The sequence below is a fragment of the Armigeres subalbatus genome, chromosome 3 (genome assembly GCF_024139115.2).
Source record: "Armigeres subalbatus isolate Guangzhou_Male chromosome 3, GZ_Asu_2, whole genome shotgun sequence".
NCBI classification, from domain to species: domain Eukaryota; kingdom Metazoa; phylum Arthropoda; class Insecta; order Diptera; family Culicidae; genus Armigeres; species Armigeres subalbatus.
In genome coordinates, this window is record NC_085141.1 from 169,036,702 (window position 1) to 169,108,790 (window position 72,089).

The window sequence follows — 72,089 nt, forward strand, 5'->3', positions numbered from 1 at the left end:
TTTATAATATAATTATTTTTTTCATATGAATTATATTTTTTACTAGTTGACCCGGCAGACGTTGTCCTGCATAGAAGGCGAGAATGTGCATTCCGAACTGCCCATGCAAAATTCGCATAGGAATCACAATTTTAGTTTTTCCCGATTTGCTCAACTTTACTCGTAATTTTCGCATTAGGAAATGTCATATAAACCCGTCGGAAACTATAACGAATGTTTCTGCTGAAGATATGAAAAAAATCTAACCAGCCGTTTTCGAGTTATGCGGATACGAACACAGACCATTTCATTTTTATATATAAGATTTTCATATTTTCATTTTATCATATTTTTATATTTTCATATTCTCGTATTCCGATTGGCCCATACGGCCCCCTGTCCTATAATATTGACTGTCCTACTTTCAAAGCTATTTCTTCTTTTATCCTGTTCTTCTTTTCGTATTCATCCTTTTCTTTTTATTATTTCTTTCTGGCTTTATATATCTCACTAGAACTGGGTATTTGTATTTTGTACGCCAGTGAAGAACGAGCTGTGCTGTAGGGTAAAATGCCCAATAGTGGACCCCCTAGTAGCGGAATATTGCTCTTCCTGTCATAAGGCTTTGAAATGTTCAACATATTAACTCTGCTTGATATTTAACAACAAGCTCTGCATCCCCTCTTGACGATACATACATAAAACGCCCAAATACACGACGTTATTCGTTGAAATTAACATTTTAAAGTCTAACTGAATTCGCCCTATAGTAGACCCCTTGGGGCTCCATAATAGGAAATTGCTTCCCTATAGTCGACACTTTATTTGATTTCCATGTTGCGTTTCGGGACGTTCTTCTTCCCTATTATGGACCATCCAAAATATTCCTATAATTGATACTCTCGTGTTTATTTTTTATAGAATTGTAAAAATCAACTAATTTTACTTTCCGTACCATATCCAATGCATGTAATCAAATCATAGGACTGTAAGGTATGTTTTCCCGATAGAATTTCATAGCAAAATGATGACATTGTGCAGTAATAATGCAAAAATGGCTGGAGGGTCCACTATTGGTTGGGGGTCCACTATTGGTCACTTTACCCTAGTTAAAATTCTCTTCAGTGAAGAATTAAAAAGGACTACATACATTAATAAATCATGTTCATGGAATCGAAAATCCGATTTTAGAAAACAATGCTGGACCAAAAAAATGAATTGCCAAACCATTATTCAACAAATCCGATGAAAAGAGAATTGTACATAATTCGAATCCGTTACCTTCCAATCGATTGATAATCCTAAGCCTTCGCTCACTAGGCTAACTTAAGATCCCACATAGAACTTTAAACCTTCTTTTCGTCAACAAATTCTCCGTACATGACTTATATAGTTTGATCTGAAGTTAGTGCTCTCAACTGTGGTGTCGCATTCTATTAACTGCCATCGGGGATACATGCAAATGATAGGAAAACAACAAAATGCGAAATCTTGTCTACTGTAGCCGAGCATAACTTTTCGATGCCACATGTTTGCTCTAAGTTCGCCGATGAGCTGAGCACCAAAAACAAAACACTGAGGTTTTGGGCGGGCAGCAGCGCTTTTCCAGACGGTCGTGTTGCGCCAAACAAACGACGCTTGGGGTGTCACAACACAACTTGTTCTACTCATCTTTTCTGTCCCGATAGACAATCTCTCCGGTTGGCTGTTTGCTCGGCCAAATAAACTTCAAGTTTCCACGTAACACATGTTAAATATTAACTAATTTTCTACACTTCCAGTGCGCTTAACTTTGAAGTGAAGTTTACCAAGCTGTGATCTATCACTATCTTTTCCTACCAAACTAGAGCCTGCTTACATAAATTTAAGAAGGGAAGAGCAACAGTTTTGCATTAAAGAATGGAACCTATTACATGTGCTTAGACTGAGCCTGATACGTCTCCGGAATGTTTTCTAAAATGCATTTTACTAATAGTTACAAAACAAATGTGCATGTTAAAATATATTTAGTATTTGAGAATATATTGAAAAGAATTTCACAAAATTTAAAAACATTATTTAAACAATTTAAATATTGTTTGAATAAATATTTGAATTCAATAAAATTAGTGAGCCGATGCTTTCTGTTGGCCGCAAATATTTGTTACTACTCTGGGTATGGATTATAATATTACATGCCACATAATTTATGTATAAAATTAGCCTTGATGAATCACCATCTCAAACAGGCGGGAGGTAAATTTGATTTCTTCAAAATTGTTATGTTACAGAAGGCATAACTTATTATGCAAGGCTATTCACTGTAGCTCATCCAAATTTGGGCTTAAATTCAAAACAATAGTTGCTTCCTGAGAGTTGCTTCTATCAGTTTGATTTATTAAAAGCTTCAGACGCATACAAAAACAATATCGTGTCTTTTAATCGGAGAAAACGGGTTTTCAAGCATCAAATGTAGGAAGGTGTACATGAAATGAAGTTGAAAAGAGAGGAAATTATGAGACACACCGGAAAACGATACATTCTACGAGAATATATTTAGCAGCCAGTGCCTCCCGGCCAAACGAGAAAACGTAAACTGTTCAACGGTTTACACACGATCCGGAGACCCTTGTTTTATTTTTTTCCCTCCTGCTGTATTTTAGCATCCATGTTACAGGAACAGGAATGGCCCGAGGACGGAGTTGCATGTGAAGGATTGTCATCGGCATCAAGTTTACTGAACTGGCAAGAATGAAAACTGAGTATTGTCGTTACTTTTACCATCAGCTAGTGCGCTACGTAAAAGGAAGCACCATTTGCAAGAGTTAATTGCCTGCGGTTCTTGAATGAATGTTACTTACAATGTTTTTCCCGTGTTTCTTGATTCTATTTCATTTTCTCCAAGAAAAAAAGGAAAAGCTTGTAGCATTTATGCATCGTTTGCTGAATAGAAGTTAAATGTTATTGTCACTTGTTTGATCCATTTATTCAGTACCACCTTTTGCATCACTCTCATATTATTATGAATAGAAAGTTGTTTGAAGCTCGATAGCTTCAATGTTTTGATGGACATTTTAACATATATAGTCCTACATGTGGATCCGCGACGTTAGGCATAAGGACGTTAGTCATTAGTACGTTAGGCATAATGGACGTTAGGCATAAATCTGCCTTCTTTAAGTCATGGGCTGTTCTTTAGGTTATTTAATGCCTAACGTACTTATGTCTAACGGGGTATACCCCTACATGTGGTCAAGCAATATATAGCCAGAATTCGAAAACGCATTTAATTCAGAGCTTTCGTTGTATTTAAATCAGATATTACTACACTGCCTCCGAAACGAGACGCGATTCTATCGATTGGCGATTCTGAGTAATGTAAAATTTGAAGTTTGACAGCATACATCATCAGAGCCCAACTCAGAGTCGAATGCAAGTTAAAATAAAAAGAAGACAACCGACGGTGTTAACTTTGATAGATCCTACAGCGCAGCATAGGAAGATAATTTTAAAATTCTTATAGTAAATTTTGGACAAAATATAATTAAACTCTGATTGATGTACGATACGTACCGCTTCCCACTCAATGTCAGATTTTTATTCCATTTTGCCATTGAAAGACATATTTTGACGTAGGACTAGGTCTGTGTTTTCTATATTGGGGTACACTTTGTGATTGCGAAAATCGGAGACCGCTGCGAAAATATGATAGGCTTTGACCGTAAATAGCTCAGCCGGTTCTCAATGGATTTTCAAAATTTTTAGAACATTAGATCGAGGAGGAGTCATCGCTTGTTCTAAAAATACAGATTTTCATTGAATTATTATTCATTGATTTATTATTGAAAATTGACAAACAGTTTAATGAAATAGTGAAACAATCAATCCCGTATATGCTTCGCAAGCACAGATTTCAAAATCAAGCAACTAGTGGGTTTGGATCTAATCCACAGTTCGTACGAGATTTCACGCAGAGCGAAAGCAGCAGCTCGAAGGCACTGATAGCAGTCTTAACGTAAAACTATCGCATCGATGGTAGTCGCCGAAATGGTTGCTGTAGATCACCCAACCTCAACGATGGCAGCTATAGCGCTTTGGTCAGCAGTGGCGTGATCGACTAGCAGCAGTCCGTCGCCGAGCAGTACATATCTGTCGCAACGATGACGCTGTTATCGACGGTTCCAGCAGAAAGTTATTCATCGAGTGGCCGTTGCCTGCAGCAGTAACACTAAGTAAATCAAAAACCAGGTCTTCGCAGGTTAATTGTTTCATATGAAGAAAGTGTTCTTTACAAAAACGGCGTCTGTTGCGAATCCGCCCCACCAATGGCAATGCTGAAAATTCATTTTTTTAATAAATATCTTGGCAGTGCATATGCACAGCACATGTTTCGAAATGAAAAAATTGATATGAAATTTGCGAAAAAGAATCCACATGTCTTGAAGGGACTCGAACCCTCAACCTCCTACTCCCTAGAGAGGCGTGATAACCCGTACACAACAAGACCACTTAAAGGTCACGTTTGAGGAAAAGCCATCAGAATCCGAGTACCAAACTTCAACGCGGTGAGCTCTTTCTTGCTAATCGAATATCTTTCAGATGCTTGATTTGTCCAATCTTCATATGTGCTTTACTGTTGTATATCCACAGTCAAGCGAGCCCACCTTGTTTATTATTCGAGAAACAAGGTGGGCTCGCTTGACTGTGGATATTCAACAGTAAAGCACATGTGAAGATTTTTTTTTTCAAGTTCGTTTATTTGGTAGGCTCAGGCGTGTATAACACTTTACGGAGCCATGGTCCTTTGTGATATATACAAGCAATATCATTTTCTTGTACAGTTAGTAAGAGAGCAATAGAAGCGGAGGTGAACTAGCCTTGGGCTAAAAACCTCTTTAATAAAGATTATAATAATAATAAGCAATAGAAGCCAGCGTACTCGTGATGACTCGAGGTTAGTTAACAATGTTTAAGGATGGATGGGGCTTAGGATTTGGGATCGTCTATCGTGTTTCAGCGGTAAATCATCGAGTGGCTGACGTTTGCGTCAGTAGCAGTGAAGTAGAATTTTCTACCAAAATTCTGATTTTCTGCGTGCGCAGTTCAAAACCTCTTTCGGAGGTCTGAATCTTGCGGCTCATGATCGGGAGGCCTCAGCCGCGTTACGCTCGAAAATGTCGTATATGAAGATGTTCACGATGCCTTTCGCTCTCAACGAGACGCCAGCTTCCAGGTGGACCTGCTTCAACAACCATGTAAATGTAGATAGTATAGTTTTCTTTCCTCCGTAGCTTCCACTTCGGTTGTGTATTGTCCTTGACGATATTTTTTCTGAGTCTTGCTGTTGCTGCTTACAGCCGCCGTAGCAGCCATCGTCCTGAAAAGAACCTAATTTTATTTTCACAATACGCCTTCCTATTCACTAACAGCAACCGTTGCGTGGAAATATCTCTTGAGTGCTGTTACTGTCAGCAACGGCCTCTCGATGATCCGCTTTCTGTTGGGACTGCTGCTACTGGTGTCATCGTTGCGACAGTACTGTGCAGCCCTGTTGTCCGCAGCCCAGTCCGTAAATTGATTTTGATACCTGTGCTTACGATGCATTGGTTGGTGTATAACAGTTGTCTATTTTTCTGAAATTTCTCATACCGAGCCCACCTAGAAACAATCTCCGAGTCACAAATAAGATAAAAATACTCATTTCGATAGAAAACTTGCAGGTAATAGAGAACCCGCAACAAATTGTTATTTCAGTCAATAATAAACCGGTGCAATGAACAGTAGCGTTTTCCTGCGCTATTTATGTACGTGCCTTCCTTTGCTGAAAGAAAGTGATTATTAAACCGAATAAGCACCAGGGCCCTAGGGCCCTCCTTAGCCGTGTTGTAAGAGGGGGTAAGACGCGCGGCTACAAAGCAAGACCATGCTGAGGGTGGCTGGGTTCAATTTCCGGTGCCAGTCTAGGTAATTTTCGGATTGAAAATCGTCTCGACTTCCCTGGGCATACAAGTATCATCGTGATAGCTTCATGTTATACAAATGCAAAATGGGAAACGTGGCTTAGAAACCTCGGAGTTAATAACTGCGGAAGTGCTTAATGAACACTAAGCTGCGAGGCGGCTCTGTCCCAGTGTGGGGATGTAATGCCAATAAGAGAAGAAAGAAGAAAAAAGCACCACTGTGAATATATCATAAAGTGACCAGACGTCCCGGATTATGCGGGACAGTCCCGGATCCAGCCTACTTGTCCCGCATTGCTATGCGTCCCGGAAAATGTCCCGCATTCCATGATGAATCTACAGGGGATGTCCAAAATAACTGGGATAGGCAAATTTTGGGCATAATTAGATATGTTGTAACTATGTCAAATATTATCCGATTTGGACAATTCAGGGATGCCTAAACTAGAAATTTAATGTAGTTTCACCATATGTTCATGGAACCGACCATGGCCATCGGATACCGGAGATATTCCGGGTTTTTCGAAGGTAGGTTCAGAACCGTAAATTTGTGGTGGGTATTAGGATAGGTGGTGGTTAGAAACAGAATAATATTAGTAACCACAAATAAAGTAGGGCTCTTTCTGATTGAAACCATATGTTGAAATTCGAAATCGGACCAGAATCAAGTGAGATATGGCCATTTGTTTAGAATCGGTGCCGTTCGGGAGTTTAAAAGGGACCAGGTCACAAATTTATTTGTATCAAGTTCTTTGACCGATCTTCCATTATGAATACATTCCTGAAGTCTTCTATCACGTCTAAAATGGAAAACTAACCAAAAAGACGGATTCTGAGTTCGCTGGGGTGCCCCCGGGGAACCCGTAGAGGGGACATTTCAGTTTTGGCACCAAAGCTAGCCATTCGACGGTTCGTTTTTCATGGTTTTCTATCAGGAAGCGAGATATGAGTATAAAATGGACCATTGATGGCTATGACCGCTTCCGGGACCTACGGATTGTCCCCGGGGAACCCGTAGAAGGGGACATTTCTGTTTTAGCGCCAAAACTGGTCGTTCGACGGATCGTTTTTCATGGTTTTCTATCAGGAAGCGAGGTATGAGTATAAAATGGACCATTGACGGCTTTGACCACTTCCGGGACCTACGGATTGTCCCCGAGGAACCCGTAGAGGGGACATTTCTGTTTTAGCGCCAAAACTGGTCATTCGACGGTTCGTTTTTCATGGTTTTCTATCAGGAAGCGAGGTATGAGTGTAAAATGGACAATTGATAGCTTTGACCGCTTCCGGGACCTACGGATTGTCCCCGGGGAACCCGTAGAAGGGGACATTCCAGTTTTAGCGCCAAAACTGGTCGTTCGACGGATCGTTTTTCATGGTTTTCTATCAGGAAGCGAGGTATGAGTATAAAATGGACCATTGACGGCTTTGACCGCTTCCGGGACCTACGGATTGTCCCCGGGGAACCCGTAGAAGGGGACATTTCTGTTTTAGTGCCAAAACTGGTCATTCGACGGTTCGTTTTTCATGGTTTTCTATCAGGAAGCGAGGTATGAGTATTAAATGGACAATTGATAGCTTTGACCGCTTCCAGGATTTACGGATTGTCCACAGGGAACCCGTAGAAGGGGACATTCCAGTTTCATCGCCAAAACTGGTTGTTCGACGGATCGTTTTTCATGGTTTTCTATCAGGAAGCGAGGTATGAGTATAAAATGGACCATTGACGGCTTTGACCGCTTCCGAGACTTACGGATTGTCCCCGGGGAACCCGTAGATCGGGACATTTCTGTTTTAGCGCCAAAACGGGTTAATCGACGGTTCGTTTTTCATGGTTTTTTATCAGGAAGCGAGGTATGCGTATAAAATGGACAATTGACGGCTTTGACCGTTTCCGGAACCTACGGATTTGTCCCCGGGGAACCGTCGAATGACCAGTTTTGGCGCTAAAACTGGAATGTCCCCTTCTACAGGATCCCCCGGGTACAATCCGTAGGTCCCGGAAGCGGTCAAAGCCGTCAATGGTCCATTTTATACTCATACCTCGCTTCCTGATAGAAAACCATGAAAAACGAACCGTCGAACGACCAGTTTTGGCGCTAAAACAGAAGTGTCCTCTTCTACGGGTTCCCCGGGGACAATCCATAGGTCTCGGAAGCGGTCAAAGCCGTCAATTGTCCATTTTATACTCATACCTCGCTTCCTGATAAAAAAAAACATGAAAAACGATCCGTCGAACGACCAGTTTTGGTGCTAAAACTGGAATGTCCCCTTCTACGGGTTCCCCGGGGACAATCCGTAGGTCCTGGAAGCGGTCAAAGCTATCAATTGTCCATTTAATTTTCGAAAAACCCGGAATATCTCCGGTATCCGATGGCCATGGTCGGTTCCATGAACATATGGTGAAACTACATTAAATTTCTAGTTCAGGCATCCCTGAATTGTCCAAATCGGATAATATTTGACATAGTTACAACATATCTAATTATGCCCAAAATTTGCCTATCCCAGTTATTTTGGTTATTATCCCAGTTATTTTGGACATCCCCTGTATTAAGTTTGAAGAATTCATGGAATCCGTAAGAAATTGGATGTCCAGAAAATCTGTAACAGATTCGAAAATTATCGGAAGACAAAGATTTAACAAATTTTTCTCAGATAGCATATCAGGGCAGTCGGTATCTCCCTTTACAATTGATTGTCTCGCGTTAAATGGTTCTATTTTCAGAAAGGGGCAACGTTCCACGTACGGTGGCTTGTTCATCGGGTTACGCCATATGTGCACATTCTTCATATGGTTCCTATTCAGGCGATCCAACTGGCATAGAATGCGCTCAATGTGTAAGCATTTGACTCCAGAACTTTCCGAACAGTAGAGGGTTCTGAGACATGAATGATGTTGCACTTTTCGACACTAAGTAACAACAAATTAGGCGAACATCAATCCACGAAGGTACGCACCATATTTTGGAGCTCCAAGCAGTTCTGTCGTATTTTAATGTTTTTTAAATTTCTGTAATATCTGCACACAGCGCACTCTAGCTTTCACCTACTCAGTGACTGAGTAAAATTGTATTGCCATCTCTTTTCTTCGCACGGAATTTTAACTCAATTTCCGTCAAAAGCAGGATTACTCAAAGTTTTGAGTTGTCCTGCTTTTGACGGAAATTGAGTAAATTTTCCATGGGATAGAAAGAGAGAGCAATACAATTTTACTCAGTCACTGAGTAGGTGATAGTTAGCGTGCGAGACATCGTTTATAAATATCGAGAAAAGCAGTGGAGCATGGTTACTGCGCTGCGGAATTCCCGAACTGTTAAAGGTTTTGCAGGATATTTATCGATCCTATCGAAACTAACTTATGAAACGCCGAGTTTCTGCAGTTCAGCGAGGATAGCATGGTCCACTATATTGAATGTCGCCTTCAGATCCATATATTCAGCATCAATCTCGCTTTCAGATTCATATACACCCCGACTCCATATAAAAAGTAAAAAATGGGCAAAACCGGCATCGATGTAGTTTTAACAGCCTCAAGGAAACAGTGACTCCTGTAAAAAAAATCAAGCAGCATTGAACAGGCGCACAAAAATGACATTCCGCGATAATTTAGGATATCTTGTTTGTCTTCTTCCGTGTAGAAAGGATTTGTAAGATCTACGGATTCAAAAATATTTAAAGATATTCTGAAGAACTTAGTTTATGCTGGCCGAAAAGAGCTGAGGTCTAGATTGTGAAACATTTCATTTTTTTTAATTCAAAGACTTTAGTGTATGTAATTGTTTCTATAAAATCGAATAGTAAGCATCATACTGGGTGTAATATGTCAATAGGAGAGAAATCTCTTGTGAAACGATTTGATATGTTTTAATTTATATAATGCATAAGGTGTCACTTAAATATATCACGATATACGTCGATAGTTAGAGCTGTATCGAAAATTGAACAGTTGGTTTACCGATTTTTAACAGTGCCTGGCGAAATTCAATTTTTTAATAGATTGGCGCTCCATTGGTTGGACAAAATTTTAAAAAGTACGTCGATCGATTGATACCAAAATTCTCAACATCGGGTGGAATACGGCTAAGTTATTGGCTTATACTTCCTGACCACTTTTAGTGACGGTCTCAAATTTGAATCTGTAGAATGACCCCCTATCTTCCCGAAGGACGTAATCCTACGTCAAAAAAGGGTTAGGGACAAAAGGTCGAAAGGAAATAAGGTCGAAAGACAAAAGGTCGAAAGAGAGATGGTCGAAGGGACAAACGGTCGACCTTCTGTCCTTTTCGACGTTTTGTCTTTGCGACCTTTTGTCCTTTCCACCTTTTGTCATTTCGACCATTTGTCATTCGGCCTTTTTTCCTTTCGAAATTTTGTAGTAGATTCGTCAAAAAAATGACTATCCAGATTTTCGCACACGGTAATGGCGGCTTTGTAGCTCTCCTTGTACTTATTTGACATCTGGCTTGGGTTTGATATTCCGTTTTCCTCCTGTTCAAGGATGAGGGGAAAAGGTAATCGAAATGTCAAACCCAAGAAGTACGGGGACGGATACACTTTTAAATCAACAGAGCCGCCATTAACGTGCGCGAGAAGCTGGATAGCATTTTACATAGTTTTCGTCGAACGATCGTGTCTTGTACACAACCCCTGATTTTTTAGTACTTTTTGCACGACAAAGGCACCAACACCGCTAGGTGGGTTAATCAGGGTTTTTCCTTCAAGAACATTCATCCATAAGAATATCGCCCGAAACCAAACCGATTACATGCCAATGACTCAATTATGCAACTTTCAATGCTTCATATTCAACACCACTCCACTACCACTACCGAACCCGTGTATACTGACAGGAACCATTTGCTTCATCCTATAAATAGTTAGATCGTAAGTTAAGTTCTCGCTGACTCCCTTTTAAAAGGCATACACGCATCTTATACGATATGTCAGCCAACACTGTTAATATCGATGTCTTCCGTAAACCCGATCGTTGTACAATGGTCCCGCTCCTCTGCACCCTGTCTTTTTTTCAATCGCTCCCTCGTGTGCTGTGTTGAACAGTTAACTCAAGAGTGCAACCTTCACCTATGGTTTCGACCAGTTTAGCATGTCAAACATCAAGTCTTATTAATAAATTCGTCAGATACTGAAGAAATGAAACGAAAGCATAGATTGAAGTCTAGCTTTCACAATGTTCTTGATCAACGACATTGATATTGAGAAAAGCCAATACAACTCATGTTGTCATCTCATAATGAAGAATCCTAGAGGCAAAAGGACATAAAAAGTAAGAGGAAGGAACTCTAGACAAGAAAGTGAATATTAAACTTTCATAACTATATCATTTATTTACCGATACAAAAACTTTTAAATATTACATCTAGGATTTCCTCCGTTTCAATGGTTCCCGTTATTTTACCAATGCACCTCACTGCATTTCGAAGATGCTGGGTGGCAATGGCCAAATCTGGGCTCGACCCTTGATTTAAATACGTATCATACTTCTCCAAATAAACGATGCATGCTTTCAAGTGATGCCGATATCTCTGCTGACTAATGTTCGGGGCTTCTTTGCTTGGATTTCCACACAGTTGTTTGAGGTTTTCTGTTAATTGTGCCAGAACATCCTGTAGGCCTTCTCCCGTTTGGCATGACAGAAAGCTTAGACTTTCATCTTGTCTAAGGACTGCTTTTGTTTCATTGTTCAATAAATCCACTTTGTTCACTACCCTCAATAGACAGGAATCTCGAAGAATGCTTTTGTTGAAACCAAGCGAAGAAACATAGTGATCAATATAATTGTCAAATCGTCTATCAGCAACGTTGAGATAATTTTGCACATTTTCAGCATCGATAACCAAAATGATAAGATCGGCTTCTTTCAAATAGTCTTTGGCTCTCAATATACCCTCCTGCTCAATAATATCGCTCGTATTCAGCCTTAATCCTGCCGTATCAGCCAATATCACCGGGTATCCACCTATATCATGATGACTTTCTATTATGTCTCTTGTTGTTCCCGCGACATTCGTTACGATAGAAACCTTCCGATTACTGAGCGTATTGACGAAACTGCTTTTTCCGACGTTGGGAGCTCCGACGATAACTGTTCGAACTCCGGATCTAAGCCTTTCTCCGCGCCTGAAGTCGTTCAGATGAACTCTAATATCGGCGATTATTTTGATAACATCCGATCTCACCGAATCAAGTACTCCATCGTCTACATCCTGGTCTTCGGCGAAATCAATGTAAGCCTCCACGCCGGCGATACATTTCAGTAGTCGACTCCTGAACTGGTTGTAGATCTTAGATAACTCACCATTGGCCTGAAGCATCGCTTGTTTCCGTTGAGCTTCGGTTTCGGCATCGATCAGGTCTGCTATACCTTCCACCTCGGTTAGGTCCACTTTACCTGCATAGAACGCTCGCTTCGTGAATTCTCCCGGTTCAGCCAAACGTACACCCTCTATGGACTCCAAACTGTCGTACATGGCACTCACGACAGCTACCCCACCATGGACATGAAACTCCACCGAATCTTCTCCTGTGAAACTGTTGGGACCTGTGGAATAATAAAAGTTTACGATTATAATAAGTTTGATCTAATAGTGAGCTAACTTTGTCAGTAATCTTCTCTATAAATAAAAATGAAATGGTCTGTGTTCGTATCCGCATAACTCGAAAATGACTGGATGGATTATCTTCATTCCTTCAGAAAGTATGTTTGTTATTGTTTCCGACGGGTTTATATGATATTTCCACATGCAAAATTACGAGTTAGGTTGAGTAAATCATGAAAAACTAAAATTAGGATTCGTATGGAAATTTCACATGACCAGTGCACGCGCATTTTCGCCTACTATGCAGGACAACGTCTGCCGGGTCAACTAGTTAATAATTGTTTGGCTCCCACGATTTCGAAAGGCTGATCAATGAGCTCGCAAAAAATCATTTTTTTAAGTCGAAAACAATTTGAACCCAGGGAGAAATAAATCTTACCCTTTTAATTTTTGTATATTCTCAAAAAGTAGCGTATCGTGAGAGGCTTCAATCACAAGCTGATACAAGAACTGAACATTATTTGTCTCAAATGGCAAATAAATGGAAACGTGGCGTTTTATCGAAGCTTTTCCAATGGGAGACAGCGAGGAGCTTCTTGAAAATATCTTTTGTTAGTTAGAAAGATTAGGTCAATTAGGTCTTATATGTAATACGATAACTCTACGGTCAGGCTATTAGTATCCAAGTTTTTCCGACTCGCACCCATGCCCCCTGTGGGCAGCAGGGACTATGTCCAAGGGCTTGACGATCCCTCCCCAGGCCATCTGCGAGTTGCGGCGCCTGCCTAGGATGTGGTGGGGTTTGACAGTGGGCCCAGTTGAACCTCTATAAAAAGCTGCATGTATCCGCAAGTAGGTTCCGCCAAAGCGACCGTGTGCCGCTCAAAGCGCACAAGCCCAAGTCCTGGTGTTAGGTGGGACGCTAAGCAGCCCTGACACGACGGCCCTCCGACGAGACAGGAGGTTTGCGCAGGCCCAATAAGCCGCCTTTAAAAACAACTATTACAAACGACATAGAAGATAATGCGGCTCGATACAATCGGCAACGACCTAGGCGACGAATAAAGGATCACGATTGGAAGCTTGGAACATGGAACTGCAAGTTGCTAGGATAGGCGACAGGATAATCTACGATGAATTACATCCCCGCAACTTTGATGTCGTAGCGCTGCAGAAAATCTGCTGGACAGGACAGAAAGTGTGGAAAAGCGGGCATCGAGCGGCTACCTTCTACCAAAGCTGTGGCACCACCAACAAGCTGGGAACCGGCTTCATAGTGCTGGGAAAGATGCGCCAACGCGTGATTGGGTGGCAGCCAATCAACGCAAGGATGTGCAAGCAGAGGATAAAAGGCCGTTTCTTCAACTATAGCATCATCAACGTGCACTGCCCACACGAAGGGAGATCCGACGACGAAAAAGAAGCGTTCTATGCGCAGCTGGAGCAGACATATGATGGATGCCCACTGTGGGACGTCTAAATCGTCATCGGTGACATGAACGCTCAGGTAGGAAGGGAGGAAATGTATAGACCGGTCAGACCTGATAGTCTGCATACCGTATCGAACGCCAACGGCCAACGATGCATAAACTTTGCAGCCTCCCGCGGAATGGTAGTCCGAAGCACTTTCTTCCCCCGCAAGAATATCCACAAGGCCACATGGAAATCACCTAATCAAGTAACGGAAAACCAAATCGACCACGTTCTAATCGACGGTAAATTCTTCTCCGACATCACGAACGTACGCACTCACCGCAGTGCGAATATTGAATCCGACCAGTACCTCGTTGCAGTATGCCTGCGCTCAAAACTCTCGACGGTGATCAACACGCGTCGGAGTCGTCCGCCGCGGCTAAACATTGGGCGGCTGCAAGATGGTAGACTAACCCAAGACTACGCGCAGCAGCTGGAACTGGCACTCCCAACGGAAGAGCAGCTAGGCGCAGCATCTCTTGAAGATGGCTGGAGAGATATTCGATCCGCCATTGGAAGCACCGCAACCGCTGCACTAGGCACGGTGGCTCTGGATCAGAGAAACGACTGGTATGATGGCGAATGTGAGCAGTTAGTTGAGGAGAAGAATGCAGCATGGGCGATATTGCTGCAACACCGCACGAGGGCGAACGAGGCACGATACAAACAGGCGCGGAACAGACAAAACTCGATGTTCCGGAGGAAAAAGCGCCAGCAGAAAGATCGAGACCGTGAAGAGACGGAGGAACTGTACCGCGCTAATAACACACGAAAGTTCTATGAGAAGTTGAACCGTTCACGTAAGGGCCACGTGCCACAGCCCGATATGTGTAAGGACATAAACGGGAACCTTCTTACAAACGAGCATGAGGTGATCCAAAGATGGCGGCAGCACTACGAAGAGCACCTGAATGGCGATATGCCAGACAACGGTGGCGGTATGGTAATGCTCATTTATTACCGCCACCACCATCGGATCCCAGCTCGAAAACTGAAACAAATAATGAGGACTATCAATCAGGTTGCCGTATGTTAGGATCAATGAAAGTCTGGCGTGCTGATTGGACAGAGTATGATTTGCGTTAACATCGACGCACTCAGCAGATGAAAGCGAGGGACAAGGCTATCAAGCGAAAAAAGCAAATTAAATACCAACGCACCAAAAATATGAATTGCGGTTCTCAAGGCAAATCTAATCGACACATCGAAAAACACCATGATCGTAATTTTTATAATAACAGCAACACATACCCAAGAAATGCAACCCAGCGCAATGTGTTAAATAACTAGAGAACCATGTATGACAAGAAGAACCATACTTCGAATCTTCCTTTGGACAGAGAGTTACTAGCTGCAGCAAAGCTACAATTTTCGGGACCACCACAACCTCCCTTTGGACCAATAATTAACTTCCAGAGGGGTGAAGTAATGAACCCTTACCCTACTGAAGAACGGCCAACATTCTCAAATCGGACAAATGCATCTGCAAACCGCTGTTCATGTCAGTGTTTTTGCCGGAACTGACGCATTCCATAGAAGAAGAAAATAGGATTACTTTTACATGTAATTGTTCTACTAAGTATGACGATGGCGAAAATAACACTACTAATGAGATAATCAATAACAAAGTAATAAATAGCTGCAATAAGGAGATATCGGTATACTGTCAGAATTTTAACAGGATGAGAAGCGCTGTTAAAATAACCGAAATTCAGAATAAAGTTTTGAGTTCTTCTTACTCAGTGATTTTAGCGACTGAAACAAGTTGGGATGATAGTGTGAAAAACGAAGAAGTTTTTGGTAATAGTTATAACGTTTATAGAGATGACCAAGACTACCAACGGTCTGGAAAAAAAATCAGGAGGTGGTGTCTTAAACGCGGTATCTACAATATACAATTCAGAAATTATCAAGACAAGTAAATTCAAAGAATTTGAACAAGTGTGGGTGAAAGTGCAAATTTCAGACGAAACTCACGTTTTTGCTTCAGTTTACATTCCTCCAAATAATGCTCGCAGGGACGTATATGATAATTTTTTTGGTATTGTCGAGGATGTTTTATCTAACATACCTCCTGAAGTAAAGGTGCATATATATGGTGATTTTAACCAACGAAATATAGATTTCATACCGGACACTGATAATGAGAGCATTTTACTTCCAGTTATTGGGGAAAATGAGCTATTGCACTTCATATTCGATAAAATTGCTAACTTAGGACTTAATCAAATCAATCATGTGAAAAATCTCCAAAATTGTTATTTAGATCTATTGTTGACAAACTGTTACGAAGATTTTTGCGTTAGTGAATCATTAACTCCGCTGTGGAGAAATGAAGCATTTCACACAGCAATAGAATTTTCTTTGTTCGTATACGTTAATGATATACCCATCGAGTGTGAGTTTGAAGAAACACTCGACTATCAATCAGCCAACTATGAGAACATAAAACAAAAATTGAAGAATATCAACTGGCAAGCAGTTTTAAGGAATCGAATGTAGATAAAGCGACAGAAATATTTTATAGCACATTGTACAAAATAATAATGGAGGAAGTACCAGTTAAAAGACGAAGAAGTCATGCTGTATCGAAAAATCCAACTTGGTTTACAAGAGAAATAAAAATCTAAAAAATCGTAAGCAGAAAGCACATAAAAACTACAAGAAACACAATTATAACCAACATTTAGAGGAATATCTTGATATTTGTGATCAGTTGAACTCTGCTATAAACACTGCATACCATGATTATAAATTATAATGCTCGGATGCTGATGGGAATCTTTCTCTGAATAGCTAATTTTTCAGAAACAAGCTAATTTTTCTTCCACTCATTTCATTAAGTATGATAGAGTGAATATGAGAGATAACTCTTTAGTCTTCAAACTTTTTCGGTAATAAAAAATTATGCTATATGTTGAAAACTGATATCACTGCTAACTAACTTATCAAATCCTAGGGGGGCTAATTTGTTTCTAGGGAGGGCTAAGCCCCCCTAGTCCCCCCCTTATTTACGCCAATGATTATAATTCAAAAACAGAGCGCGAAATAAAAACCAGTCCAAAACATTTTTTTCAGCTATGTGAACACTAAATTAAAATCTGTTAATTTCTCATCAAAACTTTATTTAGATGGTAGAATAGGCAACAATTCTGAGGAAATATGTAATCTGTTTGCTGATTTTTTTCAAGAAGTGTACACCACACACTCAGAAACAGACAGAGACTTTTTTGATTTTTACCCAGAGTTCTTAAATGACGTTGGCGTCAATCACATAAACGTGCATGACATTAGTGATGCCTTGAAACATCTGGATGCATCTAAGGGCTCTGGGCCTGATGGGATACCTCCAGTGTTTATTGAAACTCTAGCAATTGAACTCACATCCCCATTGTTCTGGATTTTCAACAAGTCGCTGGAATCTGGATGTTTCCCTAAAACATGGAGAGATTCATTTCTAGTTCCAATATTTAAATCGGGTGCAAAATCAAACGTCCGTAACTACCGCGGTATTGCCCTTATATCGTGCATACCTAAATTGTTCGAAGCAATTGTTAATGAAAAAATGTTCGTCCAAATTAAAAATCGAATCACTTCTATGCAGCACGGCTTTTACAAAGGTTGTTCAACAGCCACAAATCTAACAGAATTTGTTAATTATTCTTTAGAAGCTATGGATGGGGGTCATTATGTAGAAGCTTTGTACACAGATTTCAGCAAAGCATTTGATCGCGTTGATACACCCATGCTTCTGTTCAAATTGCAGAAGATGGGAATTCAACCTAAACTTCTTTAATGGCTTGACTCGTATTCAACCGGTCGTGTTCAAATAGTAAGATTCAAAACAAAAACATCAGACTCTATAAAAGCTTCTTCTGGAGTTCCGCAAGGATCTCATTTAGGACCCTTACCTTTCATATTATTTGTGAATGATCTCCCCTTCGTTCTTAATAAATTGAAAGTCTCAATTTACGCAGATGACATGAAACTGTTTTTAAAAATTAAAACTGCCGAGGACATCGTAACATTCAAAGCCGAAATACTGATATTCCACACATGGTGTAACAAAAGCCTTCTACAATTAAATATCAAAAAGAGCAATTTAATAACCTTTAGTAGAAAACGAAATATCAACGAAGCGTAAATATCAGTTTTGACAATCAAAGTGTAGCAAGGTGTGATAGAGTAAGAGACCTGGGAGTAATATTGGATTCAAAACTCACATTCATTGATCATTATAACACAATTGTAAGCAAATCCAATAACATGTTAAGTTTCATAAAACGATTTTGTTACAATTTCCAGGACCAATACACCATAAAGACATTATATACTGCTTACGTAAGGCCAATTTTAGAATATTGTAGCATAGTTTGGTCCCCTTTCTCAACTACACATGCAGATAGATACACGGTGGTGATGGCGTACATTGTAGTTTGTTTTTGCCGTGCTGTGTTAATTAGTATTAATTTCGTGTGAAATTGGTGAAGTGCCGCGGGAAAAGTTGTTTTAACGTGTGCCCATAAGTGGATAATATCAGGATAAGTAGGAGATAAATCATCTCCATAGCTTGTTACTGTTTATTTTGTGTTTTATTTCTCGCCACAGCGGCAATTAACGAAAGCCGAACAGGCTAATTCGTGGGCCAGCTGTGGTTGATTTTTTTTATTGTTTTTCGATCGTCTCTCTGTGTGTATTTGCATGCAGCGCGTCCACTGCTGTGTAAAGGCATAAGCAATGGAGTGCTACAAATGCAAAGTGGGGATAGCGATCAACGCGTTTCCCTTGCTCTGCTTCCAATGCGAGCGATATTGCCATGCGCACTGTAGCTCGGTGGATAACAAAGCAGCAGCAAGATTGATCACGGAGAACGTTAATGTGTTTTTCAAGTGTGACGAATGCCTGTCCAGCCTGCATTGCGGCGAGCAGAGTAAGTTGCTTCTGGATGCCAAAATGATGGAAGAAGGTATGAAGAATATTTCTTCTCTATCTGAATCTATCATTGACATTCGAAATCAACTTACTGCTCAGATTGGCATCGCGTTAAAGAACGGGATGGATGAAATTGTCCAAAATGTAAATGCTTCAATAAAAGGACTTGAATTATTGGTTAATAGTAAAAATGGAATCTATGACTAGTTCATTTTTCAATTTAATGCGGATAAAGGTAAAATAGCTGCAATGAAAAAACGCAGGACTCGTCAAGATTGGTTCAATCGGAATCATCTTCTAGTGCGCGTAAAAACGGAAAATTAGTAATAAGGATGATATTGTAGTTAATTCGAATGACGATGTTTTTGATGACGATGCTCAATTCGTTACGGTTGTCGGGAAAACAAAAAAAAAGTGCTAGTAAAGTGCCTAAAATTGGGAAGCCAAAAGATCGTAAGACTCGTCCTGTCATTGTGGTTAAGCCGAAGCAGTCAGATCAGAGTAGTGATAGATCCAAAGGTACACAAAATTAGTAACTTTAGGAACGGGAAAGATGGCTCCATTATTGTTGAGTGTGCAACTGGTTATAATATAGATGAAGTGAAAAATGGCATGCAAAACGAATTGGGTGAAAACTATACTGCTGTTGTCCCAACATCGGTGCCAAGATTAAAAGTGTTGGGTATGAGCGATAAATATTCCTCCGATGACTTCATTGACTTTCTCAAAAGTCATAATGAAGACATCGCTATTAATGATGTGAGAGTAATTAATGTTTACGAAAATCCTCGCTTCAAATACAAGCAGTTCAATGCCGTGATTGAAGTAGATAAGGATACATATAGTTGTTTGTTGACCGCGAGAAAAGTAAATGTAAGGTTTGATCGGTGCCTTGTTAAACCCGCGATTAATGTTTTGAGATGCTTCCAATGTGGAGAATTCAGTCACATGAGTACAGAATGTAAAACCCACATTGCGTGCTCTAAGTGCAGCGATAGTCACAAAACTTCTGAGTGCACGTCAACTGTATTGAAATGCGTTAATTGTTTAACAATGAACCGGGAGCGTAATATGAAGTTGGACGTCAATCATCCAGCATTTAGTACTGAGTGTAAGATCTACAAGAAATTGTTTGATCAAAAGAAAAGCGGTTTGCGTTTCAATGAATAGCAACCAAGTTCCAGTAGTAATGTGAACCAATTAGATGTTTTGTATTTAAATATTGCTGGTTTGTCTACAAACTACGTAGCTCTACGTACGATTGTAGAAGAAAACGTCCATTTTTGGTATTATTAGCAGAAACACATATTGTAGACTATGAAGCATCTGATCAGTACAGCATTCCGGGATATAAAGTCGCTGCTTGTTTATCACATTCAAGACACACTGGCGGAGTTGCTATTTATGTCAAAGAATCGGTTCACTTCATGCTTCAATTGAACGAGGCTTGTGAAGGAAATTGGTTCTTGGGCATTACAGTTGTACGTGGCATGAAGAATGGTAATTATGGTGTTTTATATCATTCGCCAAGTTCAAGTGACCAGCGTTTTATTGAAATTTTAGAGAACTGGTTTGAAATGTTTGTCGATTTAAGTAAACTGAATGTAATAGCTGGTGATTTTAATATCAATTGGTGTGACGACAATTCGAATCATTTGAAGCGTCTGACTGAGTTTTATAATTTGAAACAAAAGGTTGTCGATTACACGCGAATTTCCCGACACAGTAGAACTATAATTGATCATGTTTATTCTAATGTTGACTCTGTAAACTCAGTTACAGATACTTGTTTGAAAGTAACCGATCATGAAACTTTAGTGATAAATGTAGAAACTTTTAATAGACTTGATGATTTTGTTAAATTAAAGTGTTGGAGGAAATATTCGAAACAAGCTGTTTCGAATCTTGTTGCGAGAAACGAGGATTTTCAAGTAATTTCCGGGAACTTAGATCAGAAAGCAGCTGTTCTAACGAACGTTCTGAAATCGAGTACCAATAAGTTAATTGAAGAAAAATTTGTATCTTTGAATAACTCGAACAGCTGGTACAATTTAGACCTGTTGCGTCTCAAACGCAAAAGAGATAAATTGTACAAGAGATTTGCGAAGACGTAGTCATAATAATTGGAATAGGTACAAGATCGCGCATGGAACACATATTCACAATCGTTGAAAACAACACGTTGTGAATATATTCAGAGGAAAATTGATCAGCATCAGAATAACAGCAGGGAGTTATGGAAAATTTTAAAATCTTTGTTAAAACCCAATTGTTCCAAGCCGCGGTCCATAACTTTCAATGGCACAATAGAACAGTCGGAACAAACAATTGCTTGTAATTTCAATAGATATTTCATCGATAGTGTTTTATCAATCAATCAATCTATTGATTTGGTTGATGAACCCGATGAAATTAAACAGCCGGTTAATAGTAGATGTAGGTTCGAGTGTTTTCGCCCAATTACAATTGATGAACTTAAAAACATATGCTTTTCATTAGGTAAAACGGCTGGAGTTGATAACGTTAACGCTAGAGTTCTACAAGATTGTTTTCATGTCATTGGACACAAACTGCTGGACCTCATAAATGAATCACTGAGAACCGGGCACGTGCCGCAGGTATGGAAGGAATCTCTTGTGATTCCTATTCAAAAGTTGCTGGAACGATTAAAGCCGAAGAGTTTCGTCCCATCAACATGTTGCACACATTAGAAAAAATATTAGAACTTGTTGTCAAAGGCCAGTTAGTTACATATTTGAATAGTAATAACTAATAGTAATAGCTTATACAAGAACAATCGGGATATCGAGAAGGACATTCTTGTGAAACCGCATTGAACTTGGTGTTAGCCAAATGGAAAGAGAACATGGAGCGTAAAGATACTATCATTGCTGTATTTTTGGATCTTAAACGTGCATTTGAGACAATTTCTAGGCCTTTATTTTTGAAAAAAAAGCGCTTTGGAATTTCGGGTTCTGCATATGAATGGTTTAGAAGCTATTTGTCTGACAGAACTCAAAAGACTGCTTTTAATGATTGTGTTTCAAATCCTATGGAAAATAATCTTGGTGTTCCACAAGGAAGTGTATTAGGGCCCGTTTTATTTATTATGTATATTAATGACATGGGACGGTTTTACGATTTTGTAATATAAATCTATTCGCGGATGACACCGTATTATTCATTGCAGCTAGAACTATCGAAGATGCAGTTTCACGCTTGAATACAGATTTGCGTTCTTTAAGTAGATGGTTGAAGTACAAACAGTTGAAATTGAATGTAAGCAAAACTAAATACATGGTAATTTCGCGAAATCGAGTCATTGGTAATGTTTCCGTTCAAATTGATGATGAAACACTTGATCGCGTTCGGGAAATTAAATATCTTGGCGTGATTATTGATGATAAATTGAAATTTGATTCTCATATCAACAATGTCATCAAGAAAATAGCCAAGAAGTATGGAATTTTATGTCGATTATAAACGAATTAACTGTTGCGAGTAAAATACAGTTGTACAAGTCAATCATCTCTCCTCACTTGGTCTTTTGTGCTTCCATTTTATTTCTAGCTAATGAAACACAAATATCGAGGCGTTTTGGAATAAAGTAATGCGTTTGATTTTGAGATGTAATAGATTCACTTCCTCCTCCTTTTTGTTGGACGCTTTACAATGGTTATCAGTGAAGCAGAGAATTGTTTATTTGACTATGGTGTTCAGTTTTGAAATAATAAATAGATTGCTGCCACGATATTTGTGTAATCGAATTGAAAGAGGAAGTGACATTCATGGATATAATACTAGAAACGCGGAAGAAATAAGAACACCTTATTTTTTGCATGGTGCTTCACAAAATTCATTGTTTTATAAAGGAATAAATGTTTTCAATTCGATGCCTGCACACATCAAGCGAGCAAGTACACTATCACAGTTCAAGAGACTTTGCATTTCACACGTGAAAACTGTTTTTAAACAGCTATTTATTTAAGTTTTTATTATTGACTAATTGTGTATCTTGACGAAGTTTGTGATAACGGATATTTTTGTTTGGACGAATGTAAATGATTTGTTATTTCATTAGGGCGCTTATAGACTATATTGTTCGCCTCGATGATGATGATGGTATTTTATTTGTTGATGTGTTTTAACTTTTATTCTTTATGTGTAGTCTACGAAAGTTTGAGAATCGCGCGCGTAATACAGGTATAAATGACTTTTTGTATTTATCACTACAATTTGAAATATTTAAAACTGTTTGAAAGATACTACAGAAAAGTAGGGAGCTCTCAGATAGAACGCGATTTTCTCGAAGCTTTTGGTATCTACGGAGAGGTAACACAAGTTTTGAATGTTGTCGAGCTTTGTACAGCAAATTGATTGGTACTAGCGAGAATGGTTTGAGTACGCGCTTCCTGACGAAACTTTTGGCATCATGCGAGAGGTATCACAAGTTTTGTATTTGTATCGGACTCGCTGTATCACTGATGATGCTTGCGAACATCTGCAGTAGAACTCAACGGTTCTTTTTACTTATTTATATTTTTTGCTGGAAAGCGATGATAATTTGTATTGTTGTTTATATCTGTGAAAATAATCGGATCGTTTATTGTTTTGCAAAATCTGATTAAATTGATCACAATTAAATATCTTATAGATAAATCGTCTAGCTCAAACCTTTGTGAGGGTATGTGGCGGGACCATCATCATCATCATAGAATAGAGTCAGTTCAAAAACAATTTTTATTATATGCACTTCGCAAGTAAGGGTGGGTCGTATTTCCATTGCCACCATATGTAGCTCGTTGCAAGCTTATTGATATTCAAACACTGAAAGTGCGTCGTGACTTTGCCATGGTATCTTTTATAAACAATATTGTCTCCCAAAGAATTGACTCCCCACAGCTATTATCAGAACTGAACTTTTATATACCGTCACGACAACTGCGATATCGACAAATATTCTCCGTAAACTATCATCGAATAAACTATGCCAAATATGGACCTTTGAATCAGATGATGCTCACTTTTATTAAATATTGTAATAATATTGATTTAACTATGTCAAAAATGCAACTAAAACACTTCTTTACACGTATCTTAAGTTAATGGCACTCTATTAGAACCTAAGAACATTATATAATATTTCAAAGAACTATTATTAGTTAAGGCTACCAATGTAACTAGGTCTACAAAATTGATTGACGACAATAAATACCTACATAAATAAATAAATAATGAACCTAGGAGCACGCGTGCAGGACATGCGACTTCCGGCTCCGAATCTCCAGGATATCCAGGTGGAGATCGGCCGGCTGAAAAACAACAAAGGTCAACAACAAGTTGACCAACCACCAGGAGAGCTGTTTAAACATGGTGGTGAGGCACTGGCTAGAGCGCTGCACTGGGTGATTACCAAGGTTTGGGAGGATGAGGTTCTTTGTTTATTCTTTCTTTGTTCATTTGTATACATTCATCTAACACTTTTTTTATCTTTTATTCTTTTATCTTTTATTGAAAGGGAAAAGCCAGCGGGAGTGGAGTTCAGAATGAATTTCAGTCCTTCTCCCGTAGGCATAAAACTTTGGTGGTCTTAATGAACAATTGGCTTAATATACTTCTGCCGCAGGAGTGGATGGAAGGTGTCGTGTGTCCCATCTACAAAAAGGGCGATAATTGCTGAACGCCGCCTACAAGGTACTCTCCCAAATTTTATGCCGCCGACTAACACGAATTGCAAGAGAGTTCGTGGGGCAGTACCAGGCGGGATTTATGGGTGAACGCTCTACCACAGACCAGGTGTTCGCCATACGTCAGGTATTGCAGAAATGCCGCGAGTACAGCGTGCCCACACATCATCTATTTATCGACTTCAAAGCCGCATATGATACAATCGATCGGGACCAGCTATGGCAGCTAATGCACGAAAACGGATTTCCGGATAAACTAATACAGTTGATCAAGGCGACGGTGTATCGGGTGATGTGCGTAGTTCGAGTTTCAGGGGCATTCTCGAGTCCCTTCGAAACGCGTAGAGGGTTACGGCAAGGTGATGGTCTTTCGTGTCTGCTATTCAACATCGCTTTGGAAGGAGTAATACGAAGGGCAGGGATTGTCACGAGTGGTACGATTTTCACGAAGTTCGTCCTGTTATTTGGTTTCGCCGACGACTTTGATATCATGGCACGTAACTTTGAGAGGATGGAGGAAGCCTACATCAGACTGAAAAGCGAAGCTAAACGGATTGGACTAGTCATCAACACGTCGAAGTACATGACAGGAAGAGGCTCAAGAGAGGTCAATGTAAGCCACCCACCACGAGTTTCTATCGGTGGTGACGAAATCGAGGTGGTTTAAGAATTCGTGTACTTGGGCTCACTGGTGACCTCCGATAACGATACCAGCAGAGAAATTCGGAGGCGCATAGTGGCTGGAAATCGTACGTACTTTGGACTCCGTAAGACGCTCCGATCGAATAGAGTTCGCCGCCGTACCAAACTGACAATCTACAAAACGCTTATAAGACCGGTAGTTCTCTACGGACACGAGACCTGGACGATGCTCGTGGAGGACCAACGCGCACTGGGAGTTTTTGAAAGGTGTGTTGCGTACCATCTATGGTGGGGTGCAGATGGCGGACGGTACGTGGAGGAGGCGAATGAACCACGAGTTGCATCAGCTGTTGGGAGAACCATCCATCGTTCACACCGCGAAAATCGGAAGACTGCGGTGGGCCGGGCACGTGGCCAGAATTTCGGACAGTAATCCGGTGAAAATGGTTCTCGACAACAATCCGACGGGAACAAGAAGGCGAGGTGCACAGCGGGCAAGGTGGATCGATCAGGTGGAGGACGATTTGCGGACCCTCCGCAGACTGCGTGGTTGGCGGAGTGCAGCCATGGACCGAGCTGAATGGAGAACACTTTTATGTGCATCACAGGCCACTCCGGCCTCAGTCAGACAAATTTGCGTCAATTTTAAACAATAAGACAATTTGAAGCAAAACGACTTGATGGCTATATGGCGCATTTAGAAAATCGAATGTGCTAATCACTAGCAATTAAACCTATTGGGCCTTGCTTGCTCCTGGATCACTCATGTAGTACCGTTTGCATTGGGATGTAAACAGTGGTCTTCGCTTAATAGGAGTTGTACTATGTACTACGGTGTGAGTCAGTTTGTCGACGACAAAATCATTGAGAATACAAAAAAATACGACATTCTACGGTGAACTGGTTAGAATAAGGTCTTCTTCTTATTGGCATTACATCCCCACACTGGACAGAGCCGCCTCGCAGCTTATTGTTCATTAAGCTCTTCCACAGTTATTAACTGCGAGGTTTCTAAGGCAAGTTACCATTTTTGCATTCGTATATCATGAGGCTAACACGATGATACTGTTATGCCCAGGGAAGTTGAGACAATTTCCAATCCGAAAATTGCCTAGACCGGCACCGGGAATCGAACCCAGCCACCCTCAGCGTGGTCTTGCTTTGTAGCCGCGCGTCTTACCGCACTTACCATAATACGCATGTAAACCTCAATGACATTCACTTTTGGTTTTGTTTATCCTATTACATATTCATAAAAAGGTTTTAGCTCTAAAAAGTAATAAAAAAAATATTTTCGAGGTTGTTGCCAAAATCGGGAAGAAAATGTTGCCAAAAACGGGTGTTGCCAAAATCGGGGGTAGACAAAAACGGGTGTTGCCAAAATCGGGATGGGACTGTAGTAATTAATAAAGAGCATATTTTGTATTATTTTGTTATTGTTTATTGCTATTACTGATTTCTTTATTGATTGAGTTCATTCAAAAGACACCACCGTTATCAATGTTATTTCAAAACGATTGTTTGTTCAAACGTCGTACGTCAATCTCACAAAGCCCTTAATCATCCGAAATATGAATTTGAACGGTTCTCTTTATCATCTCGCGAAACCCGTAATCTGAATAGTATATGTGGACAAATTTGAGATTAGTAAGCAAAAACTGATCTTTGTCATAATTTAATCGATTAAGCGATCATCGACAAAACCTTATACCTATGAATAGTCAAATCAAGGAATATGTAGCCGAAAGTGAATGAGTACAATTCAATGCTTGTTCAAAGGCTCTTCATTCTAAATGGAACGAGTAACCCTACAAGCAGGGTTATTTGATGATTTTCGAACTGTAACTTTCAAGCTCAATTTAAGTTCAAGTCGACCCTGAGAATCAGTAATATAACGAAATTCACTAAACTATACCAGCGGTGCCCGATTTTGCTGAATTCGATAAAAAATTATTCATATTCCCACGCTCGGTAATGGCGACTAATCGTTCACAGCAAATAATTTTGAAAATTCAACGACGTGTAAAATTGCAGCTGATCCAACAAACGAATGAACATTCGATATTCAATTGAATTTGATCGAATTTTACAATCAAGCACAGTTTGGAATCATTTTAATTTGGAGGAACACTAATATCGATTGAATTTCGCGTTTATTTGCATGCTCCAAATATGTGCATGAGGATACATTTAAAATCACAACATATTTAATATTTATATCTGTGTTCTTAAAATCAATCGGTTAGTATATTTTTTGAAACTAGCAGGAAAACTCAATGGCAAAAGGTCTTCTCCCTTTCCCTAATCCAGAAACGAAATTTGACGACCACCAGAATTACCTACAATGAATGATGGATTTTACCAAACATTTAAGCTGCCATTACTGAGGTTGAAAAGCTGGATACACTTGAAATAAATATCGTAGTTCTGTGGAGCATCATTGAAATCAGCAGGACTGTCCGGTGAATAACTTCACAAATTCTCAACGATTTTGGAAAAAAACAACAGAACTATTGGAAATAACACAGAAAATCTGTGAAATAGTTACCGAACAATTCTGCTGTTGAGATTGCGGTGAAATTCACCAAAATCTGTAGAATGAGTTAAATTAAATTAAATTCTCAGTGTCAGTGAGTGAGATTTGTAGGATATTGATACCATTGCCTGTTCACACTCACTTTTAGCAATGAAAACCGAAAATGGTTTTCAGCAAGCAAACAGGGATAAAGTAAACCTCTATTCTCACCGAAACGCTGCTCGTAGTGAGCTGGCTAACAATATTCTTGCTTTGTCTTTCTGACTGAAAGGCATCATCATAGGCAGGGCTTACAAGGCTAACTAGAGACCCACTGCTCGGTATCAGAGTGATCAATTTTCTCCCACCGATCTATTTGTTCCGAATTATGAATGAATAACTAAAGCTCACCTGGAAACCACAGGACCAAGCCTTTATCAATCATCTCCGCCGTCCTGGAGTGGTATATCTTACGAAGAACAGCCATCCGAGGCTCAAGAGCTTTGGCATGTTTGAGTTTACACCGCAGCACATCCCGGCAAGCATCACCTGACAACCGAAGAACTGCGACACCACATTTTCCGGTACCTTCAAAACGAATAAATTCCATTTAGTCCATTTACCTGACGCAACAAATTACACCATCGGAACCTGAAGATAATCCAAATATTGTGGCCCTGCTGGAGGAATACCATCGTTGTATACATCGGAACGTTTTCAACTTAGCTTGCAAAAGCATTTTACGCAGGGTACGGTGCGATGTTTTGGTTGTTTGATTTTGTTTATGTTTTGTTTGATTTTGTTTATTTTGTGTATGCATTCGGTTTGTTTATGTGGTCGGTCGACTATCCCCATGACAACGCTGACAAACTGCAAGATATACAATAATTATGTCAATGCTTTTCGTTACAATTGTGCTACAATTGTGTGCTACAATCCATGATTTATGATCTCATTTTGGATTATTTGAATTGTTTGTAATGTAATAAGGTTAAATCTTACAGACTGATAGATTCTTCTTACGATTCTGTAGCGACATTTTAGATTCAACAAATTGAACGCATGCGCTTAGCTTGTCATGTATTATAGTTTTGATTCCAATTAGATTTGGTTGGATGTACAATTAGAATTACTTTGTCAGAACCAAATGAACTTGAACGCCTTATCTATGAAATCATACATGCATTGTTAATATTCCTATTCAATTCCAACTAAATCAATGAATTTTGATTTTTTTGACGTAGGCTTACGATTCAAATTTGTGACCGTCACGAAAAGTGGTCAGGAAGTATGGGCTAATAACTTAGCCGTCTTCCAACCGATTTTGGAGATTTTGGTAGCAATAGAGCACCGAACTCTTTAAGATTTTGCCCAACTATTAAATTAATATGTCAGTACGATCTGTGACAAACGTCGCGAATAAATTCAAATGAAATCAATTTTTTCTGCCTAATTTGATTTGATCTTATAAGAATAGTCATTGAAGGTAATGAAGTTTTGGCTGAGATTGCTGTATGAAACATCATGTCACTCACTGCATTAATAAATACTATATAGCAAGGACTCGCTCCTCTTGCAGCTTGGACACAGTCATTATAACAGCACGCTAAACATTGTCAACACAAATATCTTGCAGATCGTTTTATTTATCCGCGTGTTTTATTGTGACTAACAAAATTCAATTTATATTTAGATTGTGCTTTTTACAACGGTGCGAGTTCCGGAAGGTTAAGAAGACTGGAAATATAACTGGAGCTGAAAAACGATTTTCTCAATAAATTTGAGAAGAACTCGGTCCCGTAACCAAGATTTTTGAAAATTGAATCAAAAACTTTAAGAAATCAGGGATTGCTTTTTATAATATTTCAACTGTTCTACAGAAGATTTAAATAATTTGATCAGAGGAATCTAAGATTTTTCCTCATGAACATCGGTAAAAAGTATCATATCATACAACTATAGAAATCAAGCGAGTAACAAACGTCCTTTTGGATTCGACGGATGATATTATAAATTCAGTAGAAAATCGAATTATATCCGCTAATGAAATTGGATTTTTCTCACAATCCATACGTTAGACCTAATTTCGGAAGTAGTGCGCTGTATAGCACATCACCAAATGAAAACAGCGCACCACTTCCGAAGTTAGGTTTAACGTACGAGTTCTGAGAAAAATCCAACTTTGTTAGCGGCCATAATTCGGATTTGCACTGAATTGATAATATAGCATTACCATCTTCATTTAGGGATTGAGCCTGTTACAAATTAACGTTCGTGGCTTAAATCGTTTGGAAAAGTTCGACGAACTTTGCGAATTCGTGCAAAATTTACCGGTGGTGGTCGACGTGTTGATTGTTGGAGAAACATGGATAAAGAAAGATCGGTCTACATTTTACAATATTAGAGGATATGATAGCATACATTCGTGCCGTACTTCGTCTGCTGGAGGACTTTTTGTTTTTGTTAAGAAAGAGTTGAACTATGAAGTGACAGCAAATTCAATTGACGAGGGATGCCATCACATAGGTCTAAAGCTGATTGTCGAAGCTTAACAATTCTTCATACATGGATTTTATAGACCGCCAGATTACTAATTTTGTCGTTTAGTCACATGGTTGGAAACCATTATTGCTTCTTCAGATCCATGGACACCACAATTCGTATTGGGGAACATGAATCTACCGATCAATAATACCGCATCAAGAGGTGTTCAAGCGTATCTGCAGCTCCTTGCATCATACAATATGGTTGTATGTAACACTGATGTGACTCGACCAATAAGTAACAACGTATTAGACCATGTAATCGTTAATTAGGAACACTGTAATCAAATTTACAACTATAACCTGGATTGCAACTTAAGTGATCTCGATATATTTCGACACAGTTCCAAGTTAAAGTAAGCAAAGAAACACGGGTATTCACCAAAGTGCTTACAGATTATCATCGTCTCTAAATGAACAGTTTGTATTGTTCCTAAATTCAACGGATTTTGATGTGATGTCCCCCAATGATCGCCTACTAACAATAACGGATCATTACGCTAACCTTCGTCTAATGAATTCAACAACTATATCTGTTGAAATCAAAGTTAAAAATAACTGCTGTCCGTGGTTCAATGTAGAAATAAAAGATCTGAGTAGTAGAAAGTCAAACAAGCGTTATAAGAAATGGAAGCGGAATCGTCATGACCAACATTTGAAACTGCTTCTGGACCATTCCATAATACCATAATAAGGAACTAGCTGATTGTAAAACGAAGGCCAAGTCAGCGTATTATTATTATCAACAAATAATCCAAAGGATCTCTGAAAAAATAATGAGCTGATCGGAAACAAAGTAAAGAAATGTAACAATATTCAACTGCGAATCAATGGAACAGAACATAAGGATCCTGCGAAGGTAGGCTATGCGTTTAACACATTATTCTCGACGGTCGTGGAGCATCTAGCACGCAGCTTGAAAACTGATGGCGATATACATAAATTCAACACAATAGTGAGCTGTAGCATTTCGATGTTTCTCAGACCAACATCTGCAGCGGAGATCGTTACTATAATAAGCAACCTGGATAAAACAAAAGCAACAGGAGTTGACGGATTTCCTGTTGCAGCTTTAAAGAAACATTCTCTAGTTCTTTCTGGTGTGTTAGCTCAATACATCAACGACAGCATCTGCGGAACGAACTATCCAGATTGACTGAAACGTTCGCTGGTTTATCCCATCTTTAAAGGAGGAAATCCCATGGATGCAACCAACTATAGACCCATCTCAGTATAACCTGCTATTAATAAGGTATTTGAAAAGGTATTATACATGCGACCCAACAACTTTCTTGATTCTACTGGTATGCTCTATCAACATCAGTTCGGAATCAGACGAAGAGCTTCAACTGAGGTTGCGGTACTAGAGCTAATTGACGAAATTTCGTGTACTATGGATCAAAAAAACTGTGCAGGATGACACCGCTATTTCCTTGAAAGGCCCTAACGCGGAAAAGGTGGTTCAAGATATGGTCCAAGACATGAAGCTTATCTCTGCTTATCTGGAAAACAACCTATTGGCCCTCAATCTGAAAAAATCTAAGATGATGATTTTCAGTTTGCTCAAACGCGATAAAGCTACATGTCCAAATTTAATAGTCATTGGTTTTTTTTTTCTTCCTAAGCAATGGAGGGGGAATCTGCTCAACAGACATCCTGGGTTGACCAGGAAGTGCGGGGTTAGGGATCACCGAGGGAGGCAGGACTACACCCCCGACCCGCTAAATCGTTTCTATTGCCGCCAAGCCCATGGTCCCTTCGGTACAACCAGAAAGTAATGCTTCAAAGGGGGGGCAGTGCACAACGCACCCTCGAGGTTAGCTGCGTGTCCTTGCAGCACCGAACATCGTAAATCGCTTTTTTAGAAGAACACCATGATATCGTGCCAGCGCGTTGCCGGCTTTCCAGGTGGCCTTACCACGCCCTATGTCCTCGGAAGGTGGGAAGGGTCGACTTCGCGCCTGCTTCCCTCTGCACGACTGGTATCAAGAATGATGATGCCGCGTGCACCCCAAATTGACCTTTCTGCGATAGGGCCTATTCGCCAGCACTCAGAGGGACTTGCAGGCGCGGTGCCTAGGCCTGCCCCAGCCTTGACGAGGACCCCTTTCCGTCCTCGGGCTCGGAACCCGCCCGGTTGACCGACGCCGCGAAAGCGACGATACCATGTTGTTCTTCGCGTGGCCACTTGTTCGATAAAAGGATCGAGTTCGACCACAGAGCATGACCACCGGTATGACCCATGAAGCCGACTCCGATCCCTTGGACCACCTCTTATTTGCGCCTGAACTAGCCACCCAACAAACATTCACTAGTTGAACTAACATCAGTGTGATGATTTAATTCAGCGCTGTGTTGAATAATGTCTGTACTATTTCTTATCACAACTTCTGTTCAAGCTTTGTTCACACAATTTTGGCGAAGTTATACAACTACAACATCTCATTTTGAAAAACTACTTTATTAACTGATTCGTTAACCCTTTAATAAGCATTTTACTAAGCCTCAATTCAGCTACATGTGAATTCTTCGAAAATAATAACGCATAGAAGGTAACATCAGTAAGATCTCCAATGAACGTATTTTGAAGCAATTGCTATTTTCATATATGTAATCATTTTAAAATTTTCCTAAATCGGCTCTCGAACTGCTGTCATTTGATCATCCGCCGGTAACGTTGTCATCCGCGCCATCCTTGATTTGTTAGATATGGCTCACTCAGTGCATAACATAAATAATCTTATTGCTGAATATGAATCATAATTGGACTCTTATTCAATAAGTCGATCTGTCAAACTACAGTTTGTTAATAACTGTACAAGATTTTTATTTCAACCATTGTTCAGCCAGTCACAACCATCGCACACTAGGAAAAATACGTAAAAATAATGTCGATAAACGATAAAATAAAATCCGTCCCTAATGCTATTTATGGATTTATGAAAATAAAATCAATGTATATTCGGCCTTCCCCAGAATCTCTTGATAATCGGTTGCGATATGATTGTCAAATGCTAAGATTATTCCAATTTCGTAGCAATAAAGATCAACATCCATGCGATAATATTGGGATTCCACACATCAAAGATTCAATAATTTTCCGATGTTATTCAACGGGTTATGTCCGGCTTTTAGTAAATTTAGTTTCGCATGAATGCATGATTTTTTTTATTGCTCCAGCAGTTTCGTTCGTTATAATCTCCGACAGTTTAATAAATCACGAAAATAAAAAGCATGTCTTGAAAATAAATCATTATTTTTCTATAAATTAAAGATCTAGAATCCAGATTTTCTCTCAAACTGAAAAAGCATGTTTTTTCCCACTGTGCGATAGATCAGATAAATGTGAAATCCAATGGTTAAGAAGGACAAAGGTAAAGAAGGATGTCTAATGCCTGCTTATTAACTTACTATTCAAACTCAATTCGACCACCCTTTCAGAGCATCACATCATAGTCGAACAGAGAACTTTAAAAATAATAAGTTCAGTACATTGTTAAACTTCCCCAATGTGCTGAAATGTGATTAAACGAAAACGTAAGTTCGACTTCAAATAAAGGTAGTAAACAAATAAATAGGCCATGTCGAATATTAGTTAGATTAAATACTGAAATGGAATCTGTCTAGCAAATTATTCAGCATCCATTTTATTCAGCTACAAAGATCACAAATAAACAATAATTCAACCTAGATGCTTGTTTGTAGCTTGTCGTTGTTTGTTGGGCATCCTTCAGTCCACGCGCCACCTTCTGTGTAGCTCCGAGACGATTTGGGCGATAGCCGATAAAACGGCGTTCCAGCCAACTTCATCTTTACACATCCTCCGAACTAGATTGTCCGGGGTAGTGTCCAGACCACATGTGGTCACGCATTGCACGAAAACGTGAGCACACGAACAACACGTGTTCCGCCGTTTCCTCTAAACCTGCGCACACCAAACACTCGGGCGAGGCCGAGCAAGCCAGCTGCGTTACCTGCACTGTGATTTTGCAGCACGCTTGAACGCCGGGCACATCGAACCCCCCATGGGGTGCTTGCTGTTCACAGCTTTGCTGGAACAAATCAAACAATTGGGAGGGTTCGTGCAGCATTGTGCCTTATGTTCCTCCAATTCGCAGCGTCGGCAGAGATTGCTTCTGTCAGGGCCTTTGCAGTCCCATTGCTTGTGCCCCGGTTCCAGGCACTTGAAGCAAACTTCGGGTTGCTCGTATATGCCCACAGGGCATACCGACCATCCCACCTTGACGCTCCCTTACTTGACTACCTTGGAGGCGTCCGCTGCAGATAGCCGAACCAATGCTACCAGCGTCCCTGCCGGACCTTTCCGTAGCCGAACGGCTGCGGTGGGCGTCTCCACTTCGCACTGTCGCCGCAGTGCCGTGACGAGCTCTTCGACTTCGGTGATCTCGTCCAGCCCGAGCAGCACAAGTCAGGCAAATCTGGTTGCAGCAACTTGATTGCGACTAAATCTGGTCACATATGAGTTGCTGTAACCTCTATGGAATATGTGTGCTGCTAGGGAGGTCTTTAACCCTTAGATTCACCTCCGTAGTGAGTGCCCTAGAACTTCCTCCGCCAACTTCTTGTAGGCGGCGCCCTTTTGCGAGACGCCCCGCTTCAGCTCGAGGATCATCTCGCCCATCCGGGTACGTCTTATTCGACGTACGTCGGCGCCGAGTTCACCGAGCTTGACGTCACTCCTCATCGCCTTCAAAATGTCCGAGTACTTAGCCTCGTCCGCCGTGATGACTAGGGCATCGCCCCTGGAGCGATTGGCGCCTACCCTAGACTTCTTGCTACCCTCATTCGCATGGGCCTTCTTTTCGGCCCTTGACGTCTTCGGTTTCCTCTTGTTCTTGACCAGGGTCCAGGAGGCGTCATCCCCCTCTATTTCCCTGGTCTGGTGCGGCTGAGAACTTTCAGCCTGCCGTAACCCCTTACCACCGTCTTTCCTGAGTGGACGGACCTTTCCAGGTCCTTCCTCCCCCGGTTTTGGAGGTACCTGGCCGGGGTTCAGCTTCCCAGCCCCACTATCCTTGTTCGGGGTAGTAACCCCCCGCGTTTTGAAGCGGCCCCCAGGGAGCTCATCCCCTGGAGACTGTCTCCCCTGTTTTTGTGTCTGCTCCGTTGGAGCAGTCACCCCCGACGTACCCGCAAATACTTGAGATTCAAGTGTCGATCTGACATAAGCGATATATAATGTTTTTATAGTGTATGGATCGTGAAAGTTGTAGCCAAACCTTTTTATGAATCCTAACATATTATTAGCTTTGTTTATAATATAGTATTATAATGGTCAATGAACGTACGCTTAGAGTCTATAAATATGCCAAGATCCCTAATAATCATCCATCCTGACGAATAATGAATGCGATCAGTAGTGAAAGTCTTCCGTGATCCCAAAAGGCTCCCGAAACAGTCATCTGAAAGATCCGGACCATACGTAAAAGTGGCCAATTTCAAAAATAAATCTCAGAGCTTCGCAATTTATTCATAACCGAATTGCCTGTGCGATCAATTGTGCAAGTCTTCTGCGACCCGCAAACGCTCCCAAAAGGGGCCGATACCACAAAATAATTCCAGAGCATTGCCATTTTATTCGTAACCATCCATATAGGCAAATTGTATACGCAATAAATTGTTTAAGTCTGCTGAGATGACCACAAACGGCCTCCGGGAAATCCGAAACATTCGTAAAAGTGGCCAATTCCAAATGTTCATCTCAAAGCAAATTTTCGAAACTGATCATATCAGCGAATTGATTATGCAATCAATTGCGAAAGTCTATTGTGACCCGAAATGACCACAATACGGTCCGAAACATCCGTAAAATAGGTTAATCCTAAAAGTTGATCCCAGAGCTGAACATGTTTGTTAGCATTCATGTAGTAACGGTATATTGTATGTGGAGTAAATAGTGAAAGTCCTCTGTAACCTACCAAAAGTTTATAATTAGTATTAGTAAGTATTATAATTTTTTTAGAAAACAGTGTCAACGGCTCCGGTTCACCGGGAAATTTGGGACATCCGCTAAAATTGCATAATTTTTTTTTTTGCCAAATATCTGGCTGCAGTATGCGGCAGTAGAGTTTTCAGAAACAAGATCGTTTGGCCTGAGGGGACTGAATTTTCTGATTGCCTTGCAAATTTTTCAGGCTCACGTGCATGGAAACCATTTTTGTTAAATATCTTGGCTGTGCATGTCTTGTTGTGTAGGAGTTATCACGCCTATCTAGAGAGTAGGAGGTTGAGGGTTCGAGTCCCTCCAAGACACGTGGATTCTTTTTCGCAAATTTCATATCAATTTGTCCATTTCGAAACATATGCTGTGCATATGCACAGCCAAGATATTTAACAAAAAAATGGTTTTCGTACGGCCGAGCTGCCGAATAATATGCAATTAATTGTAATCAAGTGTCGGTCTTTCACCGTCATTAGTCGTCTGAGTACACGCGACCGTTTACGTAAAGGCAATCAAACTCATCAAATGCTTTAGCCAAGCAAGCCTTTGGCACAGCAGAGTGCGATTGAATTCGCATTCTATACCGTCCCGCCCAGTCCGTTGCTGGGGGGCATGGAGTGCGATCCTCTAAACAATGTGCACTCGCTTGGCTGTGGATATACAACAGTAAAGCAAATGTGGAGATTGGGCAAATCAAGCATCCGAAAGATATTCAATTTGCAAAAAAGAGAGCTAACCGCGGTGGAGGTTGGTACTGATTCTGATGGCTTTTCCGCAAACGTGACCTTTAAGTGGTCTTGTTGTGTAGGGGTTATCACGCCTATCTAGAGAGTAGGAGGTTGAGGGTTCGAGTCCCTCCAAGACACGTGGATTCTTTTTCGCAAATTTCATATCAATTTGTCCATTTCGAAACATATGCTGTGCATATGCACAGCCAAGATATTTAACAAAAAAATGGTTTTCGTACGGCCGAGCTGCCGAATAATATGCAATTAATTATTAATTCCTGTTATGACAAGTAATTCCTGAAGTTTACACCAGAACTCCACATTTTATTTCGAAAACATCCATAGCGGGGAAGTGATTGTGCAATCAATAGTTGGAATTTTCTATGACGTCTGAATGTCCACAAAACCGTCCTCCGGGAGATCAGGAATATCAGTGAAAATGATCAATTCCAAAAGTTCATCCCACAGCTTTGCTAATTTTCGCTTTCATTCACATGGGTGAATTATGTATGCAATCAATATCGAAAATCCTCCGTGATATGCAATGACAATAATAAAAATCGAGTCAAGTACGAGACATTGAAGACGGCCTTACTGTTAAAATCGAAAACGTATCTGTGAAAGGTACAATCAAGTGTGCAACTGAATGGAATTGTACAAACTCGTCTGATGACAAGTAAAGACATTCCACTGATAGCTCAAAATAATTTTCTTATCAATAATAAAAATTCCTTCGTAAAATCCGGAACATCCGTAAAAGAGGCCAAATCCAACAGTTACCGTAACAGATCATCATTAGCCAGTGACGGCTGCGTGGCGGCGTTCCTCCTTGAATTCCTCCGAAGCTTCTCCAGAAGCTCATCTGGAAGTTCTTCAAGGACTTCATCCGGAAGTTCGTCCATAAGTTCCTCCGGTAATCCCTTAGGAAGTTCATCAAGTAATCCTTTGGAAAGTTCCTAAAGGCATTCATCTAGAAGTTCTTCTTAGAGTTAATATTCATCAAGTAATTCCTCGTGAGGTGCTCCGGGAACTCAACCGAACTTCTTCCGAAAGTTCCTCCGGGAATTCCTCCAGAAATTCTCAAGAAAGTATGAATCCGGAAGTTCCTCCGTGAATTCTTTTTAGAATTGTCCACTTTCACGGATGTTCCGGATCTTCCGGAGTACCATTACCGTACAGTACCGAAGACTTTTATTATTGATTGCAAACACAATTCGCCAGGATAGGTGGTTACGAAAAAATCGCGATGCTCTGAGATAAACTTTTGGAATTGACCACTTTCGCGAATGAACCAGATCTCCCAGAATGGTTATCAAAAATCGCGAAGTTCTGGGATGAACTTTTGGAATTGGCCACTTTTACGAATGTTCCGGATCTTCAGGAGCATTGTTTGTGGGACATTTGGGGGTCACAGAAGACTTTTACTATTGATTGCACCCACAATTTGCCAGAATGAATGGTTCCCAAAAAATCGCGGGGCTCTGGGATTAACTTTTGGAATTGGCCATTTTACGGATATTCCGGATCTTCCGGAGGACCGTTTCTGGGACATTTGGGGGTCACAGAAGACTTTTACTATTGATTGTACCCAAAATTTGCCAGAATGAATGGTTATCAAAAAATCGCGAAGCTCTGGGATGAACTTTTGGAATTGTCCATTTTACGGAAGTTCCGGATCTTCCAGAGGGCTTTCCGATGACCGCTAGAGGGATAAATTTCCCCAGAAATGGCATATACAATATGGCAAATACAGTTGGGATCATTAGAGCACATATTTGCAAGCAATTTTATGTTTCATAACACGAAACTCGAAAATTTGGTGCCAAATTGAGAAGCTCAAACAGTCCCTCTTTAGTACAGGTTCCCCGGGGACTAGAGTGGCCAATTTGGATGAATCACCCCATGAGCTTGTTCTAGGAACCTACAGTTTGGTGCCTAAAGATCGAAAATCGGCTGAAATTTGAGTTTTTGTGATCGTGATGAAATCTTGGGTCCAAATGGACCCCAATGCACAATGTGTCACTTTTTTTTTGTGGCGCCTCTCCTAGATGTCGCTGGAAGCTGATTTTCTCAGGGAATCTTAGTTTTCGAAAGTTAGGAAAAGTCAGAATTTTTCAGATTTTTATCTCGTTGCGTTACAAAGTTACAGCATTGTTTTGGGTGTGCTTGGGTCGAAATGGACCCCAATGCACTAGGAAGGTTAATTTAATTCCACCACGTTGTATTCTTTACCGATAGGTATTTCGACCTCAACTGTTAGGCTGTCTCAGTGTCACGTACTTGACTCGACTTCGAGTACGAGACAAAAAAGACGGCCTTACAGTTGATGTCGAATACGTACATATCTGCAAAAAATGCTGTTCCATGGTTTTTGGTGTTTCTTGATGCATACAAGAAGCCCAAAAACCATGAAACAGATATTTTTTGCAAAACGAAAACGGTTGACTGATAATTTTTCCTTGAAAAAGGCAGAATACATCCTGAGATTCCAGAGTCTGATAAAGGCATATCCTTGTTTGTTCATTATTTAACTTCCAATAAGATAATTTTCGATTTTTTGCGATCTGTATATCGATGCCATATACAGATGGAACTCACTTGCTATTCACGATAGTGAACTGCCTGGATCGCATATTTGTCCCATATTAATAGGAAACCCAGCAAAGATAGGACAGATATGCGATTCACGGCAGTATACGACAGTCAAACAGTCTAACAGGGTTACGTGAGTGATTAGCAACGTTAATTATATGTTAGACTGTTTCGCACATTTCAATGATCGAACTTATTGAAAAACATGTGATGAAAATGGTAGTACATCAATGCGATCGTTTTTCTGCAATATAACCAAAGAATCAGATTATAACCAGGGATGCATATTACTTTAGTTGTCATACAGTCAGCACTAAGCTACGGCGACGGCAACGGCGAGCATGAAGTCGGTCGTCGGTCATGAATCATTGACAAAAAAGTTTCTCATTTAACGGAGGCTTTCTGGTTATGGTCTATGTTCAAATGTTGACATTCAGCAGCACTGCTGTAGTACGGAGTAAGATTTTGGGATTCCATATCTTTCAGAGATCAATCTTCCGTACATAATACTGTGCTGCATCCATTTTATTATCATCTATGAAATCAGAAATGTCCATCAAAAAGCTTCTTCTGCATTCGGGATACATCATTGTGCAGTCTGCACCCATTTTCCCGAAACGTTCCGCCAATTCATATTTTCTTTTCATTTTACGCTCGGAAACATCAAAAGCTTGGTGTTCTGATGGTCTGAAAAAAAAAATATATATATAAATATTGAATGCTTCGCCTAGCCAATGAAATATGTCTTACGTTAAGAAAAAATGTACGATCTCAGCGTACAAATCCTCTTCTAAATCGTGAAATGGGCTGTGTGACAGCTCGCAAACGCTTTTAAGAAGACAGTCCTTATCATATCCTGAAAACTCCAAAATATCTTCTAATGCTGTGTAGATATCACCAGCGCTCAGCGGACGAACAGTGCTTCGCTTCCGAACAGCTCTTGCTGTGACTACTTGGGTCGGTAAGTATCTTCCCTTCACCACATCAACCATTGCTCGGGCCCATGTTGGAAATTTGTAGAAATCTTGTAATCGATACGGAAGGTTATAGTTAGCCTGGAACCCAAGATTGATACCCAAACGTCGTACCGCATACTTCTTTCTAGGGACGAAAAAGTCTCCTGATGTTGCGGTGGCCATAGAAAACTGGAATGAAAAGAGTAAAACTTATCTTGCGGCTCACAAGTACTGCACAATATTATGACAAAACCAACCAACCTGTAGGACGCTTAAACTAGGATATATCAAGAGTCGACCTTGATCAAGAACATGAGAATAATTACTTGGATTTTCAAAATCAGTGGCATTGCTTACGGCCACCAAAAAGTATAACAAGAACGTGATTAACAATAAGAAACAATGCATTTCTGAACGTGTACAACTACTAACTTCGCAATCCGATGACAAACTGTTGTTTCATTTAAAGATATGTAAGGTATTTTAGGGCAAATGTTCACCAAAAATGTGCTAACTCGACAAAAACACTTTCCTCCAACACGTGATAATGACCTAAAGGGAAATTAATAAGAGCAGCGGTGGAGTTTAACTGGGGAACGATGGTGCACGTGACCTACCAATTTGAATATTTCCCTAAAACTTGGACATATATAAGCCAAAGTGGTTCTGAAAAATAAATTAGTTCCCGACAATTTTGATAATCAATTGCGGAGTGAAACTAAGGTATAAGGGTATGCGATAAGACACTTTTTCCTAACGAAACGAAACGAAACGAAATTTAAAATGTATGTGTTGATTCGAAACAAAACGAAACAAAATATATATTTACTTTCGAAACTTCGAAACGATACGAAATCAACGTCCATTTAATTCGAAATTTTTCGAAACGAAACGAAATTTTATTTTTTTTCCGCGGAATTTGTATTGAATTGATTTTACATTGTACACAATTTTGATTTCATTTTCTCAAAATCAAATAACTGCTTTGCGACCAATAGAATTATAGAAGAAGCAGTCTGTGATAAATCGCCGTTTTCCCGTTTACCTTTGGCGATAAGGCGATACCCCAGCATTTGTGCCGCTTTCAAGGGAATTCATCCTGGAGTGAGTGCTCCCGAATCTGATCAGTTTTATATCAGTTCAGCTTTATATCAATATGTATGTAAACACTTTTGCTGAACACACTCCCACTTTATTAACGTCTTCGCACACAGATGCCAGTTTTCCCACTTTCTTACGCCCTAACTCCTACCTCAACTCTGTCCCACTTTGAAACGGTCACACGTCGGCGGGGCCCCGTTTTTCGATCCACCGTTCCACCTACTTCTCATTCTTCCTGCCGTTAGTCCAGACTGCTACAAAATGGCCGCTGAACACTGTCGGCTAGCTTGTATTTAGCACTGGGAGTAGCTACTTGGTTGACCAGACACAGGACGTCAACGGAGCGACACTTCGGATTTTCACGCGGTCTCCAGGTTGGTGGTTTCAGGAACGACCACGTCGTTAACGCCGACGCAAATTTCGACGGTAAAACACCGGGGTCCTGGATGATTCCCAATATTCTCTTCCGTTCTTCTCACTCCGTTTTTATATCGCTAATATTGCTTTAGAATAGCTTGTAATTTCCTTTATTGGAACTGGTAGTCGCATTCACGTCCTTCTTATACAAAAGTAGCGAACTAATGGTTCTTTCGATGGCGGTTAAGTCGCACAACTCGATAACCAGGAACTCATCCACCCATCCAACTAATGTCCCATGGTTGGACAGATCAACACACCACTGGTTACAAGTTTGTTTTTGAAGTGATCATATAGCCTTTACCGTATATTTAGCATACGAGAAAGGCAAAAACTTGCTGAGAGCTTTTTATCCGTTTTGGTAAATTTATTTAACAAATGTTTTCAATTGGCATTCTTCCCAGATAAATGGAAAAACGCCAAAGTTGTTCCAAGCCGGCCGAATGGGTTTCGGCCAAATGACCTTCCCCACCATTGGCGAGATCAGATTACCCATTGCTTGGATTCAACAGCGAGTGGAGACGAGGTTCGGACAGAGATTCTACACACGTCGACTAGAAGATCCAATTGTGAAGAGATCGTTCGTTGAAGAACTTGGAAATTGCTGGGTATGTTCCGGAAGATGACAGTGTAGGAGAACGGACGGCCATTAAGAATGCCATTATCGAAACCAGCAAGAAAAACCTGGGTGAGCTGCGCACTTGGGGAAAATAGTGCATTGCTGATGCAACCTGGTGGAAGATTGATGAGCGTAGAGAAGCAAAAGTCGCGATAGGGCATCCAGATCGAGTCCACTTAACGCTATTAAAAGGAAATCGAATGCTGCTGCAAACCAGTGAAGAAAGTGACCAGTTAGATACTCACCGACCCAATTGATCAGCTATAACGTTAATTTGAGCACTTCGAGTAACATCTTCCAGTTTTAACGCCCGAACAACCATCATCATCTCGGGTGAGACGCATTACCCGTTTCAACTCAGCGGCCCCTTCATCGCAGGAAATTGAAGCAGCCATCCAGCGCATGAAATTCAACAAAGCTCCCGCCCGGGTCGATCGCATAGCAGCATATACTGATCTGGCGGCATCACAACTGGATCTTGGAGGCTAAGCTCCATCAAAGATGCCATTATGGATTTATAAAAACAGAAATTCATGACCATGAATAAAGGTATGTCGGCTACAAACTACAAAAGAGCGGTAACGAAATCTGCATACAAGCACTCGTAAATGCTTTGTAAGCATTTTTTTCCGTAAAAGATTCCTTTCATACAAATATGTTTTATTTATAAGATGCGTGAAGAAAACGACAGATCCATAAGTGCTTACGTAATATAAATATGGCCCCTAATATGAATAGTCTATTACTGTATTTATCTATTAAAATCGAATCGACTGGCAGGAATTTAAAAATCTCAACGAATCCTGGCCCCGATGGAATTCCTTCAATCGTACTTCGCAACTGTATATCCTCCGTCTCATTACCACTTGTAACAATATTTAACCTATCACTTCGCAATGGTATTTTCCCTGACATCTGGAAGGAATCCTATGTTTTTCCAATCTTCAAGAAAGGGAACAGAAGAGTAGTTTCAAACTATCGTGGAATCGCATCTTTAAGCGCGGCATCGAAACTATTTGAGAAGTTAATTCTGGATTACATGACATTCAATTGCAGCAGCTACATTTCTGAGCATCAACATGGTTTTACTTCCAACAGATCAACGGTTACGAACCTGATATATTATACTTCCTCGATTGTTCGCGAGATGGAAAACGGTTATCAAACAGATGCCATCTATACTGATTTCTCTGCAGCTTTTGATAAAATCAATCACCAGATTGTAGTAGCAAAGCTGGCACGTCTTGGTTTTGAGGAGATTTTCTCAAGTGGATTGAATCATATTTGACCAAACGCTGTATGTCTGTAAAAATCGGTAATCACTGCTCGTCTACATTTGAAGTCACATCAGGGGTCCCACAAGGAAGTCATCTTGGGCCGTTTATATTCCTACTGTACCTCAACGACGTAAATTTTCTTCTAAGCTGTTGCAAGCTGTCATTCGCAGATGATTTTAAATTGTATTTTACCATAAAATGTGCTGCCGATGCAATGTACCTACAAGACCAACTAAACATTTTTCTAAGACGAATTAAGTACTGTCCATTTAATTCCACCAGTTAATTTTCGTTATCTTTGCAGATACGTATTTCGACCACAACTGTGTGGTCGTCTTCAGTGTCTTGTACTTGACTCGAAGTCGAGTCAAGTACAAGACACTGAAGGGTCGTCTGTGTGGTCGTACACAGTTGTGGTCGAAATACGTATCTGCAAAGATAACGAAAATTAACTGGTGGAATTAAATGGACAGTACTTAATTCGTCTTAGACGGTTTAATACATTCCACTAAACGAGCTTAATATATTTTTCTAAACATTTTTGTTGGCTGGTGCGAAACGAGCAGAATGGTGCTCAATCCTTCAAAATGTTCGGTAATAACTTTTACACGCAAGCATCAACCTGTTCTTTACGACTATCACCTGAAAGGTTCAATATTGAAGCGAGAGTCCGTTATTAAAGACTTGGGTATTCTATTGGATTCGAAATTAACGTTCAAAGACCACATTTCATACGTAACATCGAAAGCATCGGCTCAACTAGGCTTCATCTTCCGTGTGGCTAAAGGGTTTAGAGACGTATATTGCCTGAAAGCTCTGTACTGTTCCTTAGTCCGTTCTTTACTTGAATACGGCTCGATTGTGTGGTCTCCATTCCACCAGAATGCCATTCAAAGAGTTGAAACAGTGCAGAAAAAGTTTATTAGGTTTGCGCTTAGATTTTTGCCGTGGAGCGATCCAGGAAACCTATGATATGAAGATCGATGCAAATTAATAAATTTAGATGTTCTTCACGTTCGTCGAAACGCTTCGAAAGCAACTTTCATCGCTGATCTCCTGACGCATCGAATCGACTGTGCTGCTATACTAGGACAGCTTAGCATCAATATTAGAAGGCGAATTACGAGAAATGCTGAATTCCTTCGCTTACCTATCATGAGAACAAACTACGGATTTAACTCACCTATTAATAGTATGTGTCGCGTTTTTAATCGGTGTTACAGTGTTTTTGATTTTAATTTGACCAGAGTTAGTATTAAGACATATTTTTTACGTTTATTGTCGCGGAATTGTGATTAGTTAATTAGTGTAGGTTTGTTGCTTTCAAAAATGTCAATTGTATACATAGTTTTAAGAAAGTTCTGTCATTAGGAAACTGTATTCTGTTGATAGAAAAGATGAGAAGGTCTAAAAAAAAAAAAAAAAATGTCAGAAATAAAGGATATCTACCTTCAAATCGTTGAAGACGTCCCTGCTGAATAAATTTTCAACAACAACCCATCGCGCTTATGGTTTCGCTACCGAAGGCATCGGAACGATTAAACTGTGTGCCATCGTCAAGCTATTGTGTTTTGGGCAATTTTCTGTGAAATCGAAGGTTGATTTATTTTTGTATTTTTTTATTTCTCTGAAATTTTGCATATACATTCTTTGTGATCAAAAAACATAATTGGCCTCATTGGTTTGCCATTTTGACTGTAGCCTTACTTTTGACAAGGACCTAAACAAAAACACCTTGAACACTTTCAGAAAAAAATAAGTTGAAAACGGCTTATCCGATCGTTTTGGTGTCTTCGGCAATGTTTTAGGTAATCTTTGGAGCTATGTTAAAAAAATATATAGGGGAAATGACGGCTTTGGCAGGTTTTGTTCTATTATTGTCAGGGGGTTTTTGTTCAAATTTTATGAAATTCGGCCACAATATTATTTGATATACAAAGAATGTTTAGGCCAAATTTGAGCATAATTGGTTACAGGAAACCCCCCTGACGATAATAGAACAAAACCTGCCAAAGCCGTCATTTCCCCTATATTGTAAAAAAAAATTGTTCAATCATTGAAAATAAAACTTAAAAAACGATTTTTTTCAATATTTTTTATTTTTTGATATGCTGTAACAGATATGCACACATGCACTATGGGTTATAATAGAGATATCTAGACCAACATTTGAAAAGGGCGTAACAGCCAAAATATATTCCTTTTGATTCTTCGTCCACATATAGAGCTTTATATGTAGACGAAGAACCAGAAAGAATAAATTTTGGCTGTTACGCCCTTTACAAATGTTGGTCTAGATGATAGATAAAAAAGTCATTATTATTTTAAATAAGTTGGTTTTCCAGAAATGGTCGAATTATTTATTTTATGTTTTTATCGACTCGACTTTATGAAAGTACGTAAAATTTCCAATGGAAAAGGTGTAGGGGAAAGTGGTCGATTGTCGGCAACCTTTAGATTTAGGTCCATAACTTTCGTCCAATTGCACAATGTGGTGATATTTGCATACCAATGGAAGCCAATAGGCATAATCAAACAACTGGTGGAGAGATCTGTTTTATCTCATCTATTGTAAAAACAATTATTACCAATTTTGTTGAGCGTTGATTTTATGCCATTTCGAAAAAGGTGGTCGGGTGTCGGCACCCTAAGAAAACATTCAAAATTAAAAAAAACTCAAAGGTGCAGCCCATTCAGGTTGTACGCAAAGGTGACGTTGAACTACGTAGCTGTACACTGAAAAAAATTCCGTGGTAGAAACTACTATTTCGTAGACTACACTCTGTTTTCAAAACAACCATGGAATTTCAGTAAATTTTACCATGGTTTCAGACAAATTCACCACTGTTTCAGTTCAAGTGACAACATTGCACTGGGGCCACAGTTGATTTTTACTGCGCGCATGGTAAAATCAAACGGGTTTGTTTTCTGCAGAAACTCGTCGGTGCGTAGGGTAAATGATATATTTTGGACATGTACATATTTTGGACAAGCCTGAGCTTCTTCGATCAATTTTAGATAATGTGTAGGAAAATTTCTATCGAAAGTATGATCATTGCATACTTTTACCTCAACTCTAGCGGCTCCTGATGAGAATTCACAAATCAAATATTATTTATCTTTAAAATTATCTAAAATGTAAAGCTTTCTACCAAAGTGCCTGCTGGACGCCAGTATGCAGGAGAACATGCATTATAGGACTCTTCGTAACATGCACCTGAAACACGTTTAAATTGGTCCAAACGGCAATCTTGAGGTCCTGCGGCCAAAGTTTAATTGTAATTCAGATACTAACATATTCCAATCGCTTAACATGAACTTGAGACCAGGGGACTGAAGAGAAGGCTAATACGCCTACCCACCATTCGATCAATATGGCGTACAATGTTTTTGTTTTAATTTCGTTTAATTCATGATAACAAATCTTCGGAAGCATCGACGAACTATTTTCCGACGAAAAGAAGGCATACAAACACAAAAGGCTTAATGTACCTGAGCTGATTGCGTGTTTTCGCCAGGAGAAGTTAATTGCCGATAATTAGCACTAACTGCGTACGAACCAATCACCCAAAATGAGCGCTGAATTCGGGTATACTACCCAGAAACCGGGTACCAAAAACAGAAGTACCAAAAACGATGTTGGGTAGAGTGCCATTGTACCGCGGATGACAGGCGTTTCACCCTCCTGCTTGAGACGGATGAAAAAGGAGTGACCAAAATGAAGTTATGTTTTTATGCATCAGACATTTATTGGTCACCCCATGTACAGTACATGGATGAACCATTAATTGCCAACTTTCAGGCTGTTTTCAATGATATCGACAAGAGCGTAACAATGTTAATTTCTGGTTTAATCTATGTCAGTTAAGCAAACAAATGCATTTAAATGAATGTGGATACGTGTAGGTAAGTCATACCATTGAGATCTGTAGGTGGCCATTTTTAAATTACGAGAAAATGACTCTGTCCAAAATATATGCATTTTCCATGTCGAAAATATATATTTGATGTCCAAAAAGAAAATATTTCAGTTCGCAGTATATCACAGTTTACACCTAGTAAACGTAATTTACTAAAAAATTGGGCAATGGAGATACAAGACTAATCATAGGTTATGTATTTGGATGAACCTAGTGGTTTTCAATTGCTTTATACTACTCAATCTCGATATATTTTCTAATGAATGTCCTGTGCTTGTCCAAGATACATCATTTACCCTATTCTTAAATTAACCTTCGGAATGGTAGTTTCGACCGCAACATTTTTTTGCGTGTATGTAATGTACAGGTTTTCAACTTTTCTGTGCGATGAGACCAAAGCAAGCCTTTGTCAAGCCCAGGATGAATCGCTGCTTTCATTGTTTATCCTGTGCTCCTAAGGTTGAGTGAGCATTACGAACCCTGGTTATGTATATAATTTTTAGACCATCATTTGAAAAGGAAGACAGAAACAAACAAAAAATTGAATTTTCAAATAATCGAGGATGAATAACACTCCCAAGCGTTCACATATCAAAATTATCAATTGATAAAAACTCGCTAGAGAGTAAGAATTGATCGATAATTGTATCTTGATTAGAAATATTGGTAAATGCTACTTTTAAACCAATTTTCCTATAACACTTATAACACCTAAACACAATGCCAAACATCCGATTGAACTTCATTGTTGACATTAAATTGGTATTAGATAGGTTTAGGTTTACATTAAAATGATAATTTCGTGTTTATTACCAATCGATTCCAAAATTTGAAAAGTTATCAAATAATCACTTGTTGCATAAGCTGGCGCAATTGATTTGAAGTTTGTATGGGGATTTCAGTCAAAATGTATAAGAAAATACACCTCCGTCACCTATTCGATCTGGAAATTGGTTCTGATTGCTCGATTGAGCTCAGATTTGCAAAAAGGGCAGTTGGTATGCTACAGAACAATTTCACAGAACGTTGTACGATGACTAAATGAACTTTTACTTAGCTTTAGGCTAATTTATTAGGAGCTGAATTGTGTATTTTTGGATTTATTGATAGAATCGTATCAACCGAAAACTATGTAAAAGTTAATTTTATCATCATACATTGTTCTGTGAAATCGTTCTGTAGCATACCAACAACCGTTTTTACAATTATGAGCTCAATCAGAACCAATTTCCAGATCGAATGATTGACGGAGGTGTATTTTTCTATACATTTTGACTGAAATCCTCATACAAACTTCAAATCAATTGCGCCAGCTTATGCAACAAGCGATTGAGCTGAACTTTTAAGAGATTGATTTTCTCACCCAAAGACACAATCCTGGGGGCGCCCGTGGAATTCGACAACTTTTTGTTAATAAATTAACGTCCAAGTCGGGTGGTTTAATCCCCGGAAATAGGCAATTAACTTTGATTGAACTGAACTTTTTGTTTCCTGGTCCAGTCTACTCTCCACGTTAAATCTCGGAAATCCATGTTCCAGTACGAATTTTTCAAAATTTCAAAAACCACTGACACGATTCAATTTCATAACAGTTGAATCTCTACACTTCGTGGGATGCTTTGAGCATGTTTTAGCTCTCGTCCAAATTGATAAAATGGCGACAAATCACATGGACATTACAACGTTAACTAAAACAGAGACTAAGCGCCTGCCACTAAGTCAGTCTAAAGCCCCGGTGGCTCATTACAGAAAAGCCCATCGTGGAAGCTGGGTGTCAACGGCGTTTGGTGCTCATCCTATGGAGTAAGACAGAGCAGACGTAGTAAAGAAGTTATAATTGCTTCACGTGAGTTGCGTCGGACTATGCGTTTACTCCGGTAGACACCTAGGAATCAGCAAAAACGAGCCGAAGTTTCACAGAACGCATCCACTGCAGCAGCGAAGAAGATTCCGAGCCCCTCTACTGGCATCAATAGACGTAAGCGAGAAGTTGCCGTCAAACGCCCCCAAGCTTTCGAGAGAAAACACGCGTGTAAGTTAGCAGAAACGAACTGCACCAGCTAAAAGCCTTGGAAGTTGCATTAATTTGACGTCTATGCTGGATTGAAGTTTCCTGTTAGCCTTGCGAACAACGGCGCAGAATCCAGAGATTGCGAGAAAGATTCTTGATTTGATCTAGGATGTTTTCGAGTGGGAAACATTCTCTGGGCGTAGTGTTTCCATTGACTTTGTCACATACTCATGCAAAGCTTTCAATTTATAACTAAAGAAATGCTAATAGATAACTAAGTTGAAAAGCAGGCCAAGTTTCAGTTGGAATGTAGTGCTATGGGAGAAAAAGCCTGCGAATTGCGATGCACGAACGTGATTCACTGATTCAACGCAACCGAATGCTAAGCTGTTAGCAAGTTTTCAATAGTAAATATTATCATACATAAATATTGTAACACACTGAAGTCGGGTTTTACGCGGAGGATATGGACCGCGTAAATTAAAACAACGTGAAAAACCGCGAAAATCTCAAAATATGTCTGAATGAACCACGGAAATCCCAAGATTCGTGTGAAAAAAATCGTATAAAAGCGATTCCAGTAAAAATAACCGCGTAAAAGGCGACTTCAATGTACACTGGGTATGAAGCGTTGACTTTTCCTTAATCGAATGGTCCAAGAAAATTGAAAATCCACCGAGAAACGGCTGAGATATTAACAGTCAAAGTCTATCATATTTTCGTGACGTTTTTCGATCTTTTACAATCGTAAAGTGTACCCCAATATAGAAAAGACAGACGTAGTTCTACGTCAAAAAACTCAAAGGTGCGGGTTGTACGCAAAGGTGACGTAGGACTACGTAGGTATTTGCCATAATAATGTGTGTCGTTTTATTTACATTGAGCAAACTACTTAAAAATTGTTAGTTTCACTAACAACTTGGCTTATAGTCTGAAATTAGGCAATAAACTGATGATTTCCCTTGAAAATCACCAGGGTGCCGACAACCGAAATCAGTAACCCTTTTGAAAAGTGAAAATAATATTTAAATTGCGACCGCATTCAATTATGAATCACAAAATAGAGAACCGCCATCGGGGGTGACATTGGGTCTAGGGAGTGAGAATCGGTCAGCGACCTCACCGACAGTATGTAGGTCGGATAACAAAATCATTCAAAAAGGTATGGCAAATGCCAGAATGACCATAAATATTTTCTGTCAAAAGTTACGACGGGGTGTCGACAACCGACCAGTGCCGGCAGCTGACCACCTTACCCTACAGTATTTTTTTTCCATGTGCTACCGTTTCTGAGATACAGAATATACCGATTTTTTTAATTTTCTGTCATTTTCGATTGTTTTTTGATTCTATTCAACCTGTAATCAAATTTTACTGAGCCGTTGATATTTATTGACAAATGCTAGTAATGGAGTAGTGACTAACCATTTCCATTTCCACCATTTCCAATTTTTGGTATATCATTTGGCGGAAGACTTATATTCAATATTGAAGGTGGATTAGGATGGACAAGTAATAAACAAATACAGGAAATGAATTTGAAAATTACAAAATAAAAATAAAAAGTAAGCCTAGACTATCCTTGCGTAAAAGTAGAGGAAACTCCGTGTGCATTTTTAATCCTTCGGCATTCGTTGCAGTATATGAATTTGTTTTCAATTTGTTTTGGCCCTGCATGAATTGAGAAATATAGGCAAAAGATGAAATTGTAGGGTCCTTACAGTAGAGACGTTCCGATACTTCCGATTTATCGGAATATCGATATTTTTGTTTCGATATCCGATATTTTTGTATCGATATTTTGCTTGCAATATATCGGTCATATCGATATTTTTGCTTTCGATATCGATATATTGTATCAGAACAAAGTAACACAAACATAACAATTGCATTTTATTTTTTGGATAGAAATACTTCAAAATGAATCTAAAATGCCGTGTTTTTAATAGTAAGGATGATTTTTTTTTGTAACGCGGATGGTGTGAGGTGTGCGCTGCCATCACAAATAATTTTGGCAACTCGGACACTGTGCATTGACGTGCCGTTGTGCAACATCTGTCATGCCACTGGTTCTTGAATCCTTACACGAATTCAATTATATATTTGACGTGTTCCTATGAGGTAAATTAACTTCAGATATTAGGAAGAGATTTTTTGGAAATGGGAATTTAGAAGAATTGGAAACCATATGAAAATTCCCTTCCAATATTGAAAAGAAGGCCCCGTTGGAATTAAGAGAATTTCTAAAAAATATTTTTACGGGTTCTCTGATGAAAATAAAAAAAAAAACTGGTTGATATTTTTGCGTAAATTTTGAAGCACGCCTCTTTATAATCGAAGAAAATTTCCTGCCGAAATTCAAGGAGAACAAATAGATAATTTTTCGTGAAAATTTAAGAGAATTTCTATTTTTAGTTAAGAATATTTCAATGGGTTTCCCCGTAAAAATTCTGAATTTACTTCGAAAATAAGTTAAAAAAAACTTCCTTGGAAATTCTGAAGAGAGATTTTTCTGTTATAAAGAATCAGAATACCTCGAGGAGAAATACAGAAAAATTGTCAATGAAATTTTACTTCAGAGCGAACGGAAAACAGTGAAGTCAGTAGTGTGTGTGTATGTGTGTGTACAAACAGTGCTGGCAGTGATGTTATGGAAGAAAGCTGTCTGTTAAAACAGTCAGATTTAATCCGGGAGTTAGAAAGTGCTAGCTCTACTGCAGCTCCAGTGACCCATTTCAGAGTGCCTGGTATTTCATGTCCACTCCGAGGTCATTATCACTAACAGTAAGCCCCGCCTGGTTATGCTACCGTTTATCAAATGGATAAAGGTATCATAATCAAACTTCCGGATTCAGAACACCTATCGAAATACGATAATCCTTCTACTGAGTTACTACGGAGTAGGCTGTGCATCATAGAACAACAACAACAACAACTAGCCCATGCACTGGGTACCGCCAATGCATTGTCATCAGACGCCAATACCAACAGCAACACCAACAACAACACATGTGCACCTTAACCGACAATAACCCGACACCATTGTTTCCCAACTCAGCAGTCCAGAAGTAGGATGCCCAATCAGCAGGAATCACGACGTTGACGACAGCTAGGGCAATAAATCATTAATCAGCAGAAATAGGGTACTCGTAGATTCCAATGTGCAATAAATTCATTCCGTTCCGATCGTTCGAGGTAGTTAGTTCTTTAGTTGAAATTCCCTTGTCTTTTTTAAAAACCCTTTTTGAAAGTTAAAAGTAATAATATATTTTATTAATATATTTCAAATCCAGCGCGCATTTAATTTAATTCATTATACTTATTATATACATAATCATATAGATTTAATATGAATCATTAGGATAAATAATGGAATTCTCTCACCAAATTTCCGTTTGTGAAAAAAAAACAATGAAGTCAGTAGTATGCCGAAAACGCCGCCGCTACCTGTTAGAACTACGACGCCGCCGCCGATGATTGTTGGACTGGCACACTCTAGAAGCAGATTGGTTAAAGTAATAAAAAAAGTCATTTCTAATAATTATTGTACAGTATAACAACAAATATATTTTTAATAATCTCATTCCTGAAATATCATATGATTTACCGATATATCGATATTTTCATTCCAATATATTGATGATATCGTATCGAATCAAATATCGATATTTTGAAGTATCGGAACGTCCCTACCTTACAGTGAATTTGCTGGAAAACTTTATTGAACTAAGATAATTATTCGAATATTTTCCTCTCCGTTACACAATCAAAATAAATCAAAACAAAATCAATCAGGGAAATCAATAAATACAGTATTGAAACCCCGAAAAAAAAATCATGATTTCACAGAGAATCGCTCTTTTGCAAACTCGTTTCAGATCAACATTCTCTTGTGTCAAATAATAGTCCTCTAAAAGACCCATTTCATCAGAAAAAAAATTCAATAATGATGCTAATGCTAATCACTGAGAAACAAAATGGAAACATTGTGAGAAAATTTCATTCGGCTGCTACTGACGTCAACTCGATGACTTGCCGCCAGTAAGCATATGCGGTATTTCGAAAAATTTCGTTTCAGGTGGTTCAAAACGAAATTCCGCGGGATTTGGGCATGGCAAAATCTGATTTCTTGATTTCGTTTCGTTTCGTAAAATTACAAAAATTTCGTTAGAAAAAACTAGCCTTTAACAAATTTAACGGAATTCCACGGAATTTCGAAACAAATTTAAACTTAAACCATACTGCCTTGTACGGACGTGTATTATCAAAAATTTTGGCTGCGCCGCTGAACAAAATCAAAAAGCTGTTTTCGAAACTTAATGTTATATAGTTTTTTCTATTAACGCTTACTACATAATCCCATTATAAGTCGACTAATACGTATTTAGTTTTTTTTTTCTATAAAACGTCTTCAATGTTTTGTTAGAAATGTCCAAAAGAAAACGAAAAGTATCTTTAACTATTTTATCTCATTGTTTTTCAAAAGTGATCTGACTCAATATTGAAGTCGTCAGGCTCAGAGTGTAAATGTAATCAGATCAGTATGACTTTGTCAAAAAGGCAAAGTTGTGATGCGGATTCCTAGGGCCCTTGTGAAGTCTTTTTAGAGTGCCTCTTTCTTATTAAAAGCCGATTTCTTCACTTTCGCTTAGGCCTCAAACCAGGTTTAAGCGCATATGTGAGCATCGGTTAAGAGTTAAGAAGGCCCTAAGAAAAACCAAATACAACATTTTACGTGCAAATAACGCTAGACTGGTGCTTTTACCAACTAAGCTACGAAGAACCTCCGTCGGCCTTCACAACCTAACGGCTACTGAGGCTGACGGGTCACCATTTCATACAAAAGAAGGTTAATCCGAAAGTTGCCCTTCGCTAGCACAATCACAAGCGCGCGTCGTAGGAAGATGATGCAATAAGTTTGTTCAAATTGATAAAAATTAGAAATTTAGTAGAAACTTCCCTCTAAAGTATTGTCTTTATCGATCAGTAGAATGTGTACTTTTTGGCAAGAATATTTGGTTTTGTTTCTGTTAGTCATTGGAAATGAAATCGATTTTTTCCGGTCCGCCATTTTATACAAAAGAAGGTTGATCCGAGATTAATTTTCTTCAAAGTGCAAAACTTAATCGTTTGGCGACGACAGAAAGTTGCCCTTCGGTAGCAGAATCATAAGCGCGCGTCGGAAGGAGATGAGGGAATCAATTTGTTCGAAAGGATGAATTCACTATAAGAAACCAAGCTACCATGGCGATTTCACCGAAAGAGGTCATTTTTGCAATCAACCCTTCCTGTCCAGGAAATGCTTGTCCTGAGATAATCCATTTTCTTTCCCCAATGTGCTTTTCCAATAACTAACTGCAGCCAAACTCGATGAGTTTTAGGTAAGACGCCACTATTTGGAATAAATTTTCAGCCTCGACACTGCATCACGCGAGATCGTAACAGACGATATTTTAGTAATCAGCTCTTTCTTCACATAAAATGCTGGTTCGTTGAGGTTTAATGATGACCATCGATGCTGACGACCACCATCTATGCGATGGTTGATGGTGCCATCGAGATGCTTCTTCCGCTCCACTACGTACACTCTGCGTGAAATCTTGTTCTAACTGAGGATTAGATCCAAACCCGGCGGCTTGATTTTGATGTCTGTGCTTGCGATGCATGCACGGGAACCGTTGTTTTATTATTTCTAAATTAATTGCCAACTTTTTATAATAAATGGTTTAATTTGTATTTTTAAAACAATACAATGAAGCGTTGACTCATCCTTGATCGAATGGTTCAAAAATATTGGAAATCCATCCAGAAACGGCTCAGATATTAACGTTCAAAATCTATCGTATTTTCGTGACGGTCGCGGACGATTTTCGCAACCCCAAACTGTACCAAAATATAGAAAAGACAGACGTATTCCTACGTCAATACTTAAGTGCTGCTGCCGGTGCGACCGCCGTTTGATGATTCGCCGCTACTGACACCGTTGATCTGCTGCAACCTGCGCTCGATGATCACATCCGATGCTGATGTGTCACCGCGGCGGTGACTGATGTGGTAAGATAATAAGAACTTACATCAAACTGACGTCCGTGTTGGGGGGACACAAATGGTATTAGTTGGTTCTGACATTTTTACTGGGTTTGTAAAAAATAAAACTTTCGATATTTTAATAGTGATAATCACATGTTTCAATAAAACTGACAAATTGGTGGAACGTTTCCTGGTCGATTGATTATAAATCCAACAAATTCATCGAAAGGTAAAGACGCTATTAACGTTCAAAATCGTACATTTCATGACGATTCCTAATTTTGAAATTTTCCTCTTTTACCCGGCATCCGAGTCTTCCACTCATACGTAGTTTACGTAAAAAATATGTCGATAGGAATCTGACCTTGGTCTAGGTCTAGGCTAAAGCAAGCAGATGCCCAGAATGGAGGTCTTTTAAGTTGACCTTACGCCTTATGCACTACTAGGAGTGATCAGGACTTATAAATGATTGAATGATAATTCCAATTTTATTTTGTATTCATCGACTACGAAAAATGTTTTGATAGTCTAAACCACGGAAAGTTGTAGGCCACCAGTTAACAACAAATCGAGGACGAAACTCAGACATTTAGAAGATAGATGTACATGATAGAAATAGGCTGCGGTTAGCCACGTTTATCAATTTCTTTGTACTGTTGTATCAACCCAATCTAGAGCTGAACATAAATCGGGTAAACAAAAATCGTCAGTTGATCGCAGCTGATTAAAACTTAATGCGTTCCATACATTTTCCAGCTAAACAACCGAAAATCCAAAATATAACCAACGTTCCAAACAAACTAATTCCGTTGCCCTACAGCCAGCGGCCAGCGTTGAACTGTTGGGAACAGTGGGTAGGAATTCAGTCACAATTCATTGATAAAATGTTTCTAATTTGACGGAGAACCTGGTCAGTGTTCAAATGTTGTCAATCAGCAGCATTAGTGTAGTACGGCGTACGATTTTAGGACTTGACATCTTTCAGAGATTAATCTTCCACAGGGAATACTGTGTTGCATCCATTTTATTGTCATCTATGAAATCAGAAATGTCCATCAAAAAGCTTCTTCTACATTTGGGATACATCATAGTGCAGTCCGCACCCATTTTCCCGAAGCGTTCCGCCAATTCATATTTTCTTTTTATTTTCCGCTCGGATACATCGAAAGCTTGGTGTTCCGATGGTCTGAAAAAACAAAGAAGAATATTGAATGCTTTGCCTAGCCAATGAACTATGTCGTCAACATACGTTAGGAAAAAATGTACGATTTCAGCGTACAAATCCTCTTCTAAATCGTGAAATGGGCTGTGTGACAGCTCACAAACGCTTTTGAGAACACAATCTTTATCATATCCTGAAAACACCAAAATTTCCTCCAATGCTGTGTAGATATCACCAGCGCTCAACGGCCGAAGAGCGCTTCGCTTACGAACAGCTCTTGCGGTGATTACTTCGGTTGGTAAGTATCTTCCCTTTACCACATCGACCAGTGCTCGGGCCCATGTTGGAAATTTGTAGAAATCTTGTAATCGGTACGGAAGGCCATAGTTAGCCTGGAACCCAACATTGATACCCAAACGTCGTACCGCATACTTCTTTTTAGGGATGAAAAAGTCACCTGATGTTGCGGTGGCCATAGAAAACTGGAATGGAAAAAAAATATTATTTTTTTAGTAATATACAATGTATGACAAAGCCAACCTGTAGGACGCTTAAACTTGGATAAATCAAGTGTCGACCTTTGTCTAGAACATGGGAGTAATTGATGGGATCTTCAAAATCAGTAGCATTGCTTATAGACGCCAAAGAGTATAACGAAAACGTGATTAACAATAAAGAACAATGCATTTCTGGGCGTGTACAACTAATAGCTTCGCAATCCGATGATAAACTGTTGTTTTATTTTGTGAGATATGTGGCATTTTGATGCAAATGTTTGCCAAAAAGTGCTAATTCGACAAAAACACTTTCCTTCAACACGTGACAATGATTTGAGGGGAAATTGATAAGAGTAGGAATAATTATTGATTAAGACTATCAAAGAAACCAGGTGAAGCATTTATAGTAGACCAGTCGTTAAATGAATATCCGTGGCATTGACTTTGGTGAGTCAATTTTTTTTCGAATATGACACCATTCATTATGTGGATAGTATTCAATAAGGAGGCAGACAACCCGTGTAAGCCATTCTGTGGATGGACGTTACATTTGGAAACTGTTGCAAAATAGGAAAAATGGACTGATTCGAAAGTAATCAAGTTTCTTGTGACCTTACTAATCTTAGTGCTATGCTGCACGGCTGCAAATCAAGATCTATGCACATTAAGTTTCGCTATCGGCACTCAAGATTGTCTGGTTACAAACCACTCAAATCCAATTTCCCTTGATTTTAAGTGTTAATTGACCGAAAACGTGTTTTCGTTTGCTATATACTGTTTGTAAGCGGAATATGAAGTTGAGCGGAGATAATATTTTTGTATTCAAACGAGCATGACAACACAATTAAAATTATAATATTAATAATAAGCGTCATCATTTACACATGGTACATGGCCAACAAATGTACAAAAGTTCTTTAACTCATCTGCGGACCTCTGCAGGGGATGTCCAAAATAACTGGGATAGGCAAATTTGGGGCATATGTAATTAGATGTGTTGTAACTATGTCATTTATTATCCGATTTTGACAATTAAGGGATGCCTCAACTAGAAATTTAATGTAATTTCACGATATGTTCATGAAACCAACCATGGCCATCGGATACCGGAGTTATTCCGGTTCTTTTTAGGGTAGATTCAGAACCGTAAATTTGTGGTAAGTATTAGGATAAATTGTGGTTACAAACAGATTAATACACTGAAGTTTTTTTACGCGGTACCGACAATAAAAAAACCGCGTTATTTAAAAAAAAAACAACGTAAAAACCGCGGTATTTAAAAAAAACACGTAAAACAAAATCTATTGGGAGACTTAGAAAATTTTATATGTTGGTGCCTACTGGGGATTTAGAGCATTTTTTGTGTCGGTGCCTACTGGGGACCTACTGGGGAAAATTTTTAATTGGTTACTTATAATGGACGGTTCTTCTACCTATTTGTTCGCTAGGTGTTGCTCGTAGGTCATAGTACGCTAGTATGGATCATGGTATGGTACATGGCTTTTGTGATATGAAACCAGGAATGTGTTCCGATCTATGCTCAAACGCATCCAAGAAGTTCCTGAAATAAAGCTTTAAGATCTATAAGCGTAACCAAAGATCTATCAGCCCGTTTCAAATATTATACATGCTCTGTGTGACTCATAGAATAGATTGTTTTAAAAGCCTAAGTTCTTGGTCATACAAAACAATCCCGGAGCAAGGCCTTTAGATCTACACGCGTAACCAAAGATCTATCCGCCTGTTTCAATTATGGTTCATACTCTGTGGGACTCATAGAATAGATTGTGTTCAAAGCCCAAGTTCTTGGTCATCCAGAAAATTTCCGAAGTGAGGCCTTAAGATCTACACGCGTAACCAAAGATCTATCGGTCGGTTTCAAATATGGTACATGCTCTGTGTGACTCATAGAATAGATTGTGTTCTAAGCATAAGTTCTTGGTCATCAAAAAAAATCTCGAAGCAAGGCCTTTAGATCTACACGCGTAACCAGAGATCTGTCCGCCTGTTTCAAATATGGTACATGCTCTGTGTGACTCATAGAATAGATTGTGTTTAAAGCATAAGTTCTTGGCCATACAAAACAATCCCGGAGCAAGGCCTTTAGATCTATACGCGTAAACTGTTACCTTTTATTAAGATCACAATCTCACACTAGGGGCAGCAGGGACTTTGTCCAAGGGCTTGACGACCCCTCCCCATGGCCACTGCGAGTTAGACCGGGACCATCGTCCCTAACCCCTAATCCCAAGGCGTCAAGCGACCCGTGCCGAGGGGATGCTAGCCAGGGGGGTGAAATAATAAGCTAGGCCTTTAACGGTGCCTGTGGGGTACCTGGGCACCCTCCACAGTAATTGTCCCTTACGCGTCGTCCTGGGCTCTGGCGTGGTGGACCTCTTTTCCCGAGCAACTCGTGGGACCAAAATGGAAAACCAAGGCAATTCTTCAACTAGTGGTAGTAGTGTAGGCGACAACCCCTTCGCAAGAGGTGGGTTGTTCAGGTCTCCGCCTAGGAGGCCAGAGGCAATAGTCGGCAGCTCAGTGCGCAGCGCCAGCGTGGGTCACTTAACCGACTCTCGGCTAAAAAAACGCCGGTAGAGGTTATTGACGGCCCATGGCTTGTGGAGGCGATGATCCGCAAACGCGATGGGCTTTCGGGCTTCGAGGTGACGACGGAAAAGCTGGACGCCATCATCGACTTTGCGTTATCGAAGCATAATATCAGTAAGGACCTCAAGAGGAGCTTGCTGAAACTTCGAAAGTCGATGTTGGACGCCAACTTGGAAACGGCGGTCGGAACGGCCAAGTGCGAACCTGTGTGAAATCTGTGGAGTCGAGGTCTACCCAGACTGAGGCCCAAGAATTCGTGGATTTGGGCAAGGTGGAATCGACCGAGGGCGTGCCAGCGAAGACGGTGGTTCCAAAGTCTACCCAGACTGAGGCTCAAGGGACATAAGGCACAATGCTGCACGAACCCTCCCAACTGTTTGATCTGTTCCAGCAAAGCTGCGAACAGCAAGCACCCCATGGGGGGCTCGAAGTGCCCGGCGTTTAAGCGTGCTGCAAAATCACAGTGCAGGTAACGCAGCTAAACCTGAACCACTGTGATGCAGCCCAGCAACTGCTGTGTCAGACAGTTGCTGAATGGGGGACGGATATCGCCATCATAGCAGATCCTTACCGGGTACCCGCCAGGAACGATAACTGGGTCACTGATGGGTCTAAAATGGCGGCGATATGGACAACGGGGAAATACCCAGTCCAAGAGTTGGTGTCTTCGACACACGAGGGCTTCGTCATTGCCAAAATCAACGGGGTCTTCTTCTGCAGCTGCTATGCGCCTCCTCGATGGTCGATTGAGCAGTTCGGTCGAATGCTAGATTGTTTGACGGCTAACTTGATGGTGGGTCGTAGGCCGGTGGTGATAGTGGGGGACTTCAACGCTTGGGCCGTGGAATGGGGAAGCCGATCCACGAATCAACGGGGGCAGATCCTGCTGGAATCACTGGCCATGTTGGATGTGGACTTGGCTAGTGTTGGTACCAAAAGTACCTACAGCTGGAACAGTGCCGAGTCGATTATCGACGTTACGTTATGGAGCCCTGACCAAACGAGTAGTTCGAACTGGAGGGTAGATGATGGCTACACTCACAGCGACCACCTGGCGGTTCGCTACAGTATCGACTATACGACCAGCATTCAGCGGACGGAAGAAGGGTCGAGGCCTAGTCCTCGTATGTGCAAGACATCATACTTCGACGACGAGGTGTTTAAGGAAGCGCTCCGCCGCGAGCACAATACTCTCGGTCTGAGCGGCGAGCAGCTGGTAACAGTACTCTCGCGTGCATGCGATGCCACCCTACCACCCACCAAGTCCACCCTAGGAATGGGAGACCACCGGCTTACTGGTGGACTCAAGTAATTGTGAATCTGCGCCGCGCCTGCCTACGGGCAAGGAGGTGGATGCAGCGAGCACGCACAGAAGAGGAGCGTGTTGAACGACGGGTGGCGTTCGTGGCTGCTAGAGCCGCTCTGAAGACTGAGATTAGATCAACCAAAAAACCTGCTTCGAGGGCCTGTGTCAAAGTGCCAACGCGAATCCATGGGGTGACGCCTATAGGGTCGTAATGGCCCAGCAAGACACGTGGGGCGATGGCCAATACAGAGCGGTTTCCAGAGATGCTGGAGAGGATCATCGCAGGGCTCTTCCCACGTCACGACCCTAGTCCCTGGCCTCCCTTTGTGGAGCTGCCAGGGGCCAGGGTGGCCGACGAGGGAAGAGTAGCGGTGGCGGAACTTGCGTGGATTGCACAGTCCCTTAGTGTAGGTAAGGCGCCAGGACCGGATGGTATTCCGAACCTGGCCATCAAAGCGGCCATTGCCGAGGCTCCCGAGATTTTCAGATCTGTCATGCAGAGATGCCTGGACGAGGGAGTCTTCCCTGAAGCATGGAAAAGGCAAAGCTTGGTCCTATTGCCAAAGGCGGGAAAACCACCGGGGGATCCGTCGGCATATAGACCAATATGCCTGCTTGATACGGCGGGGAAGGTGCTCGAGAAGATCATCCTCAACAGGTTGTTGATACGCACGGAGGGTGCGGATGGTCTAGCTGGTTTGGTTTGGCTTCCGAAAGGGTAAGTCGACCGTAGACGCTATCTTGTCGGTTACCAAATCCGCGTAGATAGCTAGAGGAGGGTAGTTCGCTATTGTGCAGTAGTGACTCTCGACGTGAGGAATGCTTTCAATAGTGCCAGTTGGGCAACTATTGCAAATGCGCTCCTGCGTCTTGGAATTCCCGAGTACCTGTACAAGATTCTCGGAAGCTACTTCCAGAATCGAGTACTTGTATACGACACGGAGGCGGGTCGGAAGTGCGTTGACATAACCTCAGGGGTTCCGCAAGGTTCCATACTGGGTCCGGTGTTATGGAACGTCATGTACGACGGCGTCTTGAGGTTGAAGTTCCCGATGGGCGTGGTAATCGTCGGCATCGCTGACGATATCACGCTGGAGGTCTACGGCGAATCAATCGAAGAGGTGGAGTTGACTGTTCCAGGAAGTTAGAACTGTCTCACCACAAGACTAGGGTGGTTGTTGTTAACAACCGAAAGTCGTACTGCCGTAATCTGAAAAAAATGACGTACTCCATTTTACAACATACATGATTTCTATTTTTCTGTTAAAGAGTACGACGAGTAGAACTCGTTAACACCATTTTTGAAAAATGGCGTATACGTCACTTTGCCAGATTACGGCAGCGTAGCAACAAGCGGTGATAAGGGCAAGCAACTGCGCGGTCTCCTCTGAACCTTCCAAGAGTTTGGGGGTAATGATCAACGATAAGCTCACCTTTGGTAGCCACCTCAGTTACGCCTGCAAGCTTGCCTCCACAGCTATAGTGGCATTGTCCCGGATGATGTCCAATAGCACTGCGGTTTATGCCAGCAAGCGAAAGCTTCTGACTAGTGTCGCTTTGTCCATACTGAGGTATGGGGGGGTCAGCTTGGGGCACTAAGAAGAAGAAGAAAAAGAAGAAGAAAAAGGAAAATAAAAAGAAGAAGAAGATACGTGGGTTAAGAGGCGCCATGGGGAAATCACTTTCCACCTGACCTAGGTCCTTACAGGCCATGGTTGCTTCAGACAGTATCTACACCGGTTCGATCACGTGTTGTTCGTGTGCCCACATTTTCGCACAATGCTTGCTTGCATGCTTGCCACATGTGGTCTGGACACTACCCCGGACAACCTAGTCCGGAGGATGTGTACAGATGAAGTTGGCTGGAATGCCATTTTATCGGTTATCGTATCTTTTGAAAAGCTCTCTAATATCAAAATAATAAAAAGTAGAAAAAAGTTCAATGTTGTATCAGAGACACGACCGCAAACTCAACGTAGACTTACGTGTAGTGCTATAGTGAATGCGGGATTCGATCAACATGTTGTGCATGATCATGCCGGATGTAACAACAACCGAAATGTAAGCAATTTACTTCAAATAAGAAAATTTTACCACTACCTGGAATAATTCAACTTTTCCATAGTTTAACGCTTTTAATCCATTGTTTTTAATAGTAGGCAAAATCTTCAAGAGTTCGTCACTCGATTGTTACCAAAATTTCCAAAATCAGTTGGAAGACGGCTAAGTTATTAGCTCATACTTCCTGACCACTTTTCGTGACGTTCACAAATTTGAATCCGCAGAATGAATTTATTAAGAATTAAAGCTTACGGAAAAATTGTTGAAAATCACATCAAACCCTATTTTTACGGCCTCGTTTAATATTTTAAATAGTAATAGCTATTCGTTCAGTCTCGAAACCAAAATATTTGCTCAGGTACCTTATTTTATTACGAGGAAAACTTGTGCATGGTAAACATACGCCTAATTAGTGTTCTAATCAAAATCAAGACAAAATTTTCAAAACGACTTACCTGCTTTTGTAAACAAAGATTCAAACGACGAATTGACGAATCTGATAGCTCTCCCACGCAAACCAACACCATCAGCAGGTAGCAGGCAACTTCCAGCTACCTGTGATGAGTGTTGATTTACGTGGGAAGGCTTTGAATCTTTGAATAATGAAATCAACTGTTCATTTTACCACCGCTTCCCCTACATTTGTGCATGGTCTTTTTTCGCTAGAGCTGGTTGTAAAATAAATAATAACTTTCTCACGCTGTGACTCTCATGCAAATGTAGAGCAATTTGAGTTCAGTGTTTTTTTGTTCAAATCAGTTCAAACGTTCGGAAGACACACCGAAAATAAGCTAGAAGCAAAAATTCGCAATGTCATGTTGCTATTTTATTAATAACATACCACAATCACATATCTTCGCCAAAATCATTTCACTTTCACCATTAAAATGCCTGATTGATTCTAGGTGTGTTTTAAATTCAACGAAAATATTTCGTGCGGCTGATGACGCGCTTGGCTTGTTCTTGAACACATGCGGGAGAAAGCAACATTAACGAACGACCGTCAATTCTTTCAGTAAACAGAAGAATCGCCTCGAATGGAAGACTCGTACTTTCGCTGCGTACTTATTCGTAGGCCTTTGTGAGATATGGTAGACGGAAAGAAAATGAAACTGATGTGGTTGGTGATATTCATTGGAAGCTACTTTGCGGTAGTGCAAGCAGCCGACAACTTAGGGGACCAATACACTAACTCCACGAAAGTTCTTAACAGGAGAAAAAGATATCTTATTTTTCGCGATGTTTCCAGAGGATTTGTGAGTATTTTTAGTTGATTACGTTAATGATCATAATCATTAAACGCGTGTTTTTATATTCATCAGGCGCGTGTGAACATTAAGGACAGAGCATTCGATACTACAAACATTTGGGCTCAAGCTGTCGGCTTTCGTATGAATGTTGAATATAATAATCCTCCAGGGCTCAAAATTACCAAAAGAGATGTTCACCAATCTCTGTCAGAAATGATTCAGATGTACGTATAGTTTTTAGCATACTAGAAATAGTTCCTAAAAAAATAAAATATTTCAGGCACGATTTTGACGGTCGAGCTTGTATATTAAGGGCCATGTGTGAACTATCCAATGATATGACGCCAAGCAGTGGAATAATATTCAAACTATTCAAAAGAATTTTCTCGTAAGTATAGTGATTTTTCTCTATTAATGTGTACCTTCGCTTTCAAAAAGGAATCACCAATCATTATATGCGTTCAGCCGACCCCCAGCAACTGATGCTACTTCCAACGGTTCCAGCAGTCTACCTCAAGGTGATGAAATCTACTTCCCTTACCTAACGTCAAATAATTGCACCGAACTCGACCAGCACTGTCCAATATCTCAACTAGACATACTGGACAGCGCAAACAGCGTGCGAACATTGTAGCAAAATCGAGTGATTCATGCTCACACTCCTTGGCATTGAGATCCGGCATTTCAGCGTTCATCAGTATCATTTATCAATTTACTTTATTTGTTCCGGCAAAACTCTCCGCCGAAGAGATAAAATATCACTTTCCCACAACGCTTGCTATAGTACCATTAGTTAACGGCAGACCCAGACACAGCGACGGGATAGAAGAACAACTCATTGTAGGAAGTGGTTCAATAACTTGTCGATAGCAGCTAAACGGAAACAGGTGAATGGTGATCCGTCTGAAGCTTCGCCCTTCTTTCGCAGGAAGAGTGCTTCCGATTAGTATCGATAATGTTGTGTCTCGTCGCTTCAGTTATTTCTCTATGAATAAGCAGCATAAATATATGTTATCATTTTCTTTTATTTAAAAAACAGCTTTTCTGTTGGAAGAAATCCATTCCATTTGCGCATTCTATATCATTTTCATAAATTAACTGACAAATCTGAGGTCGTATTAAGGGGGGACGGGGGGTTATACTAAAAGTCTACGTAGACTTTTTTTTGAATACTATTCATACAGCAGCTTTGTGCAAAGTTCACGTGTGTGGATTAAAAAAAAATATTTTTCCGTTTTTTTTTTGCAAGACTTTACCGAAATAATCTCTCGAATTTCTCCAGAAAAATCTTATGGATTTCTCTGAAGTAATTGGCGCTTTGATGTTGCATGAAGAAGAAGGAGAAGCATAAAGATGATAATCCAAAAAATCTCCACGGGAAACCATACGAAGAAGTTTTTAAAAATCTTCTGAAAAATTCTAGAAGCAATTTAATTAAAAACGGTAAGCAGTACGGAGTTGGACTTTGGAATTTTATTTTGTGATATTACTCTTAATACACAGTTTAAGAAAAGTCCGTTCTGCTTACCGTTTTTAATTAAATTGCTTCTAAATTTTGAGAAGAGTTTTAAAACTTCTCAGTATATTCCGTGGAGATTTTCGATATCATCTTTCTTCTACAACAAAATATCATGATTTCAACAGCAAATTCTTCTATGTTGATCAGGAAATCTCCGAAGAGTTCTATAAAAACGTTCGAAAAAAATTTCAAAATTTCCACTTCGATTACATTGTAGTACTATAATATCTTTTGATTTCAAGCAGGAACTTCTTTAGAAACTTCAAGTAATTCTTTAGAATTTCCACGGGAAATTATGTCGCACTTCAACGGAAAATTCATAAGAATTTTCAAAGGAAGCATTTTGGAATATCCAAGAAGAAGTCTTTGTAATTTCCAGAAGACATTCTTTAGAACTTGTGAGGGGAATTCTCCGAAATTTCCTCGAGAAACGCTTCAGAATTTCCACTGATGATATTCTGGGAAGTACCCGGGATTTTTTTCTTAATTTCGGAAATTCTTGGAATTTTCGTGAGGAATTCTTTGGACATACATATAGGCGAAATTCTTAGAAATTTCACGGCAATTTCTTGGCAGTTCTATCGATGGAAAAATAAATTGTTGAAAATTATTTGAATTTCCCACCAAAAACTTTCCCACAAAAAACAACAGGAAATAATTCACGGAAAATTACTCTACAATTTAAAAAAAATCTAGGGATTTCAACGAATGATTATTTAGCGGTCTAGAAAAACATCGGAATTATCACGGAGAGTTCTTTGGAGTATTACTTGGAAACTTTAAAGGATATCAATCGGGAAATTCTACGGAATTTCCAGGAAAAATATATTGGAATGTAGACTTGACATTCTCGGAATTTCAACTCGAAATTTTTCAAAATTCTGAAAATTCTTGGGTTTTCTACAAATTTGAAGCGGCATGAAGAATTATAATTCAGATGTGTGACAGATTTTAAGCAGTGGCGCGTCGATGCAAGTGCCGGTAGCGGTGGCGCACACCTCTAGGAGGAATCAAATTCAACAGAAATTAAATTAATTGGCTTCAAGATTTGGTTTTAGGGGCTTTGGGACAGTTCGCCGAATGACATTTCGTCGAAAGTACATTTTGTCGAAAGGACATTTAGCCAAATGGACATTTAGTCGAATGGCAATTTAGTCAAATGGACATTTAGTCGAATGGACATTTGGTAGAATGGACATTTGGTCGAATGGACATTTAGTCGAAAGGACATTTAGCCGAATGTTGAAAGTGTAAGGTAATTACTTAAATAGATAATTCGTCAATAGATTTTTGGTTAAATTTGAATAAATAATCCACAAGATACATTGATAAACTGATTAGAGAAATCTAGTGAACGTGAGGAAGTTCAATCAACAGCGGAAGAAACGAATACGGAAGCCAATAAGGATTTTCACCAGAGCTAACATAAACTTCTGGAGATCCTGGTGGATTATAGAAAAATTGAAAACCTACAGAAATAGTTTAATATTAGGTACTAATGGTGAAATACCCTCTATTCTATTTTTCGGCACATTGTCTAAAACCAATGATATCAATGTTATTTTGCAAATACTTCATCGTAGTCGGCTTTGGAACATATAGTCTAACGACATTTCGTCGAAAGCACGTTTAGTCGAATGGAAATTGTTTTCTTATTCTTTTCATTGAAACTCTTTCTTTCACTCAATACAATAATTAGGTCAGAATAAAATTCCAACCATAATTCGTTAATTATTGGCCGAAAATTTAATTCCGACCAAATGGTCATATGACCTAATCTATTCGACGTCATGTCTAATGACAAACATCATTCGACTGGATTTCTTTTGACCAGGTGGTATAGATTCATCGTAGTCGGTTAGAGGGATTCGCCAAAGTCAATATCCAACCGGGAATATTCTCGGAATATTCACCGTTTTATTTATTCTTTTCTTGAACCTATGATTCTTCGGATCATAATTGGAGCAATAATCATGTGACTTTTATAAGAAAAAAAATCGAGTAGGCTTCGCCGCAACACATTTTTTTCGCCGGAGACACAATTTTTATGCTGACATGCTGATTCCACCACATTGAAACGAACTCCTTAACTTATACTACCATCTACTGAAAGTCGCCGGACAATCGTTTCTGTGGTCGTCGTTGTTGGCGTATCCTGCTGAATTGCGCAGCTGGTTGATGGAAAAGAATACAACGGACATTTGAATCTGGTGAGAAAGTTCCAATTATTTCTTTTAAACCTCTGAGACCCAAATGTCCGTATTTGCTCAAAACAATTTTTTTACTTTTTTTTTTGTCAAATTCATTGAATTTTAAGAATTTTGCTGCAATAGTTTTTCATACTTGGACATAATTTCCATCATACCAAAAGCATTATGTATTTTTTAGCTCTTTATGAAATCGGATTAATTGTAGAAGAACCCGAGCAGACGAAAATAGTTCAATAATATCAAATGTTGATAAGATAGCAAAATGAGATATGGACCTGATTTATATAAGAGATAAAAGATCAGACGACAATATCAATATTTTGCACTGAAATATCACGAGGAGATCAAGTTATGCTATTTGTAATAAGTGATCAATATCATGTGCCATTAGTTTGTTCTTATCCATAGCATATCTTGATATTTAAATGATATTGTGGTGCAAATTTTTGATATTGTTGCCTATTCTTTATCCCTTATATCAATCGAATCCATATCATGTTTTGTTATTCTGTTCAAAGCTTCTGCCCATGAATACTAACCACAAATATTTCACTAATCAAAGTAGGTACTACGAATTTGAACACTAAAATATAAAAATAAAAACACTCACGAAATAAAGATTTCATAAAAATTGCTATGATTTTTAATTAAGCTTCAAGTTACTTTGAAATACACATTGATTGACTTTAATGTCAACAAAATGAATTATAGATTAAAGTTATTTGAAAACTAAAACATTTTTTTTCCAAGTTCGTTTATTTGGTAGGCTCAGGCGTGTATAACACTTTACGGAGCCATGGTTCTTTGTGATATATACAATCAATATCATTTATTTTTTCAGTTAGTAGTAAGAGAGGGGTGGGAGCCAGCGTACTCGTGGTGACTCGAGGTTAGTTTACAATGTTTTAAGGATGGACGGGGCTAAGTATTTTGGATCAGGGAATTTCAGCTTCTCATCCGGGTATTTGGCGTCAGGGACGATGTGGCGTGTCGTCGTGCTCAAGGAATGGTTCAAAAAACTAAAACATTAGTCTAAAGGCGATCTTGGGAATTAGAGAGTTAATTGTATTATATTTTTAATACCTCATTTGTATTATATTTTCGTTATTTCATATATTGCAAACTAAATACGTACAGGGCATCGTTGGCTACTATTGCCGCGGATATTGTGGGAGTCCCAGGTATCCGGTTCACGCTTTAGTTGGCAGCGGTGGCTCTTCTCGACCTTCTACTCCCTGAGTAGTCAGTACGAATAAGGGCGTCCTTGCGATGTTCTGCTGTAGGGGAGAACGGTCCAAAATGCACCCCTGGGGCAAAACGGCCTCACTTATAAATTCACTCATACAATCTGTTGTAATACACACACTAAAAAAATATTAAAATCACATGTGATGTAATCCTGATTTAACGTAAATGTTCTGTGATTTAATTTAGAAAATGCTGTAACTTTTTATACTTTCAGATGTATATTTCGAATTTAAGTTAGAACTCATCATGAACTGCCTTTAACTTAACTTCATATCCTAGAAAACGTAAATTTGCATGATTTCTTATGCTAATTTCAGTTTCGATGTATAACCTTGAATGTTGCTGATGGATGCTTCAGTCATTTTTGATAGCAGTGCGAGGCGGTTGTATTTTATTGAGGGCAAAAGAAACTGTTGCTTTTCTGTATTAAGGTAGTGAAATTAAATGGTTAGCTACGGCGTTTCGGTTTTCTTGGTGTTAATTTCGTAAATAAAATTGAGCACGACATTGATTCGACTATCTCATCAAAGCTGTTCCAGTTTCTTGGGCGCAAACAATCAAGTTGAACGTAAAGTACTATTGTCGCCTTGGAAGCAAATGTTTGGTCGTTTCAAAACTGTTTTTTGCATGTATAGTGAGCAAGTATGCTTTAAAACACTTTATGAAATTCAGACAACGTTTTGTCACTCTTGTTTTTTTTTATTATTGAAAACAATGAGACACTGTGCAGTGCGTGTATTACGTAAGTTCTTATTGCGTTTTATGGATAACTGATTTTTCAGCAAATGTTTGAACTTGGAATAATTATTTGTCAATTGAATTTGTAAATAACATCAACAGCGAGGTGATTCCGGTGCCTAACTGAAATATTCATTCGGAACCGTTCCTTCGAAAGTTACTCTACAAGCTCAGCATAATAAGGTATGTACGATCATTTACAAAATGATAATAATGAAATACACGTCATGAAGTGAAAGTAAGCTGTGCTTGCTTTTACGTCATGGCGTGTATTTTTTTGGATCGTAATGGCATGTAAATTTAAAGGCAGACTTAATTTTGCGACAAATGAGCCGCTCCATTTATGGGCATGTTATAAGCCATAAATTTACACGATATTTTTTAAGTGTGCATTTATGAACGAATATTACCATCATAATTCATAATTAGTTATCCATCTTTGAGTTCCATTGGAAAAATTAAGCAAAATCCCTTCATATTCACTCAAATTTAACGATTTGCTATTTTTCCTCCACATCCGTAACAATTGTGAGTTTAATCCATTAAGAAAAACAAACAACCATGCGTTCATCATCATTTTACATGTAATTGAGTCATTTTACACCACCATTCCGGCGTTTTGCTCCAGGCCTATTTTTAAAACATTTTTTAAATACGTTGAAAAGTTATGAAAACTTTATTGTTTTGAATAGGAGATCATTGTGAAATGTAGCTGGGTATGTAAATTTTGCACCTACACGTTGAAATAGTTGGGTATTTTTGTTTATATGGGCGGTAACATCGAAAAAGCTTAAGGGGTGCATTTTGGACCGTTCTCCCCTACCTGATATGGCTAGCTAGTGCATCCCCATCCCCTACACTCCCTGAAGACACCCTTCTTGCTTCAGCAGTGATTCCATTTTACAGCACTAGTCTTCATAACGTTAAAAGGGCACCATTACTGAGCATAAGATATGATCAAATTATTCGTAGTACTACACTCAAAATAATCAACCCGTTAACGTTACGTGAAAATGCACGTAACCTCTAAACTTCACTCACACCACTCACTTTTCCTGATACCCGTAAAACGTAAGATATGTAACATAATTATTAAATCAATTCCAGTAAAATTCACCTGAATAAAGTATAACATTTACGTGAATTTCTTGTCACTGGATCATAAGCAGAGAACTCATTCAGATTGATGTTTGTTCTGTCAAAAAATATTCATTACAACCTTAGTCAGAAATTCAGTGCTGGACATTAAAATTTTTACTCAAATCCTGATTTCCCAAGGCACGCCGGATTTTTATAAGGTATGTACTATTTACTTACGAGAGCAGTACATTCTGAAATAGAGCTTTTAAAATTGTTTGCAGCGAGATTTCGCTGGATAATTGAGGAAAACTTTCCTATACTTTAACCTGAACCTCAACTGCTCATCCCGTATTAATTCCCACGGTAAAGATGATTTCCTCCGGCATTCTGTTCCGGCTCCAGGCTCCAGTTTACCATCAAATCTAACACGGCCTGAGAAAATTTCTCCGGCCAAATTGTTTACCAAAACCTCATACATACATGTATACTTATATTTCGATTCTCAATTCTTAAATAAAAATTATA

The 72,089-nt window shown here is 39.7% G+C and overlaps 4 protein-coding genes across 5 annotated transcripts; 1 reads left to right on the forward strand and 3 right to left on the reverse strand.

Moving 5' to 3' along the window:
- Positions 1-11,240: 11,240 nt before the first annotated feature.
- Positions 11,241-28,806, reverse strand: LOC134227146 (tRNA modification GTPase GTPBP3, mitochondrial). 2 transcript variants are annotated; one of them, XM_062708447.1, is made up of 4 exons: positions 28,730-28,806; positions 28,379-28,597; positions 28,139-28,315; positions 11,241-12,480 (listed from the first exon to the last, which is right to left on the reverse strand). In XM_062708447.1, the coding sequence occupies exons 2-4, from the start codon at positions 28,545-28,547 to the stop codon at positions 11,264-11,266; spliced, it is 1,563 nt and encodes a 520-aa protein (XP_062564431.1). In that variant the 5' UTR covers positions 28,548-28,597; positions 28,730-28,806; the 3' UTR covers positions 11,241-11,263. The 2 variants fall into 2 exon arrangements, with proteins under 2 accessions (XP_062564431.1, XP_062564430.1); XM_062708446.1 differs by lacking the exon at positions 28,730-28,806 and adding an exon at positions 28,662-28,680.
- Positions 28,807-40,034: 11,228 nt separating this feature from the next.
- On the reverse strand, positions 40,035-40,916 carry LOC134222124 (uncharacterized). The gene is made up of 3 exons (XM_062701267.1): positions 40,770-40,916; positions 40,303-40,697; positions 40,035-40,239 (listed from the first exon to the last, which is right to left on the reverse strand). Exons 1-3 carry the CDS (start codon positions 40,914-40,916, stop codon positions 40,035-40,037), a joined length of 747 nt encoding a protein of 248 aa, XP_062557251.1.
- Positions 40,917-55,781: 14,865 nt separating this feature from the next.
- Positions 55,782-63,495, reverse strand: LOC134222125 (uncharacterized). The gene is made up of 5 exons (XM_062701268.1): positions 63,444-63,495; positions 57,586-57,629; positions 57,133-57,527; positions 56,968-57,069; positions 55,782-55,899 (listed from the first exon to the last, which is right to left on the reverse strand). Exons 1-5 carry the CDS (start codon positions 63,493-63,495, stop codon positions 55,782-55,784), a joined length of 711 nt encoding a protein of 236 aa, XP_062557252.1.
- A 1,059-nt stretch (positions 63,496-64,554) lies between these two features.
- Positions 64,555-65,759, forward strand: LOC134220423 (uncharacterized). The gene is made up of 4 exons (XM_062699482.1): positions 64,555-64,775; positions 64,842-64,993; positions 65,050-65,157; positions 65,235-65,759. Exons 1-4 carry the CDS (start codon positions 64,608-64,610, stop codon positions 65,401-65,403), a joined length of 597 nt encoding a protein of 198 aa, XP_062555466.1. The 5' UTR covers positions 64,555-64,607; the 3' UTR covers positions 65,404-65,759.
- Positions 65,760-72,089: the final 6,330 nt, after the last annotated feature.

Bases quoted from the DNA above. Each gene is read 5' to 3' on its own strand.
- LOC134227146 (XM_062708447.1), bottom strand. From the start codon at position 28,547: ATGCATACACAAAATAAACAAAATCAAACAAAACATAAACAAAATCAA. The intron at 28,316-28,378 runs GTTCCGATGGTG...TTCGTTTTGAAG, and splicing joins AATATTTGGATTATCTTCAG to GTACCGGAAAATGTGGTGTC. The intron at 12,481-28,138 runs GTGAGCTTTAGT...ATTATTCCACAG, and splicing joins CTTGGTCCTGTGGTTTCCAG to GTCCCAACAGTTTCACAGGA.
- LOC134222124 (XM_062701267.1), bottom strand. From the start codon at position 40,916: ATGCATTGTTTCTTATTGTTAATCACGTTCTTGTTATACTTTTTGGTG. The intron at 40,698-40,769 runs GTTGGTTGGTTT...TTTTCATTCCAG, and splicing joins CTAGTTTAAGCGTCCTACAG to TTTTCTATGGCCACCGCAAC. The intron at 40,240-40,302 runs GTAAGACATATT...TTTTTTTTTCAG, and splicing joins ATCGTACATTTTTTCTTAAC to ACCATCAGAACACCAAGCTT.
- LOC134222125 (XM_062701268.1), bottom strand. From the start codon at position 63,495: ATGATCATGCACAACATGTTGATCGAATCCCGCATTCACTATAGCACT. The intron at 57,528-57,585 runs GTTGGCTTTGTC...TTTCCATTCCAG, and splicing joins CAAGTTTAAGCGTCCTACAG to TTTTCTATGGCCACCGCAAC. The intron at 57,070-57,132 runs GTATGTTGACGA...TTGTTTTTTCAG, and splicing joins ATCGTACATTTTTTCCTAAC to ACCATCGGAACACCAAGCTT.
- LOC134220423 (XM_062699482.1), top strand. From the start codon at position 64,608: ATGGTAGACGGAAAGAAAATGAAACTGATGTGGTTGGTGATATTCATT. The intron at 64,776-64,841 runs GTGAGTATTTTT...TATATTCATCAG, and splicing joins GCGATGTTTCCAGAGGATTT to GCGCGTGTGAACATTAAGGA. The intron at 64,994-65,049 runs GTACGTATAGTT...AAAATATTTCAG, and splicing joins CTGTCAGAAATGATTCAGAT to GCACGATTTTGACGGTCGAG.